The sequence below is a fragment of the Hyaena hyaena genome, unplaced genomic scaffold, assembly GCF_003009895.1.
Source record: "Hyaena hyaena isolate Hyena2069 unplaced genomic scaffold, ASM300989v1 scaffold_719, whole genome shotgun sequence".
Taxonomy (NCBI): Eukaryota; Metazoa; Chordata; class Mammalia; order Carnivora; family Hyaenidae; genus Hyaena; species Hyaena hyaena.
Window position 1 is genome coordinate 388,687 of NW_024081347.1, and position 72,089 is coordinate 460,775.

The following is a 72,089-nucleotide window of genomic DNA, read 5'->3' on the forward strand; positions in this document are numbered from 1 at the left end:
TCATTTTATAACTGGAAGTTTATGCTGTTTAATCCCTTTTAGAATCAGAAACCTATTTTGTCCATGAAAAAATAGGTTTTGATTTTATTGCTGTTGTTTGTTTATTCATTTGCTGGGTGTTGTAGATTGCACATATAAGTGAAATTACACGGTATTTGTCTTTGTCTGACTTATTTTACTTAGCATTATACTCAGTCAATCCATCCATGTTGTTTCTAATGGAAATATTTTCTTCATGTTTATAGCTGAGTAATATTGCATTGTATATATATACCACATCCTCTTAATCCTCAGCATGCTAGATCTTACTAAGTCATTTACTGAGGCAAACACTGAAGTAACAAATTTATTAAAGATAAAAGAAATCAGATAACAGTATTTTTTAGTTAAAAGTTAATTCTGGGGGTGCCTGGGTGACTCAATCAGTTAAGTATCCAACTTCTGCTCAGATCATGATCTTGTGGTTCGTGAGTTCAGAACCACACTGGGTTCTATGCTTACATCTTAGAAACTGGGGCTGCCTCGGATTCTGTGTCTCCCTCTCTCTCTGCGCCCATCACCTCCCGATCGCTCTCTTTTTCTCTCTCTTTCTCTCTCTCTCAAAAAAAAAGAAATAATAATAAATCATAAACATTAGAAAAAGTTAACTTTTATGTGTCTACCATTTAAAACAATGGAACTTACATTATATAATCTCCATAATTAGTTAATATTTCAATATTAATTTTCAATATTAAAATGTCAAGCACTCTCCAGATTCTGAGCATTGCAGTGATCAAAGACCATCTAATATTCTATCTGATCATCTCAGATCTCATATATGGTCAGTTGTTTCATGCATCCACATGTGTTGATCTTTTTTCCCTTATCAACAATATGAAAAGAAATAGGGAGGAAAGTAAAGAAATCAATATTTTTATAGTTTTCAAGACTATATAGTTCCCAATATATCGTATTGTTATGTGCACAAAATTATATTTAATTGTATGAGGCAAATAATTTTTATTGCTCTATAAACATATTGTATTTAATCTCTTGGACTATTGTTTGTTCATCTACAAGTCTTGCTTCTTTAAACAAACTCTTACTGATTTTCATGATGCGACAATCTCCTGTTTGTTCTTCATCTTGCTTTCTAATCTTAGTCCAGTTTCCTCTCTTAGACATCTAAATCTTAGCTCTATTTTGGGGTCTCTTCTGCTTACACACCTTTACATTAGAAGCTCTTATCTAGTCATATGGCTTTGTATAATGTCTCTGAACGATAGTGCCCAAATTAATGTCTTCAAATCTAGAGCTCTCCTCTGGGCACAATGTCATATACCCAACTGTGTTTTTGAGATTGCAACATGGTTTCCCAAGTCAGAACTCTGGGAGTCACTATCAAGTTAGCTGCCCTTCTCTCATAAGAATTCTTGGAGAGTTTGACTTCTACATATGTAACAATCACTTCACCTCTTTTCATCTCTACTGCTGCCATTCTTATTCAAGCCACCATCATCTCTGAAACTTATTACTATAGATTCTAGTCTTCCACTTCCAATAATGCCTTCTGTCAATGCATTCATTATACAATATATAGTAATGTCTATAAAAATATTACATTATGTAACTCCCCCATGCCAACGTAAGCTTTCATTTTACATTAATCTAAGGACAAAATTCAAAATTCCATAGTACTCATTTACTTATATAGTTAACCCTAATTATCTTAATAGCAAACTGTAAGTAGGTAATTGTTAATTTTACATAATATATTTATATTTATATATACAAATGAATGAGTTAATAAATTACAGAGCTAAACTATAATTTCATAATAGAGTTAAGCCAAAATTTGGGACTCTAAAGCAAAAGATCATAGAAGGGTGTTAAAAGAGGAGTCAAGGAGAAAAGTAGAGTTTTTTTTTTTTTATAATTTCCTAGGAACAGAGACACTTCAATGACAAGGATACATTTGTAGCTCAGAAAACCATTTACGTTATTTCTCTATAGTGTGCGTGTGTGTGTGTGTCCATGTCATTTATGCCCTCCCTGAGAAACAGATTTCTTGTTAGTCATATGGAAGGGTGGAAAACTTGATAAAATTATCTGTGAAGACATATTTCCACATTTTCTTCTCTTTTTTCCTTAGGCCTGCCACTGGGAAGTTTTATTTATTTCTTCCTTAATACACATCTTCCGCAATTGTATACAGCTTCCTAATGAAGCTGTCTGATTCGTAAATATCCTAAGTGGAAAGTGCATTTAATATACCTAACATATCGAACACTATAGCTTAGCCTAACCCACTTTAAACACACTCAGAACATACTTTAGCCTACGATTAGGCGAAATGAATTAGCAGATGCATTAGTCTGATTATATAATAAAGTTTTGAATATCACATGTAATTTATTGAATACCATACTGAAAGTGAAGCACAGAATGTTTATATGGGTGTCAGTTGTTTACCCTTCTGAACTAGAGGCTGACTGGGAATTGCAACTTGTTGCCACTGCCCAGCATCAGGAGAACATGTTGCACTGCATATTGCTAGCCTGGGAAAGGATAAAAATTCAAAGTACAGTCTCTGCTATCATAAAGTAAAAAAATCATAAGTTGAACCATCATAAGTCAAGGACTGTCTGTACATTAATATGTGCCATGCTCCTTAATTTTCTGGCATCCAACTAAATCCCCCATGTCCTACAGAAATTTGTCTCAGCTAGTTTTTAAGGAGAAAAGTAATATGCAAATAAGTTCTGAATAGAATGAAATGTTTTCACGTTATAGAAGTTAATTTTTATTAGATAACTAGAGTAGATTACAGTTAAATACATTTCATATACAAAGTAGAGCTGTTGATAATTTAGTTTGAGTAATAAGTTCTTAATTCACTCTATGCTTTTAAAAATAGTTCAATTTCTTTTTTTTAAAATTTTTTAATGTTTTTTATTTATTTCTAGGAGAGAGAGAGAGAGCGTGAGCAGGGGAGGGTCAGAGAGAGAGGGAGTCACAGACTGAAACAGGCTCCGGGCTCTGAGCTGGCAGTCAGCACAGAGCCCAACGCGGGGCACGAACCCACGAACCGCAAGATCATGACCTAAGCGAAAGTCAGACGCTTAACCGACTAAGCCACCCAGGCGCCCCAATAGTTCAATTTCTTAAACTATATCATTTGAAGTATAGACTCCAAAACCATATTTTCTAGAGGATTATATTCATTTCTTAGTAATATGCTCTAAGAGGAAATTACTAACTATTGAGTGTCTAGGAGCATAGACTCGATGATGAAAGGATTTAAAATCATGTGATAAAATAATTGCAGATGTTAGAGAAATTTAGTCCTGACATTTGTTTTTTTAGGGCTTAGAGTGTATGTAAAAAATATTTTTACTTAGTTAAACCCTTAAGGAAGAATAATTTGAACCCTTATCTGTTTGAGAGAGGCAGATCATTAGAGCTATTAAAACTTTATTTAAGGAGCAATGGTAGAAGTACCAATCATCATTATATCATTAAATTTCCTGTATGGGTAGAAATGTAAATATCACATAAAATTTTTTAAATGTTTGCTTTAAATGTCAATTAATAAACTGAAGACACAGAGAACTGCAAGCATCTCACTGACCTTACTAGAAAAGGAATGAGAATACACATTTATTTAACACTCATTAGAACCATTCCCATTTCTTCCATACTTTTTTAGAGCAAACCTAATTATTCCTGCTGCCTTGACATTTTTACTGCTTTATATGTCTCATCAGTTTAAAACATTTACTTCTGTGACTGCTGAACCATTGAGCAAATTGGTTCTTCAGATCAATATTCTTGCTTCAAAAAAGAACCTCTACACAGGTGTCTGGCAATGTTTATTCACTGAAAGCAGTTCATCTTCTACTGTTGATAGTTGGCAAAGTGACACTCCATTTTAGGTCTTTAATCATTTAAACCATTTCCTAAGAAATCTGCACTTGAAAAAAAAAAAAAGAGAGGGAAAGCTCAATGTGTACTATTAAATAAAAATAGCCAATCAGTCAACACAGACACCCTCTCTACATAGCAATCAGCAACAGCTGTATCCCAATTAAAGCTATGATTTTGCAGGTGCTCAGAGAAGTCTATGTCAAAATAAATCCACTTATTTAAAATGTTTTGAACCATTATAAAGTCTTCATAGATAAGTTCAGGCAACAACAACAACAATAAAAAAAAACAACTATAGGGATTTTCAGACAACTTATTTATAAGTGTCAAGATTCTTGATAAAAGAAGAAAATGAGATCAAAACAAGGCGATGTCTTTGGAAAAACATCATTCTCTTATTAGCTGTAAAAATAGACAGAAAAGGAAAGTTTGAACAGCACTACATATAATGGGTAGAAACAGATGCCATCCTATTCAATACATTTCTCAACACCATATAGGAAAATATTTGCTTGTAATATCCAGGTCAACCTATGTGTATATGACGTATATTTAAGAGCATTCCTCTTGAATCATTTTAAGTGGATTTTAATAAATGTTATTTACAAACAAACACTAAAACAGTTACTTTAAGTTTCACTTTACACAAAATTTACAAGGTAATGTTATAAATTTAATTTCCCTCAAAGTACTTCTAAGGATTCCAATTGTATAGGGATATACTTAACTTGTCTAAGGTATCTTTATTTTTATCAAATACACACAGTAAATATGATACAGATATCCCACTCAAACAGTATTTTGAGGAAACCTCTAAATTTGTACAAATAAAAATAGTTTTAAATTTCCTTCAAATATTTGTATTTTTAAAATGCTGATTTCAAAAAAAAATCATACTCATTTGCTTCAATACACCAAGCAGTTTCTGATAATGAATAGCCTTTTCTCTGAGTTCACTCAGCAGTATAATGATATATCTGTTTTATATTAAACAGACATTATCATGAATGTTATCTACAGCAATAAGAAACTATAAAGTTTAATTATTTAATGCTTGCATGGTGCTTTGAAGATGAGATGTTCTGTTCAAGAGCTAAATATTATTATAGCAATTAGACATCTGTTGTATTCTAGTTACAGTTGACATTTTACAGCAGCATATGAAATTATTTCCCTAGAAATTTATAAGTTGTCAGAGTTGAATATATCATACAGGGTAACAATATATTATTAGTTTATTTTAAGAGAAGAGAAGGGTTTTCATTGTCCTTACTGCTTTTTAATAGTATTGAGAAAAATTGAAAACAAATTCAATTTGAAATTAGAGAAATAACAATTTGGATTACATTTCAGTTCTCAACAGAAATGATGGAAAACAGGAGACAAATTATTACATTAAAGAGCTGAGATAAGCTGTCAGTTTAGAATTCTTTATGTAGAGAAAAGATTCAAGATTTTTAGAAAGTATTCTACAGTTTTTGCAGGTGGAAAAGTAAATTAAAATCACTACTTATTAATTTTACATTGAAGTATAACATATATTTTGTTGTGGTGTAAAGTATACCAACTATAAGTATATAGTCTGATGACATTTTACAATGTAAACATACCCATATAAGCAAAACCCAGATCAAGTTGCACAGTATGTTTGATATCTCAGAAAGCTCCCTCCTGCCCTTTCTGGGACTTTTTTTTTTTTTTTAATGTTTTTATGGCTTTAAACACTTGGTTACTTTTTCTTGATCTTGATATTTGTATAAATGGAATCATGCAATGTACATTATTTTGCGTCTGGCTTCTTTTGTTCAGCAAAAACCCTATATCTTAAGATTCACCCATATTTTATGTGTAATATAAATTTCACTGTTATTGCTGTGTACTATTCCATTTTACCAATATGCTACAACTTATTTATTGTACAACTCTACTATGGCTTACAGCCATTTTTCTTGTTTCCAGATTGGGATTGTGAATAACTGCTAAAATGCTACATTATATGGCATTTCACTGAATATAGGCATAAAGGTAGACTATCTGCTAATAACTTATGCATTTTGATATGATGGTTTTATTGTTAATCAGTTTAATATTTAAAATTTTCTAATGTCCATTTTGATTTATAATTTGTACTACATGGTTAAGGGTGTGCATGCACATGTGCATATGTGTGTCTGTGTGTGTCTCTGTGTGCATATTCATATATATAAATTAAAGAAGGGCACCTGGGTGGCTCATTCAGTTAAACATTCGATTATTGATTTTGGCTCAAGTCTTAAGCTCACAGTTTGTAAGATGGAGTCTCATGTCAGTGTCTACACTGACAGCGTGGAGACTGCTTGGGATTGTCCTTCTCTCATTCTCTGCCCTTTCCCCCGACTTACTGTGTCTCTCAAAGTAAATAAATATAGACATTTTTAAAAAATTATAGAATATTATATATATTTTAAATCATCCACAATTTATATATATGGGGATACATACACAGAAACATATAACCCCTTCAACAGTAAAATACACATTCTTTCTAACTACACATGTAATGTATAACTTCAAGCACACATAATACAATACCATTATATATAATATTATTCATTATATGTATTTCTAATTTACTAGTTTATAAATTTTTTCATTTATTCTGAGAATTGTATTAAAATATTTTACTATGATGTGGATTTGTATATTTTATTTTTCTATATGTCAGTTTTTGCTTTATATATTATGAGACAATATTATGCTTTCCTGTGGGATTAACATTTTCCACTAGAGAATATGGGATAGCCTTCTTTACTTTAGTACAGATTCTAGCATTAAAGCCTATTTCATCTGATGCCAATAAAACTACATTAGCTTCCTTTTGGTATTCCATAATTTTTTCATCCTTTAATAATTAACATTTATGTATTCTCATAATTGAGATACCTTGTAAGTAATGATGAGTGTTGCATTTAATTTAGTGTATCAATATTTGTATTTTGCTGGATTGGCCTACTTTCCAGTTAGGATAACTATAGGTGTATTTTACTTTAAATTGTCCCTTTTTGATTTATTTTACCTTTACCTTTTTTGATGTTTTCCATTATAATCTTTTTTAATGTAATTTTTTTAATGTTTATTTTTGAGAGCGAAAGAGAGTATGAGGGGGATAGGGCAGAGAGAGACACACACACAGAATTGGAAGCAGGCTCTAGGCTCTGAGCTGTCACCACAGAGTCCGACGCCTGGCATGAACCCACAGACGGAGAGATCATGACCTGAGCCGAAGATGGACACTTAATCTGCTGAGCCACCAGATGCCCCTATAATCTTCTTTATAATTAAGTGGTACTTGGTAATCTTCAGTGTTTCCCCTTTTAGGTATATTTGTAATCATGTGTTTATTATTTTTTATAATAAGTATAATACAGATCTTTTTAAATTATACATTAATTATAAGATGAGTTCTTGAATCAATGACATATACCTACAACTTTTGCACTCCTTGACATGTGTAAGGACCTTGTAGATATATTTACCTTCTTCTGCTTTTTGTGCAGTTGTCCTGAAATTTAGTTAAATACATTTTAAATCAGCCATGGTATTATTCATAATTTAAACATCATTAAGAATTATTTTGCAATCAATATTGTTTAAAAAATTTTTTTTACATTTCTTTATTTTTGAGAGACAGAGAGAGAGACAGAGAGAGAGAGAGAAAACAAGTCAGGGAAAGGCAGAGAGAGAATGAGACACAGAATCTGAAGCAGGCTCCAGGCTCTGAGCTGTCAGCACAGAGCCCAGTGCGGGGCTCAAACTCAGAAACTGCAAGATCATGACCCGAGCCAAAGTTGGACGTTTAACCAACTGAGCCACTCAGGTGCCCCTTAAAAAATTTTTTTTAAATCAATATTGTTTTTGATTTAACAACTTGCCTACCCTTGCTGTTCTCTTCATTTATTCTAGAATTACTCTATTTCTATTCAGTATTATTTTCATTCAATCTGAAAAAAATCTTTTGGGATATTTTAAAAAATTTTTGTTTTAATGTTTATTCATTTTTAAGAGGGTGGGGGTAGAGACAGAGACATAGAATCTGAAGCAGGCTCCAGGCTCGGAGCCTTCAGCACAGAGCCCAACACGGGGCTCGATTACACCCCCCATGTGATCATGACCAGACCTAAAGTCTGTTGCCCAACCAACTGAGCCACTCAAGCCCCCTGGGATATTTTTTGATGTAGCTCTAATTACAGTGGATTTTCTCAGTACTTATATTTCACCATTGTCCTTTCTTTCTCCTTACTTCTGAAAGATATTTTCTCTGAACATATAATTTTAAATTGACACTTACTCTTCTTTCACATTTTAAGTATATGCATCCACAGTGTTCTGAATTATATGCTTAGAAGTAAAGTGTCAGTTTTTCTTTAAAGGAAAGTACTTGTTTTTAAAATCTCTGCCTGGTTTTAAGATAGTCTCTTTGACTTTAATTTTCAGCAATTTTATTATTTTTAGGTGTATTTTTTTCTTGTAATTTTATTTATCCCATAGTGCAGAAATCTAAAATCCATACTTTATGTCTATTCTTTCAAATTGAAAAATATTCTTGGTCAGATTTCCTTCAATTCTTTCTTCTTCAATTTATATTCTTTCTCCTTACCCTTTGGGATTACAATTGCATATGTATGTTAAATCATTTCACCATGGTCTATACAATAATAGCACTGTTTTCATTTCTTTCCTTTTGTAAACCTCTTTGTTTCACTGTGGTTATTTTATGTTAGCATATATACAAATTCAGTAATCTTATTTCTACTATTAATTTGCTTTCAAATGCGTTTATTGAATATTTAGTTTCAGCTGTTAAAATATATAATGAAGGGGCACCTGGGTGGCTTAGTCGGTTAAGCGTCCAACTTTCGCTTAGGTCATGATCTCACAGTTCGTGGGTTCGAGCCCCGCGTCGGGCTCTGTGCTGACTGCCAGCTCAGAGCCTGGAGCCTGTTTCAGTCTGTGACTCCCTCTCTCTCTGACCCTCCCCTGCTCACGCTGTGTGTGTCTCTCTCTCCTAGAAATAAATAAAACATTAAAAAAATTTTAAAAAAATAAAATATATAATGAAAGAATATGATATTTATTCCTTTTAATAGATTTTCTGATTTCTTGTGCAATTTTTTATATTTTTACATATTTTCTTTAAATATTAATTATAGTTATTTAATGTTCTTGTTTGATAATTTCAAATTTGTCACTTTTACCTCTTGATTTTCAATTATTGGGATTTGAATTTATGTCTCGTAATTTGAATTACCTGTCAGATAGTGTGTTTACAAAAATTGGGTCTCTCAAATGATGTTACCTTTCTCTAGAAATGTTAAATTTTCTTCTGGTGCATAATGGACTAAGGGCAGATCATCTTGAGAGTGATTTATTTCCATTTTATTTTTCTTTCTAGATACATTCTTTCAAGAGTCTCAAAAAAGGGTCTGGAGTACTTGTTATGTTCTTTTATCTTTGTAGTCCTGACTCTAGTTTTTTGTATCTATGTCCTGTGAGATTGCCAATATTTATTTTTATCATTTTTAGCCTTTTAACATCTGCTCTCTGCTTTGTGTTGGTAGGAATTTTGCCTCATAGATATGGAGTTTAGGAGTCACCAAATGTCTTGAGAGTAATTACATACAGAATGGCTCACTTCTTTGTGTTTCCCTTTTCTGCTATAGTTTAGAAGATATCTTTCCTTCAATTTTAAGTTAAGTGTTGTCCAGGTTTCTTTTGATACTGCCTCCTACCCATACTCTTTCTTTCTCCCATTTGGGATTAGTTGTGTGTGCATGTGTATATGTATGTGTGTGAGTGTGTGTATATGTCTTTCCACCTGTATTTGGAGAATTCTAGTTTTTATAATAAATAAAAGGCAAATTTCAGTGGCTTATCAAAATATGTGTTTACTTAATAATCAGGCAGCAATATAATACGTGCCTTTCTGATTAATGAGAAATTTTTCTTTGCATGCCCCTTCAAGGATTCAGTCTTTTTAGTCTTATAGCTCTGGCTTTGTAGAGTCAAAGACTTCTCTGTTTTTATGAAGTTTTATTTCATTGGAAATTGCTGCCCTTGAATTGTCAGCTGACTCATGGACACTCCATGTTATGAAAGTGAAAGCATGGTTTCCTTTCTCTTTTTTCTTTAAATTGTTTTTTATCTCCCTTATAACAATAATAGAAAAATCAATCTGACTTGAGTCACGCAGTGAACAAACAGCACATATATAAGTATAATTTATAGGATCGTTTCAGCATGGAAATAAATAGATAAAAATTCTAGATTGTTCAAATGAAACTACATGGGAGAAATGGTGTTGGCAAGTCTCACTCTGGGTGGAATTTCCAAATTTTATTTCCAAACAAAATGAGTAAAAATTAAGACAATAAGAGAATATTATGAAATAATTATATTTTTGTAAATCTCTACATATGCACACAAAAATTATAAAAATATGTTATAATTTTATTTACTATTATATATGCTCACATTAAAGTGTTAAGTTAAAAATGCAACATGAGAACTTGTTATTTCATTTAAAAATTGGGGTGTCCTGAATGACTCAGCTAGTCAAGCATGTGACTCTTTTGTTCTTAGGGTGGGAGTCTGAGCCCCATGTTGGTCATAGAGCTTACTTAAAAATAAAGTAACAAACAAAAAACCGAAAAACAGTAAATAAAAGCTCTACAAAGTTTAAAATAAAACTGATTTTTGAGCATCACTTTAACTCAAATTCAAGACAATTTAATATTATTTCCTTTTCCATACCTATATTCTGAATTTTATAAGACAGTGTATATGAACAACTCTTGACACCCAACATTTTTTGTAATGCCTTTAAAAAGGTGTATATAATTTAATATTGATATCTATAGTTCTTGTCATTTTGTAGATAGTGAATTAAAGTCCTCAATGTTGTGTTGTTACGTTCAGCACTTGATAAGAATGATGGGCATATCTCTGTATACTTTATGCTATCATTTAAATCCACTATATACAATTACATGTAATTTTGTCCTTTCACAAATAAGAATAACATATAAATGTTTTCATTGTTGTTTATAAAAGACCGGCAAATTATTATTCCACTTTTCAAAAAAAACACTTTTTTTGCTTTTACAGACAGCATATTTCACAATGACTTTTTTATTATACTCAACAAATCTGTTTTTGGAAGTAATTCTGTGTCTGCAGTAGATTTCCTCTCAATATTGAAATATATTTAATGATTTTCAATGATAAATGTTCGTCCTGGAGAAATTGGAGTGAATGGCAACTCTGAGTAATAAAATAAACTGTTGGTTGTCTGGATACTATTATTAGTAAAATATTGCTCATACAACTTAAAATTTGGCAGTAGTACAACAACATAAATGACTCTGGCAAAGCTTGATATTTTGGGGCTTTATTATAAACTTTAGATTTTCTGTAATAAATCTTCTTGGAATGTGAAAGCTAAATACAGGAATAATTTATGTGACATTATTTTAGCAATATTTACTGAGAGACAAATATTTTATATCTTTCGACTAGTGTCTTTGGAAAAGATCAAATATAGATATGTGTATTTTTATGGCAGAATCATTAGTGTATTGATTTCAAGAGCAAAAATATTTATACAAATATCAATAAAAGGAAATTACATGCTTTATTGTGGAAACATCTTACCACTGGGTCAGGAGTATTTATTAAACTTGAAGGAAAACAAAAATCAGGGCTGAATCATTCGAGTGGATAGATTTTAAAGACATTCAGTCAAATATTTGTTCCTAAAAGAGTCTTGCCTTACCTATCAATGTAAGTATATGTTTTTATTTTTTAGACACTCAAATGTTACAGATTTACATTTTTTTCTAATATTTTGCCTCAGTGACAGGATTTTCCCTAAATCATTTATTTATAAAAATAATTTTTAAATTGTCTGCTACTACTTAAGTTTAAACTATTTTACTTTATTTTCTGAAATAAATGAATTAAAAAGTACCAATCCATTTAAAATAACAGTATGGGTTTGATCAACATTGTTACACATGAAAGTATTTTTCTATTTTTTTCTGATACTTAATTTTTAAATCCTCAGTTTTTTATTAATGGCTTCTTAAAGTTCTTTTATTCATAAGGTTTTTGTACTGCATATAAATGATTATAACAATATTGATGATGCTGAGGAGGAGGAGGATAAAAATGAGAAAGTTGAAGTTTTTATAATTTTTCAGGCACTGTGAGAATACAGCTAAATAATTCATTAAAGAATTTTAGGATTCATCACCATGATTTTTGTGATTTTCTTCAGCCTTATTCCAGCTAGATGGATACAGTATATAATTTAGAGGGATTTAACTTAACAAGGCTTCTAATTTTTTTCAACCAGCTAGAGGTAAGTCATGGAGAAATGACAGGAAGTTAGTTGCAAATACATTAAGGGGAGTAATTGTAATGTTTGATCATGTTTTCTAAGATGGATTAAAAAAATGAGAATGTGAGGTAGGTGGAGTCCAATAAATAATATGTCATCGTAATGAAAGGTTTAAGGCTCCATTTATACCAAGGAGTTGTATTCAGTGTATGAGAAGGAATGGAAATAGGTATGATTATAAATAATTCTAAGGTCTGTGAATGAAGGTAAATATCTGAGAAAGAATGAATAAAAATAATTTTATTGGATGTCAAACTTGACTGAAGTTAGTTCAAGAGAAAGTGGGAGTAGAAAATTGAAAATAGCAAGTGATGGGGTACCTAGGTGTCTCAGTCAGTTAAATATGAGTCTTGATTTCAGCTCAAATCATGATCTCACCATTGTTGGAGACCCAGGTTAGGCTCTGCTTTGGGCATATTGCCTGTTTGGTATTCTTTTCTTTCTGTCTCTTCCCTGCTTGTGCATGCTCTCTCTCTCTCTCTCGATCTCCCTTTAAAAAAAAAATAGCAAGTAAAAACAATAAACTTTTATGTCCTCTAATGTAAAAGAAAGGCAAGACATAGAGAAACAGAAAGTAACGAATGTAAGAAACTTCTTTCTACCTACTGCCTTCTGCAAAGTAGTTGCACTTAGAATCTAAGTACTTCTTACAGTTATAAAAAATGTGTAATACGTTAAAAGATAAATAATAGGGCACCTAGTTGGCTCGGTCGGTTAAGTGTCTGACTTAGGCTCAGGTCACGATCTCACAGTTCAGGAGTTCGAGCCTGCATTGGGCTCTGTACTGACAGCTAAGAGCCTGGAGTTTGCTTCAGATTCTGTGTCTCCCTCTCTCTCTCCCCCTCCCCTGCTCATGCTTTGTCTCTATCTGGAGAATAAATAAACACTAAAAAAAAAAAAGATAAATAATAAGATTCTTTTGATAACCATATTTGTGGCTATAAAGAAAGGTGGTAATTAGGGTTAGAACATTCCTAAAATATTTATTATCATTAAAATGTTATTGTGTATATAATTTAATACTATTAAAATAATCTAATTGATATAACTCAGATGATGGACAAACTACTTCACTCATGTAAACATTTTTTTGTCTACATTTCTATCATATTTACTTGAGTCTTTCATCTAAGGGCCATTTTTCCTCTACCCAATGCAGTCTGAGTCAATATTTAAAAACAAAAATTGGGGTGACTGACTCTTGATCTTGAGGTTGTGAGTTCAAGCCCCATACTGGGTGTAGAGGCAACTTAAAATAAAATCTTTAAAAAAAAAGAAAGAAAGAAAAAGGAAGAAAAAGAACTCTGCTGGGTTTTTTTGTATATAGCACACACTAATATATTTTTACTGCAGTCTTAATTTTACTTGACTAATAAGACAAATTAGAAATTGCAAAATAAAGTATTACTGTTTCAATATTCTTTGCATTGGGAAATACATACAGGAATAACGATCGAGTGCTAAATTTAATATTTGAGAATTGTTACAATGGTTTCACACAGCTTTATCTTTAGGTGTTTGAAGGATTTCCAATTTCAGAATCACCAAGTTATCTTTGCAAAAATACTAATTGCTCATAAATAAAATTATTTTACCAATTTACTGGCTTATACATTTGAAAACATAAGTATTATTTCTATACGTAGTATACCTTAATAAAAATATGTTATTTCTATACATAGTGTACTTTAATAAAAACCACACATATTATTTCTATACATAGTGTAGGGATGCCTGAGTGGCTCAGTTGGTTGAGCATTTGACTCTTGATTTCAGTTCAGATCATGTTCCCAGGATTGTGGGATACAGCCTAGTGACAGGCTCCATGCTGAGCTTGTACCCTGCTTAAGATTCTCCTTCTCTCTCCTTCTGCCCCTCTTCCCCACTCATGTGCTCTCTCTCTCTCTCTCAAAAAAAAAAAAAAAAAAGTGAAAATATACACACAAACCTTCTGCCTTGATTTGTGATGTTTTGTCTAGTATAGTTGATACAGGATGCCACATTAGGTTTAAGTATACAATATAGTGATTCAATAACCATGCATAATGCAATGCTTACCACAAGTGGAATTCTTGTCTTTCACCACATATAGCTATTACACTACCATTGACTAAATTCCCTATGCTGTATGTTTTTTTAATATTATTTTTTTTAATGTTTTATTTATTTCTAGGAGAGAGAGAGAGAGAGACAGCGCGAGCAGGGGAGGGTCAGAGAGAGAGGGAGTCACAGACTCCGAAACAGGCTCCAGGCTCTGAGCTGGCAGTCAGCACAGAGCCCGACGCGGAGCTCTAACCCACCAACCGTGAGATCATGACCTAAGTGAAAGTCAGACGCTTAACTGACTAAGCCACCCAGGCGCCCCATTTGCTGTACCTTTTTATTCCATGATTTATTCCATAACTGGAAGTCTGTATCTTCCACTCCTCTTTGCCCATTCCCCACATCCCTATCCTCTGGCAATCATCAGGTTACTTTCTGTATTTATAAATCTGATTCGGCTACTCATTTGTTTTTCCAGATTCCTTACATAAGTGAAATCATATGGTATTCGTCTTTCTCTGTCTGATTTATTTCACTTACTATAATAGCCTCTAGGTCCATCTGGTTTGTAGTTTTTAAAGGAACACATACACAATAACTTTTCTTTTTGAAGAGCCATCTTTTAATTGAAATCTAAATAACTTCAATTTTTTTCCTTTGGATATAAAATCATGGAGTTTTAAGTAATTTTTCATTTTCTATCTTTCTAATTGACTTTTGTATGCTTTTATTTGTAAAAAGTTTAATTCACTATATTAAGAATTTCATTTCCAGAAATAGGTTTATTTTCATTGTTTAGCGTTCTTTTACCAGATAAATAAGTAGCTTCTAAATTATCAAGAAGATATTTGCATCTTTCAATGAGAAAAAAAGATTAAGCAGAATAAATTTCATCCTTAATTGGGTATTTGCACTATAAGAATTCTAACATATTAGTATAAATGAATATATAGTATGAACAGAAGAAATTATGAAGTAAAGCATTGAAATATCAGAATTTGTCTCCTTAATAGATATATTTTTTTAAGAATTATAAAATACAAACTGCTGCATGGAATGAGGTGAATAAAATTAAAGTGAGCATATAACATAAATAGGAAAAGGAAGTAGAATTGAAGTCATTGTTGAGGAATGAAGGCTAGGTGCTAGATTAGTGTAGGGAAAAATTTTCTTTTTAGTAGTTTATTTCATGTAAAGTTGAACACAACATTATGTAATTAATAAGTATTTTTTGAAGCACTTCTACAAATATGGACTGTAAGACCTATTATCTTAATATCATATCCAATTGCAGGCATTTTAGCATGCTCTTTAAGAATCATCTGGAAATACGTTTGAGTCCAAATATCTTCACCACTAGGAGGAACTGTGAATTCTTTTTTGGTTAAATCTGATTTTTGTAAAGTTTTTGTGAGTAACACACAGAATTGTTGAATACATTAAATATAGTCTGAGTGATAATGTGAGCAGCTGGGAAAAGCATCCAGGATGGGTCCTACTTTCTAGAGTTTAATGTGTGGCTAAGAAGGAGCAATTGTAGATGATAGCTATTGAAATTGGACAGATACAGTTTCTGAAATAGAAACAAATGGACACCAGGACCAGAACAGAGTAGTAACTAAGAAGAACACAGAAAGAGAGGAAAGATCTAGTTTAAAATAAATTGCCCTACTTTACAATTTTTCCCAAGCATACAAGAATATTAACTTCTTGTAAGATAACTTAGAAAAAAATAGACACTGATCAGGAACGTCTAATTTGGAACTTTCTAATTTGATCAGGACTCTGAATCTAAAAACAATTCTAAATTGTCAAAATTATAATGCCATATTATTTTTAAAAGCACATTGCAAATTCATTTGTTTTATCAGTGATTATATAAGGATTAGGTATTTAAGTTAAAATGAGAAAAGCATGTATAAGTGACAAAACACAAAAAAATGTCAAAAGATTTCTATGTAGAGAAGGCATCAATAATATGTGAAGTATTGAAAAGAAAATGTTCAAATAGATAATGAGTAGAGGTAATTGTTATTTTTCTAAAGACAAAGTCAGGTAATTTCTATTGTAGTATTCTATTTCACATCTGTTATAGAATTCCAGGAAGAATCTAATTATTTATTTGAGTCTCCATTTTTAGGAAAAGAAAAAGAAAGAAATTTGTAACTTTTTGCTTAGGAAAGCCAATACATATGGTATTTAAAATTTTGCAAAGTCTTTGAATATGAGTATAATGTTTCATTTACCATAGATACAATAATGAATACTAATTATTATTTTTTTACCACTTTCTAGATCAAGTCTGACAAAATTTCATCTAATAATAGAATAATAGAATTGAAAGGAGTAGATGGCTTTCATAATGCTATATTCTTACAGAATTTTAATGTTACAACTGGCATATAAAATTTATGAAATCAAATTCCCATTGAAAAAAGAGGGAGGCTTGGAAGACTTCAATGAAGCTTATTTTATCATATATTTAATATTTTAATGTGTATTGCTGCAAAGATGGAAAGTTGCATAATTATTTTTATCATGGAATTCTTGTCTTGTATGATTTCTGGGAAATTTATGAATTTTCTTAATCCTTCTCAAAATCTGAATTTCTTTTATGCATTATTTTATATGAAAATTACTTTCTATATATTCTTGTCACAGCTTTCAGATTTTCCATCCCAGCAAGAGAGACCATGAAAAAAGTATTTGTAAAGGAGGAGATTGGAAATAGCTAGAGAAAGGAGATATAAAATGGAAAGCTGTGTAGGACTAGAAATTTCTGCAGTGAAGTCCTGGAAACATAACAGAAATTGGGGGAAATGAATTGGGATTTGAGATTGCGTGCCTGTCTCTTTTGATTTGGGTAGTGATATTTAGACAGAAGGAAGTTAGAGGATATAGTCATATTCTGATACATTGTAACAAAATATTACTACCTAAAATGTTATTGCCATAGAAAATACGTAGTTTGTTAAAACGTACACATTAGGAAGTGAGAATTTTCCTCAGGTTGATTAGTAATGAAAGTAAATCACACTTCCACACTAAACTTTTTTGCACTCTGGGGACCGTGTGAATAAATAAAAACAGCACTGCAGTATGGGGCATCAAGTACTGTTCATTGGGCTGCACAAATGCAGTGGCTTTGAGTACAGAACATATATATGAAAGGAAAAGCCAATGGATAAATTAGTGAGAAAGAAAAATGTATTTACAAACTATCTTTAGAAAGACATTTATAATACACCTGGGTGGCTCAGTCGGTTAAGCATTCAACTTCGGCTCAGGACATGATCTCAGTTTTGTGGGTTCAAGCCCTGCATTGGGCTCTGTGCTGACAGCTCAGAGCCTGGAGTCCACTTTGAATTCTGTGTCTTCCTCTCTGTCTGCCCCACCCCTTCTGTCTCTGTCTCTCAAAAAAAAAAAAAAAAATGAATAAATGTTTAAAAAAATTAAAAAAGACATTTACACATTGTGAGAAAACAGACAGGCCAAAATGTAGGGATGTTCTGCAAAAGATATAGATATAGATATAGATATATATTTTATGTCACGGTAAAAAAGGAAGGCAGAACTGTCAAAGATTAGAAAAGATCTAAGAGATATGATTACATGCAACATGTTATCATGAATTCTATCCTAGAACAGAAGAAGGTCCATTGGAAAATCAAAGTCTATAGTTTAGTTAGTACTGTATCAAAGTTAATATTTTTGTTTTAATAAATATGCCACGGTTATATAAGATTTTAAGAGTAGTGGAAGCTGATGGAAGGCTGTATGGGAATTCTCAGTATTATATATACAAGTCATCTGTAAATCTAAAATATTTCAAAATAAAATTTAAAAACTACATTAAAACAATTCATAAAAGTATTTCAAGGAAACAAGCAATGTTGCATATGAAATATTTATAAAATACCATTTTAAATGTTTTAAATATGTACTTTGTGATTAGTATATGGCTTTAATGTTTTCTTCGTATGAAAATCCAAATATTAACAGGGGCTGTCATAAATTTATCTAAAATGTAAGTTCATTATCCTTTTTTCCTCTAAGGTGTATGTTCATCAATTATGACTTAAAGTACCATATCTTTAGTTAGGTCATTTACATTGTTTGAAATAATATTGATTGAAAAAATAGTCACTCTAAAGAAGATATGAAAATATTATATAAAATCTTAATATTATTCTACATTTTTGTACTTTTTTTACACTAGAACATTTAGCATATTACTGATAATATTTTTTTTACTTTTTATGTTTATTTTATTACTTAATTTTGAGGGAGAGACAGAGTGTGAGTCAGGGAGGAGCAGAGAGTTAGGGAGACACAGAATCTGAAGCAGGCTCCAGGCTCTGAGCTGTCAGCACAGAGCCAGAAGCGGCGCTTGAACTCTGAATCATGAGATCGTGACCTGAGTTGAAGTCTGATGCTCAACCAACAAAGCCACCCAGGTGCCCCTTACTGATAATAAATTTTAATTCTCTCTGATAGTTCCTACATCTGTGATTCTGATCATTGCTTTGTTCCTGTACATTATTTTTCATATCTTTTTGTATGTCTCATAACTTTTGTTGAAATTGTGTAGTATTGCATTGTTATAGGTTACTCAGTTCTCCTTAGCCTGCTGGTGACAGGTGGAGCAGTGGTGGAGGGGGAGATAGGGAGTAGAGGCTAAGTGGAATTCTTTTCTTCAGCAAATCTCAGTCTAAAGTAGGTACTGTGATGTGGGTTTTGATGCTCTGGCGGTGCTAGTACTACTGTGACTCCCTACTATAGCTCTGAACCCAATATATATATTCATGCCACTCCTCCTTTCCACTGCAGAGATCAGAGATGCTACGTTGATTCACATCCCGTGAAAAAGAGCTACCTCAAGTGCCCTTCTCACCTCTCTCGACTTCTTTCTGTTTTCCCTGGGATATCAGCCAGAGAACCCCTCTTTATGCTACACATAGAAATTTCTTCAGTTAAAATCACTTTTCCAGATTTTTTTTTAATTTTCTTCTGTCTTTACTAAAGTAGAAGTCCTTGAAAATAGATAAATGAATGGATCTGTAAGAAAAGAAAAATGATTTAGGACCCAGATGATATGGCTTACAATACTGAATGAGACAAAGCAAACACATAGATAGTACATTCATGTACTTATTGCCATAGTGGAGTTTGCTTTGCCAGCATGAAATAAGTGCACCTTAATAGTAGTATAGTAGTTAAAGCAAAGGAGATGATATTCCTATTTTGTATGTGTGTATCCATGTGCGTGCATGTGTGTGTGTGTTTTATACCTAACAAAACTTGCTTGTGGTTCTGTGGTCAGTTTTGGATTGCTTACATTAATAAGGACTAAAGTCAAAATACTTTAGAATGTATTGGTTGATAAATAATAGAGAAAGGCTGGGTTGATGCAAAGGAGACAGTAGTGAAAAATGTGTAACAAAATATAACAAATAAATTTTATAACTCGTGAAGGTTGTCTGTAAGCTACATATTTTGGCTGAGGTTATTACACTTACCAAGCTTCCATTGCACAGAATATAGCCTTTGATAACATTAATTTTAAAAATTGTGCAAATTCCAGCTAATTTTTATGATGTTGAAGGTAGAGCAGGACAATAGGCGTAGATTTTATAGATACCATAAGAGAGAAACTGTCTTTTCAATTTTCATTTCTTTTTAAACCAGTCTATTATTAAAAGTAGTTATACAGTTAAAAATAATTTTATATTCCCTAAAAATATGTGCTTTGATCTATTGAAATATGATTTTCTTTAGCATTCAAAATATGTCATTGATTTAGAAACAGCTAGAATAATGAACATTTATTTAATGATACCATGGAAAAACAAAATTCATTAAAACAGTAAGGTACAAGTAATTATCCATAGACAAGGTCGGGCATGCACAGAAAACACTGATTCTCTAAATCTGAGAGAAATATTACAGACATATAAATATATGTCAGATATTTATTGAAATATGACCATTGGACACATCTAAATTCTTTTGAGTAACATATGTAGGAAACTTAAAGTAATGAGTATATCAGTTCCTGCTATTTAATTCTCTCTCTTTAGGCAAGAAAACTGCTAGTAAAATCAAGTTCTGAAGTAATTTGCTATAAAAAAAATCTTCAGAGAATAAATAGTCAAAAGAATATCCTATTGAGAATATTGAATCCTGCTGTTGCTTTGTACATGGGCACATCAAAAAAAAAGTTTTGAAAAACATTAAACAATTCTTGTGAAATGATTGCTTACATTTTAATTCGCTATCTAGTACTTTGTTTACAATATGCGAAATGGCAGGTTCCAAAGCTCCTTTTCAAAATATGCCTAATGATCTCTGAGAACACAAATTTATCTATTGTAACAAGCTGTGCAGCTCTGTGTGATAGCTAGAGGCAAGAGTGATCTTCTGATAATCTATTTACTGACAGACCAAAATATGTCTTTGAGGAAAACTGCCATCATTTCCTTTATTTCCTTCACAGATGAAGTCAAAGATCCTTGAAGCAGAAGCTGTATCCAAAGAAGCTATACATGAACCCAATTCAAAGCAAGTAGACAAATAAGATTCTAGAAAGTAAACATTGACATTAGGAGACAATTACTTAGATTTCCTAACCTTTTTCTTGTGGCATTGAAATGACAAATAGATTGGGGCAATATGTGTGCGTGTCATCCAATTAAAAATAAAGATATATGCCTTAGGTAATAACATGGCTCATTTCAGAAAAAGACCTTCAAACAGGGTTGAATAAAACTGAAGCAAAATACCTTACAGAGAGGAGAGAGGGAACACAGATTCCATGGCTAAATGAAAAAACACTAAACAAACAAATAAAGCCAAATCTAAACAAACAAAGAAAACCTTCCAAAAGAAGTCAAGACAAAGAAAAGTTAAAACAATCCTAGGAACATGACAGACAACTACATTTTGAGTATAGATATTAAGCAGAAAATCAAATATACAAAATAACAAAGCTGAATGAAACATGAACTTCTTACATATCCTGGATTCTGGAAGCCCAATTCATTCCTGCAACTCCATACCCTAATGGCATTGACTTGGTTAGAAGTGCTAGAGAATAGAGATTTACCATCATCCTAGGATTGTACTTAAAAGGATGTTTAAATGATTTTCATCATCAAAGCATTGAACTAAAAACACCCGTATAATTGAAAACAAACAAACAAACAAAAGAAATGAGAATCAGGCTTTTAATTCTCTGCATGTATTAGTACCCTAAATGTCCCACAGGCTCATTTAGGAGTCTCAGGGGTGGTCCTTCCTGGTCTGGTTAGGATGGCACCTACTTCCTCTGTCTGGACAACAATCAGCATTCAGTGAGTAAAGCTAGTCAATTGTAGTCCGACCTTCCAAACAAATTCCTAAGGAAACAACTGGAAATATAGACTACAATGCTAAATATAAGAAATTATTTCAATCCATAATTTGATATATTAATGTATTAGACACATTTTGAAAATGAGGAATAATTTATACTAAACATATGTTTTCATTTAAATACTCTACTTGCTTGTTTGCTATTTATAACAGTACAAAAAACTGTATAATGTACTTGATAAAAAAACAAAAGTACAGTATAAATCACAACAAATGAGTTCCCTACGGCTAAAAGAATGTTTCAACACTAAATATTCAGCATGGAAATATTGCTTCTGGCAGACATGATGGAGTGAAAGCATGTTTTAAACTAGATTTAATAATCTGCTTACAAAATTCGTTACATAGTGCACATAGCATTTTCCCATTTTGCTCAATAACATGGATATATTAAATAAAGTCTTCTAACTTTATTTCCTTTTTAAAATATATTTCTTTTTTGCTGTTAAGAACTGTCATATTGAACTATGTTTTTCTCCTAGAATTTTTCTCAATAATGTAGCTTTTGATATACTTACTGAAAATTACTTGGTATATTTTATAATAACCTTGCTTTTGTTGAAGAAATTATTTCCACTATTCTTTTTCTTTAGTTGCATCATAGGACTGTTTATATTAAAATTATAATACATGAGACTTGGTGTAACTTTTCACCCACATTTTGTTGCTTCCTAATAACTGAAGAGAATATAATCTTTTAGTTTTTAAATTATAATCCAACAGAGAATAGGGATGTGTAAGTGTGGGGTGGAGAATTACTGACTTTGGTTAGGGGGGCAAGAAAGAGTTTTCTGGAACATGAAAAGTCTCCTGTGAATGTCAAGATGGGTAAAGAATGAGTCTCGCGACTGTCCTCAGTTATCTCTTTGGAAGTTTATAGCTAAGCACTGGTTACCTTTGAATAGATTCTTGCTTGTGTTCATGTGACCTAATTCCATCCCAACTTCATTTCTGATGCATGCTCTCTAGGAAAAGTGTTGCACCCACATAAACAGTGTGACAAAATAAAACTTATGGAGAAAAATCATTCCACCCATCCTCTTTCCTCATGGTGCCCATATTCTTGCACAGCTCTTTTGTTGTATCACAGGTCAAGTTTAAGGTATAGTAAAACCTTGATTTGCGAACATTTGTTCCAGAAATATGCTTATAATTCAAAGCACTTGTTTATCAAAGCATATTCAAGAACCATTAGCTCAGTTGTGACCATGTGACATTCAGCATAAGGTACTATTCATAATGTAAAACATGGTTCATTTATCAAGTTAAGATTTATTAGAAATGTCTGTGGAACACTCCCAGAACAAGTTACTCTCAATTCAAGGTTTAACAATATGATGTAAGGCGTAGCATTTCAAATGTTACTGCAGCTTTTCATATGCGATACAAATGGATGAGAAGAGGCCCCACTTACACAGTTCATGCATGTTTTGATTTATCCAAGGACGTAGTTACTTAACCAAGAGTAGATCACTTGCAGTCTATTCTAGCAAACATTTCTCTGAGTCCTCGTTCAGTGATGTGCACGCAATCTGCAGTTTAAACTGTTGTAGGGTAGAGTTACACATGTTCAAGAAAAGCTCTGTTCTTACAGGGCAACAGTCCTTTAATATTCACTGCTTAACCTGTCAGTGAGGAAGAACTTTCAGGAGCATGCTGTGTGCTTCCTGATAATGAAACAGGTTTTCCTGTTTTGACCATTGCAATCAACAACTACACATCACTTAGGTTACAGAGAGGCATCTAAGCCCAGATGTCCCTTAATGTGTCTTACTTCAGGTGTTCGGTTGGGGTTATTACTGAGGATGACGAGATGATACCATGCTTGACTAGCTAAAATGTAACACAAAGATTGCTGGTGGGCTGCAGTTAACCTTGGGAGGGGCATGGGTCTCTTGGAATGCTGGAGGCCTGCAGAACAGCCCTGACTGCTGAATGCCTGGGCCAGCCCTCCCAGGTGTTTCTGCAATCCTTGGGGAACTCTGTTACCTACACATTGTATACAAAGGTTAGCAAAAACAATAAGACCTATAGACCCTTGCTGTGTGTCTCTGATTTGGTTACTCTTTTGATTGTTCACCTTTAGGTCATGCACCCTTTGTTTCTTCATGCCTGAAATGTTATATGCCCTCTGTACACAACAAGCCAACTGGGATTTGTGATTGTCCTGACACTGCAATAAATGAGAATAAGAGTGAGGTGAATGGGGGCTTCATCTGTAAACGTTGACCCCCATGCATTCTCCTCTCTTTCTTAACAAAGTGTGGAGTAATCTTTCGTCAGGTGGTGCAGAGTTTGATGGCCATTCCCAGCAGTGTTGGACAGTATCAAAGTGCCATTTAATTTTAATACTTTATGGACACTGTTGTGTAGATTTCTTCGTAGTTAAATAATCTTCTCTATAAATCCAAGCTTCTCCACTGACTTTCCTTGTATAAGTTTGGTGAATTGTGTCATTGAATTAGTAAAATGTGTTCCATTCGGGGGCAAGATCCCTAGGGACATTAGATGTGCAGAGACCTCGCTTTGTTTCTTAATTGAACCACCAAGGTCTGTGCTAGGAATCTTCGTCTTGAGGAGAACTCAAAGCAGAATTACCAAAGCAGGGGTTGTCTTTCTAGTCACATAGCCAAGCCAACCTATCTAAATTTTTATGCAAATAAAAACTATTAATAAGCAAAAAGTGAATCTGGGGAGTGCCAAGGGAATTTAAAATTTCAAAAAGCACACCATTGCTTTTACCATGGCCAGGAGTGGTCAAACCAGAGGTCCAGGACTCCCCAGTGATAAAGATAGAGCTTTTTCTGTTCAGGTACAAATTAGCTCAATCCTACAGGTAAGTTTCACTAAATACATTTTATACTTTTTAGGAAAACTTAGTGTTCTGTTTTACATCATCATTTGACAAGGTTACAATTACTGTTATAACTGGTTATAAGCAATGCAAATACATTTTTTCACACTGAGAAAACATAGTATTATTTTGTACCTAGTACTTACCTTAGGTCTAAAACAGCTCTTGTTTTCCTCTAAATATTATGAGTTAGTAATGGACATACACAATCAAATTACATCTATGATAATTGAAAAAGTGCCAAATACACAATAATTTTGCATTCATAGTTTAAGCATCGCATTTATTTTTCCCCTAATTTTTTAAATGAAAAGATGCCAAACTAGATTTAAGCAAGGTTAAAAATGATTTAATTACTCTGCAATTCTTAGTTTTTCTTAGCATATTATTTGTGCCTTTCTTTCTGAGTAGTCAAAACATCCACCATCACATTTTATAGGTAAACTCAAAAATAAATGAACTAAGGTAAATTGACCACATATGCAATGCCAAACACTTGTTAAACTCAAGTATACATTAAACTCAGCTAGGGTGAGAAGTGAAAGTAAAATTTTAGCTACTTCAGTGGAATAAAAGCTAAATTCTTGAAAATACCTGAATGTTGTTATTACTGTTGAACAGCTACAAAAAGTCCTTGGACCCACTCTTATTTACTTGTAAAGCTTTGGAAGTGAGTTCCTTTAAAAGTAAACTGACAACACTGAAAATTTTGCAGTCTATGCACTTGATTGAAGTTTATCAGAAAGAATGCAGTTGACACATTTATTAAGTTACCTTGGGTCACCTTCTACAGCTCTTAGGTTTTTTGTTTTGTTTTTTGTGATAGATGACTTCCATGAAAAAAAAACCCTTACTATTTGAATTGGAATGTTTGAAAAATTGCATATGTCTAGTTAAAGTGATAAGATAATGAAAAAGTGAATTTTAAATTGAAGTTCTTTATAAAACTAATGTAAATTCCATCAATTTGAGCTATTAGATGCCAACATGCAGTATATTTTATACCTTCTATTAACTGAATAAACAATTTGAAAATTCAAAAAATAATTTTCTTTACTTTCAGTGACATTTCATTGTTCAATCTCCAAGAAAGTCTTTGAAATGCATAATTATTTTTTAAAATGATGCTCATTGCCAACCAACTTATTTCCTTTTTTATGGAAAGTGAAAGGCCCAAATCTCAGAAGAGTTTTGGAACATTCAATATGGTTTTCATCCATTGATGGTTCTATTGTTGCTGTTTAAATGGAAATGTATTTCAGGTTTAAACCACAAGCCACATGAATGAGTTAGATGCTAAGTGAGGATTATGGCCTGCTGTGATTGTATTTTAACCTAAAAATTTTTTTTAAAAGTCTCCTCTATTTCTACAGGAGACTGATGTTAAAAAGCAGAAGCAGGAGTTTAAATTCATTATATTACCAGTTTGCTGGTATTCAACACATCTGTTAATCTGTTCTTAAACATTTTCATGTGGTACAGTTGTAGTGGTTCAGCTATTAATTGATTTAATGAATGCTGATGTGTGAAAATGAAAATTATATAACTGTAAACAGACTTTCATTTGATTTCTTTGACATTGAATTTTATTATCCCCCCAAAAGAAGACAGAAATAGATTATTTTTGAAAAGTAAACTAAACTGAGAAACAAAGAGTGTCATTCTTTTACCCCAAGTATCCTCACAAACACCTATCATTAATTACTTAACCCCTAGAAAGTTACCCTAGGACTATAAAGGAAATATCCAAATGCAGTGACTAAAATAGATTTGGAGTCAGTAGGTGTTAATAATAACATTTGCACTGTGCTCAAAACATTACCCATTCTTCAACAACAATACCATTAAAAAAAAACAATTCTTAAACAATAATCCAGATTAAAAACAAAACCAAAAAACAATGCAGAACAGTTGCTTTTTTATCCCCATTTTAAATTTCAATAAACTGATGTCTAGAGAAGTTTAGGAACTTTGCCCCATGTTGCATTCCCAATGAATGATGTTTCATTAGTATTCAGACACTTATCAGAGATTTTTGTCTCATAGCCGCTATGAAAAATATAGAAGAGAGTAGAGCTAGGGTTATTAATAAGACTTTTGTTACATACATTTTCAATACAATAGTTTAATTTTAAAATGAAATTTTAATGCCGAAAAATTAAAAACAAACTAATCACTAAATTAAAATGTGTCTCTCAACCCAGAACTCTTCCCTGACTTCTGGATTTTGAGGTTATTTCTCTGGAAATTTAGCACATATAAAATATTATATTGATTTGTTATAAATGCTGCACAGAAAATAAAACTAGTTTGTGTGAAAAAGAGTAATAAGAATGGTTTGCCATTTGAGATAGGATGTTCATGAAAGACCATCCTATAATGCAGTTTGAGCCAGCACCTGAGGGTGGTGATGGAGCAAGCTCTAATAAGTATCTAAAAGAGCATTCCAGAGAGAATAACTAGCAGGCTCAAAGGCCAAGATCAAGAACATGCTGGGCATCATTTCTGGACCCAGAAAATGAATAGCTTTATAAGACTGAAGAATGAAAGCACATGGGAACAATGCATATATGGTAAGAACATTTGTATAATATTCTTCGAGTAATAAAATGGTTTTGTAGGATTTTGAGTTGAGAAGAAAAACAATGACTTAAATTTTTAAAGAATTATTCCAACTGATTTTGAAGAAGGGGCTATAGGGGAATAATAATGGAAACAGGATGATTTATTTCTGGCTCTGTTCTTTTCCATTGATCTATGTGTCTATTTTTGTGCCATTACCATACCTTTTTGATTACCACAACTTTGTAGTATATCTTGAAATCTGGAATGATAACTCTAGTTTTCTTCATCTTTCTCAAGATTGCTTTGGCTATCCAGAGTCTTTTGTGGTTCCATACAAATGTGGATATTGTTTATTCTTATTTTGTGAAAAATGCTGTTAATATTTTTATGAAGATTTCATTGAGTCTCTAGATTGCTTTAGGTACTATGGGCGTTTTAACAATGTTAATTTTTCCAATCCATGAGCATACTTTGTGTCATTTTCAATCACTTTCATCAGTGTTTTATAGTTTTCAGAGTATAAGTCTTTCACCTTTTTTGGTTATATTCCTAGACATTTTATTCTTCTTGGTACAATTGTAAATGGAATTGTTTTCTTAATATCTCTTTCTGCTACTTTATTATTAATGTATAGAAATACTACTCTTACAACATTTTATGTCAACTATACTCAAATGAAATTAAAAGCCAGAAAAAGAGTGGAGACAGGAAGGAGCATTTAGATGTTTCTGTTGTGGTCTAATTGGGAGATTATGGTATTTTAGACAATGAATATAGTGATATATTATCCAGGATATATTTTGGAAGTAAAGCTAAAAGATATTTCTTGATGATTGAGATGTGGGATGGGATAAAAAGAAAGGGTTTATTCTTTAACATGCAGAAGAATGAAACTAGATCACTTTATCACACCATGCACAAAAATAAACTCAAAATGGATAAAGGACCTGAACGTGAGACAGGAAACTATCTACACCCTAGAGGAGAAAGCAGGAAACAACCTCCTTGACCTCCACCGCAGCAACTTCTTACTTGACACATCCCCAAAAGAAAGGGAATCAAGAGCAAAAATAAAAAATTGGGACCTCATCAAGATTAAAAGCTTCTGCACAGCCAAGGAAACAACCCAGAAAATTAATAGGCAACCAACGGAATGGGAGAACATAGTTGCAAATGACATATCAGATAAAGGGTTAATATCCAGAATCTATAAGGAACTCAACAAACTTCACACCCGAAAAACAAACAACCCAGTGAAGAAATGGGCAGAAGACATGAACAGACACTTCTCCAAAGAGGACATCCAGATAGCCAACAGACACATGAAACGATGCTCAGCATCCCTCCTCATCAGGGAAATACAAATCAAAACCACACTGAGATACCACCTCACGCCAGTCAGAGTGGCTAAAATGAGCAAATCAGAGAACTCTAGATGCTGGCGAGGATGTGGAGAAACGGGAACCCTCCTACACTGTTGGTGGGAATGTAAACTGGTGCGGCCCCTCTGGAAAACAGTGTGGAGGTTCCTCAGGAAACTAACAATAGAACTTCCCTAGGACCCAGCAATAGCACTGCTAGGAATTTACCCAAGGGATACAGAAATGCTGAGACATAGGAGCACATGGACCCCAATGTTCATAGCAGCACTCTCCACAATAGCTAAAACATGGAAAGAGCCTAAGTGTCCATCAACAGACGAATGGATCAAGAAGATGTGGTCTATCTATACCATGGAATACTACATGGCAATGAGAAACAATGAAATCTGGCCATGTGTAGCAACATGGATGGACCTTGAGGGTGTTATGCTGAGCGAAATAAGTCAGGCAGAGAAGGACAAATACCATATGTTTGCACGTATAGGAGGATTAGGAGGAACTTGATGGAGGAACAAGGGGGAGAAGAAGGGCGGAAATGGTGGGGGAAAGGGAGAGAGGCAAACCATGAGAGACTCTTGAATGCTGACAAAAACTGAGGACTGATGGATGTGGGGGGGAGGGGGGGATGGGCATGGAGGAGGACAGGAGGACACTTGTGGGGATGAGCACTGAGTGTTATGTGGAAACTAATTTGACCATAAACTATTTGTAAAAAAAATAAAAATAAAAATAAAAACCAGAGGAGCAAAAAAACCAAAACAAACAAACAAACAAAAAAACGAAAAACAAAAAAAAAGAAAGCGTTTAAAGATGACTATAAGTTTTAAGATTGAGAAACTTTTACCATTTAGTGCATGGAGAAGCTGGCAGAGCAGCAGGTGGAAATGCAGTTTAAAAATAAATGGGGCACCTGAGTGTCTCAGTCAGTTAAGCATTTGACTCTTGGTTTTGGCCCAGGTCATAATCTCAGGGTTCATAGGACCGAGCCCCATATCAGGCTACCCACTGACAGCGCTGACAGTGTGGACGCAGCTTGGAATTCATTCTCTCTCTCTCTCTCCCTTCCTCCCTCCCTCTCTCCCTCAAAAAAAATTAAAAATAATTAAAAATCAAGATACTGATTTTGGAAAGGTTGAGTGTTCATTAGACATTCAAATAGAGATTTTAACTAATCAGGTGGACATATACTTCTATAGTTAAAGAAGTATGGACTCTGATTCATGATTATAGATGGCATTGAAGCCATAAGTATAAATAAAAGCAAGGTAATTATTGGAAAGAAGAGAAGAGTTATAGAACGGAGCTCTGGGACATAACAAAAATTTGTGATCTAAAGGAAGAAATAAATCCAGCAGAGGGCAATGAAGAGCAGAAGACCAGTGAGGTAGCAAGAAAATTAGAATGCGTTAATTGTGACGCCAAGTGAAGAAAGGTTTCAAGAAACAGCAGGTAGTATCCTCTGTCAAATGACGCTCCTAACTCAAGGAAGCTTATGACTTAGTGAGCACTGGACTTAGTGCTTAGTTTTGTTTTCAGTGTTGACAAAGGAATTATATAAAATGTAAACACAACATCAAAAAGAGAAACATTTAATTTTATTCTTTTCAAGGTGTGGATAAAATCTTCTAAGACATGTGTCAGATCTGTATGTAAGGTTTGATGTGTGAGAGAATATTTGAAATGGGCCTTGGGAGATAAATTAGATTTTATCAGATCAAGTTAACTTGGAGGCACAAACAAAGGTACAGTTTGTGTGGAATACAGTATAGGAGATGGTGGTTGTGACAGATTGTCTACAAAGACAGCCACCAATAATTCCTTCCTTATCTATATGCATATGATGCACCTTCCACTGAGCTATGAGTCTATTACCCATCTCCCCTGATTGGCTTTGCTGGCCTTGTGACTTGCTTTAAGTTATAGAATCTCTTAGGGGCACTGGGGTGGCTCAGTCAGTTAATCGTCCAACTCATGATCAGGTCATGATCTCATGGTTGGTGACTTTGAGCCTTGCATCAGGCTCTGTGCAGATAGTGTGGAGCCTGCTTAAGATTCTCTCTCCCTCTCTCTCTGCCCCTCCCTCCCTCATGCTCTCTAAATAAATAAATAAACTTTAAAAAAATAATACAGTGTCTTAGAACTCTTGGAACCTGAGTCATCATGTAAAAAACTTGGACTCCCCAGCCTACTATAGTGAGAAAACATGGGCATGCCTTGAAAGATGTGAGGTTACAAAGAGGACTAGCCAGTCTTTATACTTTTTAGTCATGCCTTAGCAGTAACAACAATTGTGAGTAAAGGTACATTGGATTCTACAGTCCCAGCTAAGCTGCATTAGCTAACACTGCAGAAAGTGACAAACTAACTCTGAAGAGGCCTGCTTGGTTCTTGACCCATAAAATTATAAGCAGGAAAATAGTTGGTTTAAGCTACTAATAACTCTTAAGTGATTTGTTATATTAAAGGAGGTAATTGATCCAGTATTTGATTCTAAATTAGATTAAAATAATAATTGAATTATATTATGTGACTACATGAATGAAGCCCAAACTCAAGGTTTATTTCTTATCAAGATGAGCTTACAGATATTTTTAATGAATAATGAGAGAACTCTTCAGGGGAATCCTCCAGGACTATATGTCTCTGTTTATAAGTATTGGGTTAAAAAACATGAAAGTTTTAGAAGATAGAAAGGAAGAGAAATCTCAATAAAAGATAAAAACAGAGGATGACCAATTATTTTAAATTTGTATTAAGTATAATCAGACTTAACTAACACAATGACATTCAGAAATGGTGCACAAAAATTTGGATAACTGAGAGTGGGGGATAATCTCTACGTAGCTCATGAAAATGAAACAAAATGAATTTTTTTAGTATCTGAAGTGTTTTAGACTTCCTAGGTAAAAGAAAGTCACCTTATTTTGATCAAATATAAATTTATATTTTCTGTTAATGACAGCAGAAAAGCTATTGAAAATGCCCATCTACATACATAATACAAAAATGACACTTGTTGAAAATTTCAATATATACTAAGTAGAGAGTCTTTTTTTTAAATTTTGTGCAGATTATTGAACTAAGCATGTTGAATATCATCTACATGTAAACCTCACAGAGGACTTCTCTTATTTTCACTTTTCTTCATACAAAATGGATCTTCTCCAAAACCAAAACAATATTGTTTTCCTACACAGCATGTTGGGCTGATGTCCATTCTTTGCTTCGTCAAAGTATATTATTTCCTACAAGTGTACTACTCTAAAACCAGCAATTTTTATATGTCATTAGGTCATGTATCTTACAGAACAGCAAGATTAAGCATAATCATAACTTAGTCTTTTGTTATTTTTGTATGGAATCCCAATGTGGTATCTCAAAAAGTCTTTTTAAAAAATAATGTGGAAACTTAGATTAAAGTGATCATCTAACCAGAGGGAAGAAATCAATGAGGAATGATGAAAACATCATGTTTCATTTTTCCTCCAGATTCAGTGTTCCCAACATGTTCTGACAATTGAATTTTTATTTTGAACAAATAACTCAAGGTCTTCGTATAGAAAACAACTCCACTGAATAAGAATGAAAGTTAACTTCAGTGCACTTTTTAAAAACTCATCTGATTCTTCTAGCAAAGAGGGAAACAACTGAGTCACTTTGGCAAGGTGCATTAAACTAAACCACTGTTTAATAAATAGCCATTTTCACTAAGGAAATGGCAACAAAATAATGTCAGGATCTTTGGAAATGTGGCATCTGCAAGAAGAACAAAATTAGAAGGGCAATTTTTCTTTGCTTATTTATAAAATAAGTCTGAGAGTTGAGAAAATATAGGGCATTTGGGGGTAAGGGAAAGACTGAGGTTTTCTGTCCCCTGTATCACATCTTTCATTTCCCAGAACAAAGATTAGTTCACACAGAATACATTGTATAATTGATGGATATAGTTTACTTCTCCACTTTTCCTGGCTAGTAAGTGCTTATTTCCCAGATGGCTGCACTTTTCTAAAATCAAAGCCAAAGGCAAACAGCCTCCAATAATCACCAGATCTTTCCCATAAGAACAACTTTGTTCCTGTTAGAAAAAGGGCTAATGAATGGAAACTCAGATTTTCGTGTCAACTGCTACTATATATGCAAATAAATGGTTAATGAAAATGTATGTTTACATTATCAACATATGGCATCAGACGCTGTATAAGAACATGTGGGATGGGTTGCTTAGAGATGACAATATTGCTTATAACTCACATCCTTAGCAGTCTTTTGACCTCTGAGCAAAATGTGTTCTCTTTTCTTAGGCCCTAAAATGATACAACCTATTCATTGTGCATTTTAGATGACAAAGTATTTATATGAAAATTATCAGCTCACAAAATGGAGCTCATTTAATGATTTGTAAGCATACCAATTGGATATAGCCCTTTTGTGCACAACTCTTCCACAGTTAGGTTGGGAAATGAAGAGTGTTGTTATGCAGCACCTGGTATGCACTAGGGACGATGATAAGCACTTAATATCATATCCTTAATTCCAATGAGGAATTTTCAGGGAAGGAGTAATCTCTCTGTTCACTTTCAGATGTGAAAACTGATGATAATGAATGACAGGTGATTTGAATCAAAAATCTATGTTATCTCCAGGACTATGCTACTTATTCACTTTTGCAATATCCTTATCGGTCCCCAACATTGTTCTGCTTTCACACAAAGGTCACAATAACCTTGAAGCTTAGAAAATCTCATTCAATTTTTTGTCATTTTGGTATCCCTGGCCTTTATACTAAGCTTTATCTATTCATTCTCATAGTGGTCTCTATGTCCTGAAAACACATTGTGATGTTTAATTTCAACCCCTTTCTAGTATTATCTATTGGCTATTGTTCAGTCACTCTTCTCTTAGACTCACTGCTGTGAGTCATTTCACAGTCATATATTTCTCTGTCATATACAGATCTATTCTTATAATTCATCCTTCAAACTGATTAGCATATTACCCAACAGTCATTGACATTCTACATGTTATTTCCTTGAGATTTTCATTTGATTTCTCCTATCCTGGGAATTATTATCCTGAGATATTCAAATGGCAGTGATGCTTGAAGAGTATGTTCTATATGAACTACTAATATTCTTTATTAACTTTTCATGATTCCAAAAGTCTAAATTGTACCACCCAATGCAATAATAGCCCTCCCACACAGGGCTATTGAACACTTTAAATGAGTTTAATCAAATTGAGACGTACTATAAGCGTGATATACAGATTAAAATTCAAAGATCTACTATAGGTAAAAGAAGAAAGTAAAAATATCTCATATTTTTACATTGATTACATCTTGATAACATTTTATATATTGTGTTAAATGAAATATGTCATTAATATGATCTGTACGTTTTACCTTTTAAATGTGGTTACTAGAAAATATAATATAATGTGTCTAGCTTTTATTTGTGGCTTACATTATGTGTCTATAGAGTTTCAAATTAAAGTTTACCTGCAGTCAAAGAAGGCATGTGGGGTGTGACTGGTAGTAGATGTAAGGAGCCATGTATGAATGAAGTTTAGGAAGAAGATATGAAAAGAAGAATCATTTAGCACTTCTTTACTGTTAGAAATTCTTGCTAACTGCTAGAAGAATTAACAAATAACATTTTGTGTGATATTTTATAAACATTTAAAACTGTTGATAACTGAAAACCTTTCTGTTTGCATGTTCTATGCTGTAATTCTGTAGGCCAGCAAGGGGCAATTCCTTATCAAGCTAGCACCTGGTATATATAGACGTCTCAATTCGTATACAGTTAGTTGAACTGAATTGAATTGAATTAAATGGAATTGAATTGAATTACAAAAAAAAAAAAACATATGTGTAAATCCACTTAAGGTGAGATTTGAGTAGTGAGAGGTCAAAAGTAGATAAAACAAAACTCATATTCTTCCTCATATCTTCTCCCCCCGAGGAATGGTACCACTGTCCTCCCACAGGTTCAAGCCCAAAATGGAATGGCTTTTGATTCTTAAATTTCCGTCAGCATCCATACCTAACCTATTATTGAGTACAAATATCTTCTTCTTTCCATCTCTTCTACTAACATTATAGGACAAGCACCATTATAGTACAACTAAAGTTCTCTCCTGTGTAAACCACTGCACCTGTGTTTCCATTTTTGTCCTCTTAAATTTATTCCCCACAAAACAGCCAAAGTGATCTTTGAAAAATGGCTAGCATACCTTTTTAGGTAATGACTAAAATCCTGCATGGCTTAATGTTGAATTTGTATTAAAATCTAAACTCTGCAAGCTCTCAAAGCACTACAAATCCTAACACCTATCTATTGTCCATTCTTAGGTCTTATGGACTGTCCATCTTGCTCAGTGTGGTCCAGTCACACCAGCCTTTATGTTTCTTCAGTATTCTATTTATATTTCTCCTTAGAGACTTGGCTTTTGGAACACTCTGCTCCACAGATCTTTCTGCATTGGCTGTCTCAGTTCAAACATTTTTTCCTCAGAGACAAATTCCTACAGAGAGGATTTCCTATAAAGCAATATGCCCTCTCAGACACTTCATTACCATCTTTTATTTTCTTCTTAAAACTTATTCCAACCTGAAATTATCTTCATCAGTTGTTTGTTTTAGTATATGTTTCTCTTCCAGTAAATTGCAATCTTCATTAGAGCATGGATCTCGTCTGTCTTGTTTCTCTTGCATTATCAGCAATCTTAACAGTTCCAGATATATAAATGGTGCTAAAAAGCAATTCAAATTATGCAGAATGGCAACAGAAAATGATCATTAAGATACAAAAGAGAAATTTAGAAATGAAATTGGAACTTTGAAAGAAATCTCCCACTATTTATCATTTTAATGAGTCATTGTATGCTTTTGGATCTATTTTCTGAACTTTATATGATATTCTCAGAAATGGTGTTTTCAATGTCAACAGTGAATACCATTGAGAGGTAATGATTAATTGTATATAACATCACCTTACAAATTTATTTATGATAAAATTTGACCCTGAAAAATAGGGCCTGTTCTGTCAAAATAATAGACTATTTAGGACATCCACTATAAGCTTACTGCCCCTAGGATCTCTTGAACTAACTTCATGGGAGACGAAAATGATATGTTTTAGTAATTCAGAGTAGAAATTCATTTATGTATTATAATTTTAAAGGCATCTGAGCTGACTACCCAATCTAAATATTTGGCCTTACATGAACTGACCGAGGTCTACCATTAGATATTAATCCTGTATATTAATTTACTTTTGTCTTTAGCAGTGATATTTGAACACTATAAGTATTTTCTGATATAGAAACACATTAAATTTAAATCTAATATTGACCTTATAAGATAGGATGAAGAACACCAGGCTAACTAGCTGAGAGAAGAGATCCAAAAGAATGATAATTTTGCAAGAAAACTGAAAGTAATCTAAGGGTCTTCCTGTTTAGTTTGCTGGTATGGGTGGTTCTGGGAATATAGTGGTAGCATAAAAGTGGCTGAGAGGTGAGCATGGATCTCATCAAAGATGAACAGTGATGCAGAAGGGGATGAAAATAAAAATATCCAAAGTTTATGCTTGAGATATTTTTAATAAGAATCAAAGAGGATAACGTCAGTGGCAAAAGAGAGAGCATGTAAATATTTTCTGATGAAAGAGGTAGACATATTAAACATGTAGAAATTCATAGTTTATAAAACATTCAAATATTAATTATAATTTTTTCATAGGAGACTCACAATATTCTGTCAAATAGGTAGGGAATTAATATATCCTTGTTATAGAGTTTTAAAAAATAAAATTCCTAATTATTAAACAGTTTATCAAATTTACATAGTTAATGGCTCTAAACTCTTTGTTCTAAACCACTTAATTTATTTATTAATTTTAAAGGACTGTATCTGATGTAACTGGAGAAAGAAAGGGAGGGCACTCCTGGTTCAATTGAAGGGAATAAGGATAATTCTGAATGGTGACTTTTGTCTCCCATATTGTTTTCTACGATTTCTACTTACTAGCTCTAAGGAATAATTACAAAATAAGTACACTATCAAAACACAGATGAAAAATCAATACATTTAAGTTTTAAAATGTAGAAGCCTATGAAAGAAATCATCCTATGAAGGTAGTTCATTTATTAACTCCTAATCCCCAAACACAGAGAGACAAATTTCATCTGAGAGGCTTCCATTTTCTTATAAAAGAATAATGGCATCATATACTTTGGAATTTGACATCTCACAGAAAGTATAGTGATAAGACGACTAATCATTGTTTAAAAATTATAATATTAAATAATTTCTAAGTGATGTACTTCAGTTTATTATTTAAGTTACATCTCAATTATATAAATGTATTATTACTCTACTATGTTTGATTATAATAAAATTCTCTTATTTAAGGTATATTAATTTTGTAAGAAGGAAAATACAAAGGGTATGGAAAGAGGAGATATATCAGCATGAAATAGTATATTAGGATAATTTAAGACATTTTCATAATAAAAAAAGATTCAATGGAAAAATATACTTCAAACTTGGTCATTTATTTTCTTAGATTCTTTAGGGAAAGGAAAAACTGGAAGGAGTTATACACTAACTGTAAAATTAAGATACAACAAATAAACAGCCACATTTAAATTAAAACAATGTAAGACATTGGTAGGGGTGATTGGTTTATAAACCTTAACAGTGTCATAAATAGTGAAAGGGCTATCATGGTATTAAAAACCTCCTTGAATAGACATGCTGTAAGGAATATTTATATGACAATGAATTTAAAGTCTATGGGATACATTTGACAACTTTGTATTAATGATACTGTCCTATACCTATCCCAGGATAGATTTAATTACTGCACCATTTATTGCTTGCAGTTAAGCATACTGTGGGTTGATACTATTAGGAAAGGTCTGGATGTATCATCACAAAATATTTTTAACAATTAAAACACTTCCTAAACAGTTCAGGGTGACTTCAGTTAAAAACCACAGTGTTTTTTTTCCCCAGTACTAGGTCAAAAAGTTTATGACAGAGATGCCTAATATTTCATAATAGAAAAATCATACTAGTATGTCAACTACACTTGCATTAAACAAACAAATAACATACTACAGGACCTAGAAACTTCTAAGAAAACACCTTCATGTTTAGCTGAAGTAAATGTCTCAGTAAGAAATAATAAGAATTACGCTGTTTCTTTACTTTTAAAACTTTAAGATTACACACCTAGATTATATATTAGCTGTTATTACATATAGTTAAATAGATGTATAATTGTTATATATAATGTATTTTTATATTATATATATGTCCCTTCAAGATATCCTGAGTACATCCTCAATATGATTATTATTATTGTCATTAAATGACAAATGTATGGCTTTTATTTTTTTAAACATTTTTAGTTTTGAGAGAAAGAAAAAGCATGAGCAGAGTAGGGGCAGAGAGGGAAGGAGACACAGGATCTGAAGCAGGTTCCAGGCTCCAGGCTCTGAGCTGTCAGCACAGAGCCAGATGCAGGGCTTGAACTCAAATCACGAGATCATGACCTGAGCTGAAGTCCTGTGCTGAACTGACTGAGCTGCCCAGGCTTCCCTATGGCTTTTATTTTTAGAATACCTTAGTATTTAATCACTTTTGAATATGTGGAGTTTTTCCTTATTGAAACTGCACTTCCAATATGATGTCACTGTATGCTAGGATTTGTAGAATAACTGAGCTAGACTTTTGGTCAAGTTTATTAAGAGAAACATTTATTTTTTGTAATATATTGAGTTATTTACTAAAAGTCCATATTGACTGGTAGAACTGAAGGATTATTTGTCATTTTTTTGTATTCTTATTTAAGTGTTGATATTGCTAACCCTGACTCCATCTGATTTTCACTTTTTCTTTAATCTCATTGTGTTCCAAGATAGAACTCTTGATCTGTAGAATTTAATAACCCATACTTTGAAAACTATTAAGTTTGTAGGAAAAGCCACTTAGTTTTTTTTTTCGGAATGAAATCTGCCTTTATCTGCTAACTGGTCATGTAAGAGAATCCTACCACACTCTTTCATCATGATTTGAACCCTCATTAAATCAAGTAACTCCTCCCCCGACCTTGAGTTGTACTTCCTCCTTCCATGATGCTGGAGCATTCTGATGCCAATTGTTTTGTTAGAATGAGGGTGAGTAGTATAAAGATCCTTCAAGTTAACATTAGCTGTATGCTTCATTTCAATATATACTTGAAAATCCTGCGCTGGAGTATTTCTACTACTAACCTCACATTAATAAAATAATTTTTTATAAATTCAGTAGCAGATTAATTATGAAGTAAAAGAATAGAAAATACTCCTGTTAGAAAAAATGTTAGAAAAAAATCTTAATATTCATCAATAGAGATGTGGTTAAACAGTTAAGAAGATGTGTTGTATGAAGTGAATCTCTTAGGCCAAACGCAAAGGAAGGATTCATTTGAACTGATGTGACAATCACCTAAGGAACTATTGTTAAATTTAAAAGTATATTATGATGGACTAAGTAAAATATCAAACAATTTGTACAAAAATTACACAACACAGTGATTTATCAACATCTATATGTATGTGCATATGTATACGAATGTATAGGAAAAGAATGGGAGCATACAGACCATAATGTTAATAATTGAATTATCAGAAGATACAGAATGAGCCATGTATTGGGGTAGGAGATATTGCATTACTTATAATAGACAATGTTTTTGTAATAGAAAATATATATAGGAAATATTTGCGCAAATAAGTGTATTTTTTTCATTGAAGAGAAAGGGACAATAGGGGTGACTGAGTGGTTCAGTTGGTTAAGCATTTGACTTCAGGTCAGGTCATGATCTCATGGTTTGGGCATCGGGCTCTGGGCTGATAACTCAGCCTGGAGACTGCTTTGGATTCTGTGTCTCTGTCTCTGCCTTTCCCTGGCTCATACTCTGTCTCACTGTCTCTCAAAAAAAATAAATAAACATTAAAAAATAAGAATTAAAAAAAATTAAAAGACAGTAATGTGAAATTATGTAAATTCTTAACAACCATTATCTCCATGTCCTGAGATTATGGATAATTTATCACTTCTTTTGTATATTCTGTGCATTCTCTTTGTATACCTAGTATCATTGGTAGAGGGATTCCCACAAACAATTTTCTGATACCAGCTGGATACCTTTCAATTCAACTTAATTCTGCCATTGTTTACCTGGAGATAGTCTCATATCCCATAGATTAAAGGCTTATTCCTACAAGACTACCTCCTCCCCATTCAGATGCCAATTCTAAGTCCAGGTTATCACCTGTGCTTCTGACTGAGCTATAGATGAGAGGTTCCACTGGTTTCCTTTTGGGTTCAGTTAATTTGCCAGAGCACCTCACAGAAGTCAGAGAAACACTTTACTTACCAGATTACTGGTTAATTATAAAAAGGTATATCTAAGGAAGAGTTAGATATAAAGAAACGCAAGGTAAGGTATGTGGTTCAGGATCTCAGAGTTTCCTAGCTTACTCCTTGCACACCACCTTCCCATATCCCTGCATGTTCACCAGTCCGGAAGCTCTCTGAACCCTCTTTGTGAGTTTTTATGGAGGCTTTATTACTTAGCCATGATTGATTAAATCACTGGCCATTGGTGACTGACCTCAATCTTCACACCCTCTCTCCTCCCAGGAGGTCATGGGGTAGGATTGAACTTTCCTACCCTCTAAACAGAGTCGGGGTTCCTCTGATGACTAGTCCCCATCCTTAGGTGACTTAGGGGCTCTCCAAGTTGCCTAATTAACATAACAAAAGACAACTTTGTTCCTCTCAACACAGGAAATTTCAAGGCTTTTAGGATCTTTGTGCCTGAAGCAGGAAGAAGACCAAATATATATTTCTTATTATAAATCACAATATCATATATACTCTTGGAATTTACCTGGAAATTCTTTTTGCATGGTCTTGCATTATTTTTATAAGGGGAAAGTTACAAAGTTACTTTGATTTCAAATATACTCATGTATACATATATATTTCTATTCTTTATAATTTATAATGTACTCTTCACATTTTGAGTCACAAATATTTAATCACTATATTTGACAGGTTTAATTACTCTTTCTATTGATTGATGTTATGTTTTCTTTGTTCAGAAAGCAAAATTCTTATCTATATAAAGACTTGGATAGATCATTTGCCTTTCTGATATCAACCAGTGTTCTTAAAAATGTACTTTTAATTACTCTTAAATATACTTAATAGTCCTGGTTTCAGCTCTAATATATTAAGAACTTTGGAGCACTCATTTCTGTCAGTAATGGTTTTCTTCCTTACAATAAGAAAAACCCGAACAAGCTTATAACTAATGACTTTTCTTGGACCCATCAAAAAATTGAAAACATGGAGCAAGCTGTCACTTTGAAATCTGGAGAGACAGGCACATACAGAGAATTGCAGACGAGATCCATTTACCTGGAGCACAAGCTGCTGGGGCCATAATCTGGTAAGAACACTCATGTGATAGTGACAAATAGATGGATGCTAACTGTGGGCTCCCTTGACAGTGACAATCTCCTGGGAGAATGCAGCCTTAGAAGTACCCATCACATTTCACAGGTTCACCCATAGGAAATCCAAAAGATTGTCATAGTGAAGACCCCAAAATAATCCTGTTTCTTACAGTGGGAGAGGAAAAGTAACCATTTTCAAGTTCATGATCTATTGTGTATAAAAACTACACTTTAAATATAAAGACACAGGTTAAATGAAAAGGGATAAAGATACAGCATGCAAATATTAAAAGAAAGGCACTAAATTGTAAAGCAAAAAAAATTATTGCAGGAATAAATTAGACAAAAGCAAACAGGATAAAATAACTATATCCCAGATTTTTCTCCAATCAGAACTTGCTCATAAGGCTTTAATAAATTTAAAAAAAAAAATTTAAGGAGAGAGAGAGAGAGAGAGTACAAGAAGTAGGGAGGGGAAAGGGAGAGAGAGAGAAAAGATCTTTAGCAGGCTCCACACACTCAACCTAGAGCCCAATGCAGGGCTCCATCCCTCCATCCTGGGATCATGACCTGAGCCAAAATCAAGAGTCAGACTCTCAACTGACTGAGCCACCTGGCACCCACTTAATAAATTGTTTTGTTTGAATCTGCAGAATAAAAATGATATATTTAAATTATCATGTGATCATATCTTGTATTTTCTTATCCCGTAACTACTTGGCCTTAATGGATTATTAATTACTTATAAATTTTCAGAAAAGGTAAATATTTGATAACTATAGTATAAATATTCAAAAATATCAAGTCTCAAATGAATTAATACTTTTCAATTCACTACATGTTTAAAATGCATTAAAATAAACAATGTGATGACAACATAGTTGTATCATAGCATAATAATGATAAAGCATAACTTGTAAAATAATCTATTTTACTCATGTATCTGACAATTGGTAAGACATTCCACTTAATCCTGTCTTCAGGTACATGGGATTTTTATTATGACCCTAAAGTCACAGAAATTAATTTTTATCTCATAACTTGTAATTCATTTGTAAAATGCTAATATAGTCTATTGGGCTTTGCCACTGTTGCTAAGTTTATTCAAAAGAGTTACCAAATTATAATTAAATGAACAGGGATCTGCTTGGCCTGTGTAAATATTGTAATTGATTCATAAATATATAATACTATTAATGTGCAATCCCTAGCAATTTTGAAATAAGTATTACTGTCTCCAATGACCATCTTATACATAAAATATTTTATCTCCCAAGAATATATTTTGAAAAAAAGTTCAGAGTTTAAGTAGAACTTTCCTCAAATGTAAATACTAGAAAGATACTCAAAATTATGTGTTATAATGTGGATAAAAATTGTCAGTGATTTGGACAAATCACTCTTAATGGGATTGTCTCATTTGCCACCGTGTTTTATGATAAGCTAATGCCAGAACTTCTGTTCCTATGTAATGGCCACAATGGTTGCCCATTAGAAATACCCATGAAACCTGGCAAGTTGTACTCAGCTATTAACTTCATGTCTTTATATCAATTTATAAAGTTTCTTTTCACAAAGAGAGTTCATTGGTTCTTATTTAGAAACGCATAATACACATTTTTAATCTTGGAGGTGAAAGACTATATAAAATAAGAACTCACATGGTGCCACCTAGGTGGCTCAGTTGGTTAAGTGCCCAACTCTTGACTTCAGCTCAGGTCATGATCTCATGGTTATGAGATTTAGCCCCACATCAGGCTCTGAGCTGAGTGTGGAGCTTGCTTTTCTCTCTCCTCAGCTCATATGTGCTCTTGCACTGTCTCAAAATATAAAAAAAAATTAATTAAACATTTAAAAAAACTCACATGACTATTAACCTACAGTTCACATTCATCCTGTCTCCTTCATTTTGATTTTTATCAAGTACACTGCTAAAATGTTACATTGTCTTCATTTACCTTTTATTTCTATATCTTTTAAAGTTTTTTAATGAACAAATTAACTTTTAATTTAGGAAGAATTAAAAATAGAATATTTTGGGCGCGCCTGGGTGGCTTAGCCAGTTAAGCATCTGACTCTTGATTTTGGCTCAGGTTGTGATCTCACAGTTCAGGAGATGGAGCCCTGCATCAGGCTCTGCGCCGACAGTCCAGAGTCTGTTTGGAATTCTCTCTTTCTCTCTCTCTCTCTGCCCCACTCCTGCTCATGTTCATTATCTCCCTCTCTCTCTCTGCTCCACTCCTGCTCATGTTCATCTCTCTCTCTCAAAATAAATAAATAAACTTTAAAAAAAGAAAAAGCCTTGGGGCACCTGGGTGGCTCAGTGGGTTAAGTGTTTAATTTCAGGTCAGTTTATGATCTCAAGGTTCATGGCTTTGAGTCCCATGTCAGGCTCTGAGCTGACAGATCAGAGCCTGGAGCCTGCTTGGGTTTCTCTGTTTCCCCCTCTCTATCCCCTCCCCGGCTTGCACTCTCTCAAAAATAAAAAAAAAAATTTAAGTTACTTTTAAAAAAGAAAAGAAAAGCCTTTATCGCTCTCTCTCTCTCTCTCCCTTTCTCTCTCTCTCTCTCCCTCTCTCTCTCTCTCTCTCTCTGTCACACACACACACACGAATGTTTTATTTACTGACAGCTGTTGTCTACTCCCTCTGTGTAGATTTTAAAAGAGAAAAGTGTCAGATGGCTACATATTTTCTTCCTTAATGGAACTGCTGAAGATTTCATCATAAAAGTTAACCCTTTTAAACATTGTATAAGCTATTTAACTTTCAGCAAGCCTGCTCATTCATGAGTTTTCCTGTTTTTACCAAATATTCCAATTAAGCAGATGAGATAATAGGCACTTTGTTGGGGACTGAAGTTTAATTTTCCTTTAGGAATATAGCTTGTTAATTCAGAATAAGCAAATCCATCCAGCAGTTTCTGGCATTTAATAGTGTACCTATAAATTATTCATTCATTTGTGGATTTCATTTATGTCAAATCTTGTTAGAACAGTTAATTTTACATGAAAGTTATTCTCAGAGGAAGTTCTTAACAATTGGATATTAGCATTTTTTTGTGAGTCAGCATTTTTCATGTAACAAGATTTCTGTCTAGTTACATTTTCATAATTTAATCATTACACAGCATAGTATAGATATAAGATGTCATTTCTTGGGTTACATATTAAAATTATGTACTAATAAGAGAATAAAAACAGAATACTAGCAAGCATATAGAATCTGTTTTATTAGGAAATTAGCAGGAGGGAAATATGTCCTTAAGCCACTGTTTGTGATCGAAATATTAATTCAAACATAAGAAGTAAGAATTCTATCATCTAAACATGCAGGTGAATACCATACATTGTTAAAATTTTTAAGTTGTCTATAATGTTTTATAAGCAATTATTCTGGATTAGTGTATAAGAGTTTACCATGTAAGATTATTTTGCTGTTAAACTTAGTTCTATGGCCACTGGAAATAGAAATGTTTCTCTTATTTCAAGAATCTTTTACATTTAGTGCTTAATAAAGGTAGTATGTCTAAAAGTTTCCTTTGGTTTCTTTAAAAAAACAAAACCAAAACTAAAATAAAAAGAAAAAGGCTAGTGGCAGAATTAATACTCAGGAATTAGCATATGGCACCATGAGTCTGTCTTCCACCTCTTCCATTACTCACACCAAATATTAGCCTCTTCTCAATGCTTATTTGAGATTAGATGGGAATTTAGTCCTGACACAGGAGGCCTTAACATTTCCCTCAACTTGAACACACTTTAGACAGGCTGCTCCCTGCCTCTCGGCTCCTAACCATCTTATCCAGGGTCTTATAGAATGCAGAAGACTTAACCACAGAGTTCCCTCCCTTCCTCTTAGAGTATTTACTTTAGCAAACTAGTAAGCTCTTTCCCTGCCATTTTATTATGTAAATCTTTTTAAAAGCTTCTGGTTGGGGCACCTGGTGGCTCAGTCGATGAAGCAGTCAGCTCTTGGTTTTCACTCAGGTCATGATCTCACATTTGGTGGGATATCACCCAACATTAGGCTCTGTACTGACAGTGAAGCCTGCTTGGGATTCTCTCTCTCCCTCTCTCTCTTTGCCTGACCCCCTCCCTTGCATCCATTAGCCCATGTGTGCATGCTCACATGTGCTCTCTCTCTCTCTCAAAACAAAAACAAAACATTAAAAGCTTCCTTCTGAAGGATCTAGGAGTGATCTCTTTGAAATGTAATCATCAAGGAAAATAATATCCATAACTACCAGTCTCTGTGGGAAGATAAACCCCTAATTTAAGTGGGCACCTTGCTCCAAGCTCTAAAACTACTTTCTGTCATAAAGATAGAAGTGAGTTTGCTTTTCCTTTGAGTAAAGCCAATTAGTGAACACAAGGCCTACTATCCCCCACCTCAACTCTTGAAAACTCTCCCACCCTTTTTACAGAGGAGTTGAATTTAGACTGTGTGTTTCTGATTTCTCTTCTCTATTGCAATAGCTTTTTTGCTTTAAGAATCACTGCCTTGAAGCCACACATAATGAGAATTGCTGATTGGATGTGCTGAGTCATTCTTGTTGTTCTGGAGTATTGGAGAGCACAGTGATTAGAGAAGAATGAAGTTTACTACAAGAGACTTTAGGGAAAGGCGAAGACTTTTTATGCTATGCAGTAGGCTCACCATGGGGAGAGAGTGATTTTCCTTTCTCCACTTGCAGGACTGAAGACTCTGAGAATGATCTAGAGTAAAGACCTGAGTCTCAATGTATAAATGAATATATGAATAGTTAAACAAACAAACAAAAAACTGCCTTCTCACTGGGCCCTCTGAGGAATATCAGACAGGGGAAAAGAACCATAAAATTCATAAAATAGAGCTGTTGTAGGGTGGCAGATGATGATATGATTTCTTAGGAAAACAACGTAATGAATACATTGTTGTTACCTTTAAGGATCTGACATTAAATACTATATTGCAGTTAATGATTTGAAGTAGTAGACTAGAATATCAAATGGGAGATTTTGCTGAAATAAGAGAAAATAGTAGAGAAGGAATGTATGGGGGAAAATCTTAGAAGCTCATTTAAAATATACAGGAGACCTAACATGCAAATAATGGGTTTAAAAATGAAAATATAATACATGAGAAAAGTGATTACTTAATAAAAAATATTTTATTCTGAAAAAAGTTTGAAAGATTCATGGAGTTCTTGGAAAAATCAATGCCAAAAAACATGTTCCCAAAATTGAAAGAATAGGTTAATAGGAACTACGAAGATATTAGTATATCATCATCAGATATTTTGAAACACTTGAAGCTAGAAGACATTAGAATGTTATGTAGACTCATTAAGAGAAATTTGATGAGTGGAACACAGCAGTCCTACACCCAGTCAATAATTCTTTTTATTGTTATTGTGGAAGATATTTCTGAATACGCAAGAATTTAGAGTGTATACTACAGGTTTTGTAAGAGGCAATGCTCATCAATGACTCAAGCAAGAATATAAAGGATTGAAATGTAAATCCATCGAACTAAGAAAGATGTAAAAGAAAAATAGTGGATGGTGAGGTTTTTTTTTCAGCACCATTTATTGAAAAGAATATCTTTGCTCTATTATATTACCTTTGCTCCTTTGCCAAAGATAAGTTGACTATATTTATGGGGGTCTCTTTCTGGCTCTCTTCTATTGCATAGATCTATTTATCCATTATTCTGTCAATACACTGTTTTTATTACTATAGCTCAGTAAGTCTGGATATTGGGCCATGTCAGTCCTAACTTTGTTGTAGTCTTTCATTATTATGTTGGCTCTTAGGTCTTTTGCCCCTTAGTATAAACATTAGAATCAGTTTGATAATATCCATAGAATAACTTGCTGGAATTTTGTTTGGGATTTCATTGAATTTATAGGTTAAGTAGGGAAGTACTGAGATTTGACAATATTGAGTTCTCCTATCCATGAACATGGAACACCTATTTATTTAGTTCTTTGATTTTGTTCATCATTTTTTTAGTTTTCCTAATGTAGATATTATACATATATTGTTAGATTTATATATAAGTATTTCATTTTGGGGTGCTAATGTAAATGGTATTATGTTTTTAATTTCAAATTCTAATTGTTGTTGGTGGATAGAAAAACAATTGCCTTTTGTGTATTAACCTTTTATTCTGAAAACTTGTAATCACTTACTAGTTCCAACAGGGTTTTATTTTCCCTGTCTTTTCTTTCAGGTTTTCTGAATATGTGATCATGTCATCTGCAGGAAAAAAGACAGTTTTCTGTCTTCCTTCCCATTCTGTATATATTTTATTTCCTTTTCTTGCTTTATTGCTTTAGCAAGGACTTCCAGTACAATGTTGAAAAGAAGTGGGGAGATGTGACATTCCTGACTGAACCTGATCTTAGCAGGAAAGCCTCAAATTTCTCACCATTAAGTATGATGTTAGCTGTAGGCTTTTGTGGATAATCTTTATCAAGTTGAGGAAAATCTCTTCTATTCCCTTTTACTGAGAATTTTATGATGAATGGCCATTGGGATTCTGTCAGATGTTTTTTCTGCATCTATTGATATGATCATGTGATTTCCTTTTTAGTGTGTTGATGAGATTGATTACATTAATTCATTTTGAATGTTGAACCCACCTGCATACCTGGGAGAAATCCCACTTGGTCCTGGTGTGTAATTATTTTCATCCTTTTTTGGATTAGAGTTGTGTAGGAGTGCTGACAACACTGACTCCATCTTTGGCTCTCCATTTTGTTCATGTTTACACAATGATCTCCTTCAGGGCTGTGTGTTCCAGGCCCCACAGAATTAATGTGTGCTCTGACTGAAATGCAGTAGACTTGTTCTGATAGTCCCTAATGTGGCACACAGGAGGCTCCACTTTAGATAACTAGTAGAGATCCTCTGGTGTACAGATGATGTAACTTTAGATAACTACCCTGTGACCTCACCACCAGACTCCTAACTCTGTAAAAGCTGGGGATCAAGTTTTGGATTTAGCAGAGAGTAGGGGTGGAAAATAGTTGTATTGAGCTGGCATTGTTTGTCTGTCCAATCCCTCCATCAGTAAGTTACCCTGAATAAAACTCTGTATAAATGGTACTGAGTGACTTACTTCATTTTTTTGGCCTCAAAGTGGCTTCTCAGTCTGATGGATACTTAACTATACATCCTCCACCTTCTAACAGATTTGCTACTATTTTATTGAGGATTTTACATATATGTTCATGAGATATTTATAAAGGTCTGTAGTTTTCTCATAGTGACTTTGGTTTGATACAGAGTAATGCTGGCTTCATAGAATGAGTTAGAAAGTATTCTCCCTGTGTCCACCCTTTAAAAGAGATTGTAGAGAATTGGTACACTTCATGAAACTCATATGGGCCTTGTGCTAACAGTTTTGGAAGATTATGAATTATTGATTCAATTTCTTTAATAGATATAGGCCTGTTTTTTCTTGTGTGAGTTTTCACAGATGTGGCTTTCAAGGGGATTTCTTCAACTTTTAAAACACAGACAAAAAATCCACAACTAAAAGTGTACTGAATGATAAAGTCTGAATCCTTTAATCCTAATATCAGGAATAAGGCAAGGATGTCTGTTATCACCACTGACAGACCATGGTTTCTATTTTAACCAGAGCTTGCTTCAGACTCAGAAAAAAGACTGGGCTTCTCAGAACACAAATAACAAAGGAACTCAATCATATGCTCTCTTACTCACGTTACTTCTCTTTATTAGACAACCATTTAGGCTAAAAGATTGTAAAATAAATGGTAAAGATAAGAGAACTAATAGTTCTTTTTCTTTCAGTTTTTTCTTAAGAAGCAAATAGTCAAAGGCAGAGAGTATTAGTAGAAGTATATCAGGAAGTAAAATAAAGACAGTCCTCTTATTTTTGTGCATTATTTCTGTTAGTCTGGTAAGAAAAATACATAGGTATGTGTGAGCTATAGAATAAGAATTTATTTTAATGTTATTTTCTGATTTAGTGTATGACATAAATGCTCTTAGATTTGTATTAAAAATTGGCATTGTGAAATATAAGAGTAAAATTTATGTTAAAAATAAAAATTAATTTTTTTAACTTAGAACAACATCAAATAGCAAATACAAACCACCATGGAAAGTTGAGGAGGGGAACACATGAGAAGGGAAAAGCTTTATGCTTTAGTACATTTAATTAGACTATGTTCTACTTTTTGGACATGAAGCGCCTCATTTCATTTTTCAATGGGTCTGACAAATTACATAGCCAGTACTATTCACATCAAAAGAAACCAAATCTGCACCTGAAATACAGATTACAATGCCATTAAATTCAACAGAATGCTAAGTTTGTATTGGCTGTATGCCTGTGGTTAAGTTCCTCTCTCATGGAAATATCTATAGTTGACTTTTACTTTGCTAAAGTGGACTAAAATAGGGGTGCCTAGGTAGCTCAGTCAGTTAAGCATCTGACTTCAGCTCTTACTTCAGCTCAGGTCATGATCTCACAATCCGTGGGTTCAAGCCCCACCTGGGGCTCTGTGCTGACTGCTCAGAGCCTGGAGCCTGTTTTTGTTCTGTGTCTCCCTCTCTGCCCCTCCCCTGCTCGTGCTCTGTCTCTCTCTCTCTCTGCCTCTCAAAAATAAATAAACATTAAAAAATAATTTAAAAAACTAAAAATAAAAAAATGAAGTGGACTAAAATATAAAGCCATCTTGCATTTCAACCTTCCAGTTAATTAGATTGTATTAAACAATATCTATAAATTGCCTATGGTAGTAGGCAGAATTCCTAAAATGGACCCCACAAAATATCTCACAATAATTGCCAGAAATTTGTATGATATAACATCCATGATTATGTTCTGTTATATATCATGGCTGACCTTAAGACAAGGGACATTATTTGGGTAAGTTACATCTAATCACATGGGTACTTTTAAAATCAAAGTGTTCTTTTGCTGGTAACAGAAGAAACCACAGAAATTCAAATTAGAAATTCTTACTAATGTTAAGTTGAAGGGGAGCACAGGAATAATAAATGTGATGGGCCTACAGGAGTAGAGAACAGTCCTTTGCTGACAATAAGACCTAGCTGCAAGTAACTTTGTTCTCTTAGTAAACTGAATGAGTTTGGATTCAGATTCCTACCTGGATGAGTTGTTAGACTGGGCTGCAACCCTGAATGTGGCTTTGTGAGATCCCGAGCATAGAACCCACTACAATGATCCCAAAACTCTGATTTACAGAATAATAATAAATAATGAATACACATTGGAATGATGATTAGATATGGTTTTAAGTTGATTGGTTTGTGCCAATATGGCTGAATAATCAATTCCAGTGTTACTCTTTTTGCAGAAGAAAATAGATGGAGACAAATCCTTTGAAACAAATCAGTTTCCTTTGCTTCTCAGTAGCGTTTCTTGATTACATTTTCCATCAATCATCCACTGGTCTATGGGATGTTTTATTGTCCAATAAGTAAAACATCTTTGTTTCTAAAATGCAATTTCTTGAAAATGCTCTCAAGATTTGGATTTCCCACAGCTGACAAGAACTGAGGAGATAGAACATAACTGTAGTCTCTCTTCCCAAGTGGATTTCAATACAGTTTAATTTAATCATCCCCTGTAGGCTTGCTTATATATCTTGCTGATCAGTATAGTTGACACTTCTATTCTGGAAAATCTTTTATGGTTAACTATATCTTCAGGCTTCACTCCAATTGGTAGGAAATCTATTTTGCCAAGACAATGGATTATAAATAAAACAAATAGTGCTGTATGAACTTTAAAATAGTCTGAGTCCAGTGTCAGGTCAAAGCAAAAAGACTGCATTCCCAAAGCTATAAAATATAATTTTAGAAGCTCTTAATGATTATTTGTTAAGATAGTTCTAAGCTGTTTTACTGTAGACTTCTAAATAAAATTCTGGCTGCCACCATAAATGAGAAAATACAAACAAGTAAAAAAGAGGCAATTAATTTTCTTTTTGTAAAGCGTGAACACATTTCCCATCCACAGGAAACATACACACAACTCCCAGTAATACCAGTTCAAGAACAGAACCAGCAACAGGTTCTGAGAATGTCATTCATTAACCCTTATTGAAGAAAAAACAAACAAACCCTTAAATATCAAGCAATCTATAAAAAAATTATATTTGCATTGTATTTTACCCTTTGAAGTAAAAAGAAAATATTTTTCTGAACAATAGACCAGAATATATTTGAAGAGATTTTTGTGTGGGATTAATTTTGGCTGACACATTTTCGTTAGCTTTTAGGTTAAAAGTTAGGTGTGCAAATGGTACCAAATATTCAACATTTAAAATAGGGAAACAGCAGTGCCTGGGAAGCTCTGTTGTTTAAGCATTCGACTTCAGCTCGGGTCATATCTCGCAGTTCATGGGCTCAAGCCTTGTGTCTGGCTCAGAGCCTGGAGCCTGCTACAGATTCTCTCTCTCTCTCTCTCTGTCTCTGTCTCTCTGTCTCTGTCTTTCTCTCCTCTCCTCTCCCTCTCTCTCTCTCTCTCTCTATGTGTGTGTCCCTCCTGTGCTAGTGCTCTGTCTCTCTCTCAAAAATAAATAAACATTAAAAATTTTTTAAATAAATAAGGGAAACAGAAGAGATGTATAATACTTTATTCTCATAGTACTCTATCATGAAATATTTTGGTTACATTCTAACATTAAAAAATGAGAATATGCTTAATAGTACTGAATGGTCAATCTTAAAATTATTAAAATGGTGACTTTTACCATTCACCTTTTAATGATGAATGCTATATTTATTTGCCCCAATGAAAACAAATTAATTCATATGCCTTGAGAGAAAACACATTGTCCCCCAACTTTCAGTAAAAAACAACTTATAATACTTGTAGTGCTACCTAAAGACCTAGAGCTGCACTGTCCAGGACACTTCTCCCAGTAGCCATATGTCAATATCAAACAGTTAATACGTGGCTGATGCAGCTAAGCGACTCATTTTTTTTTTTAACATTTACTTTATTTTTGAGAGACAGAGAAGGAGTGGGGCTAGGGCAGAGAGAGGAGACACAGAATTTGAAGCGGGCTCCAGGCTCTGAGCTGTCAGCACTGAACCCAACACAGGGCTTGAACTCATGAACCATTGCTGGAGACCCACTCCAGCAAGTCCAGGGGTCCTTGAAGGATGGACGAAGGATGTCGGCGAGAGACAACGAGAGAGCCACGAGAATCTTTCTGGTCACCAAGCAGGCATCTCTGCCCTGTCGGTTTGGGTGTCTTTATTTATAGGCCAAATGATAACATGGCATCAGAAAATGGGATTTTTACAATGGATAGTTCTCTCTGTGATAAGATGTTTTTGAAAATGTACAGAAACAGGTTTTACAGAAGTATTCTTAAAGAACTACCCCAATTATAGTGAGATTGAGTAACCAAGAAAATAACAGGTGTTCTTAGTGAAAAACAGGATAACTTACACATTTTAATAACGCTAAGATTAAGTCATAGGTTAAGTTTTTGATACTCTTATCCATCCTCATCACAGCTGCCAGTGTAAGGGAAGGTTTTTGTGGAATGTAGGCCGTAGGGAAGGGACTGCTATATATCCTCAGTTAGCAAAGTTATACGTAGTAACTTATGTTCTGCCCTTATCAGTTCCTTCTCTCTAAGTTAGGCTCTTTGGCTCTAAGCAAGACTTAATTGTCCAGTTATATTCTTTATGGCACCAGAGAGCCAACCATACCTTTAAAGAGTTTAGTTCATTCCCAATACATATAATAGCCCCTTTGAGTGCATTTATCTTTGTGTCTAGTTTTTTTTTGTCTATGATTTCTTGAATAGCTAGGGTATGAGAAACATTTTTGGGTAGTTGATTTGAGCTGTATGAACCTCTTGGACTAACACAATGGTAAAAACAGAATTGTACACGTAAAGGTCAATCTTTTATGAGTAAGAGTCATTAGTCTGTTCATAGCTCAATGGAAGTATCGAGGGAAACAGGACCTGTTGGAGACACGATATTTGTTCCTATAATCAAAAGAAGAAGTTCCCACAATAAGTTCCTACACAAGGTGTAGTCATCATACCAGGGCCAGAATAAGGGGACAAGTCATTCCCAATACCAGTTAACAAGGTACATTGGGGGTCGCTCCTCAAGCAGAAATAATTGAGTGGGGGTGGATATCAGTCATCACCTGACGGCAAGAGACTGTGCAAACTTGCCTTAACCTCACAAGGAGTTTTTTCAACTTAGTGAGTTTAGAAAATGGCTCCCAACAAACCGTAAGTTCATGCATGACCTGAGCTGAAGTTGGGTTCTTCTGAGCTAAAGTTGGATGCCAACTTTAACCAACTGAGCCACCCACGCGCCCCAACTAAGCAACTGATTTTCAAATTTTATTTTAATAAATGTAAGTTTAAATTTAAAAAGTGAAGCAGTAGAAAACATTTTTTTGTATTAAACTCAAAATTTTTCTGGTAGGATCATATTTCACCGTAACTATTGCACTGCAGAAGTTATTACTGCTGTATTGTAGTGTGCCTATCAGATGCATACCTTATTTCCAGTAATACACAGAAACAGGCCTCTTATATATTTTGTGTCAACAGGTTGATTTAGTGTGAATGACATTTCCTTTTTTTATATTTTTTAAATTTACATCCAAGTTAGCATATAGTGCAACAGTATTTTCAGAAGTAGATTCCTTAATGCCCCTTACCCATTTAGCCCAACCCCCCCACACAACCCTTTCCATTAACCCTCTGTTTATTCTCCATATTTAAGAGTCTCTTATGTTTTTCTCGCCCTCCTTGTTTTTATATTATGTTTGCTTCCCTTCCCTTAGTTCATCTGTTTTGTATCTTAAAGTGCTCATATGAGTGAAGTCATATGATATTTGTCTTTCTCTGACTAATTTCGCTTAGCATGATACCGTCTAGTTCCATCCATGTAGTTTTGCAAATGGTAAGATTTCATTCTTTTTAAAATTTTTTTTAATGTTTTATTTATTTCTGAGAGAGAGAGAGAGAGAGAGAGAAACAGTGTGAGCAGGGTAGGGTCAGAGAGAGGGGGATACAGAATCTGAAGCAGGCTCCAGGCTCTGAGCTAGCCGTCAGCACAAAGCTTGACATGGGGCTTGAACCCACGAATCATGTGGTCATGACCTGAGCTGAAGACGGATGCTTAACCGACTGAGCCACCCAAGTGCCTCAGATTTCTTTTTTTGTTTGTTTGTTTGTTTGCTGAGTGATACTTCATTGTGTATATATACCACATCTTCTTTATCCATTCATCTGTCAGTGGACATTTGGACTCTTTCCATACTTTGGCTATTGTTGATAGTGCTGCTATAAACATTGGGGTGCATGTGTCCCTTTGAAACAGCACACCTGTATCCCTTGGATAAATACCTAGTAGTACAATTGCTGGGTCATAGGGTAGTTCTAGTTATAACTTTTTGAGGAAGCTCCATACTGTTTTCCAGAGTGGCTGCATGAGTTTGCACTCCCACCAGCAGTGCAAAAGAGATCCTCTTTCTCTGCATCCTCACCAGCATCTGTTGTTACCTGACTTGTTGATTTTAGCCATTCTGATGGGTGTGAGGTAGTATCTCATTGTCATTTTGATTTGTATTTCCCTGATAATGAGTGATGTTAAGCATCATTTCATGTGTCTCTTGGCCATCTGGATGTCTTCTTTGGAGAAGTGTCTTCATGTTTTTAGTGAATGATATTTCCTATACTCTGATAAATTGTCTGTAAAATTGTTATGTCATGATTTGAATATTTTATTCAGATAGCATGAATTAAAGTTTTACCTATGAAATCATGAATGGTAATTAAATTGAGATAATTATTATTTTTGATAATATAATTAAATTATTTTTCTGCTTAAACACATAAGAATAAACTCATTTGTAAATTCATAATGAAAGCATACTACTGGTGTTGAAGTGAGCAGAAATTCAGAAGCCAGTGTGAAGACCAGAACATTGAAGTAAAATAAATACTGGAAAATGGTATGTCACATATTTCATGAAATGACCATAGCAAACTGTTGCGACAGAGTCCAACAAAAAATTGTTTTTGTGTAAACTCTTTTGGAAATAATAATGTGGACAGTGTAAAGGATTTTTTTTCAGCCAACACAATGAGATTGATAGGAAATTTCCTCCCAAAAGTCAGGAAAGGATTGATGAAATTAGTATTTTAGATTCAGAATCAACAAAAATTTGAAATTATATTTAGCAGGATATGAGCTTGTTTATTTGACCAGCTATGAAATGATTTGGATTCCCTTTCAGATATGGAAAATAATTTTTAGATGGAGATATGGTAAAATAAATTCCTATTTTAATTATGGGATATTTGATAGACAATTATAAATAAATGAATAATAAATTAGATATTTTAGAACATGTGAATGGTTTTCAACCAAGCATGAAATATTTGCTTGTTAAACACCAATATTTTGAAAAACATCGAATATCTATTGGGTCAAAATTTGAAAATTACAACGTTCTTTACCTTTAGATGAGTCATGCATGCACTGCCCACTTAATACTCTGTGTGTCTTTTGTTTCATATGACTTTAATTTATTACCTAAATAATAAATGTATGTTATGGATATTTTGGTATTGTTTACATCTGTTCAACAAAGATATCAGTTTGATATGAAGACATTAGATTCTACCATAGTAGAATTATGATAGTTACGTCAAAAATTAGGGCTGTTGGCACATTTAAAACAAGAGAGTGGTAATTTCCTTACTGATACGTTCCACTCTATTATTCATAATGAAAACAACCATGATACTATAAAAATAACATGCATGTAGTTTTAAAAAGTGTTCAACATTTATGTACAAATGCTATGAGTTATTTAAAACACTTTATTAATTCTAGTGATGAGGTTGATCTGATCCTTAAAGAATTCCACTCAACTTTGGGCCTTACAAAAGTTTATGTATGGCACAAGCTATCTTTTTTTCTAAAGATAAATCTCTGTAATATTCTGTTTTACAACCATCCCTTCTAGACGATGAAGGCCTCAATACATAGTTAAGTGTTAACAAACTGAATTTTTGCCATGAAGATGGCAGACTTTCTCTGAATCATATTGGCAGCTCAATTCTGGAAACTGTCCAGTGGCTTGAGGTGTAATTTGATCATTTTCTTTCATTAGACTTTCCCTAGTTAGCTTTCTCTCTCTACCAACTCCATCCCCAGGCTGTGGTTCTTGGAAATTAGTTACATTTTTTTTTCTAGTTAGAGCGCTGGTATTAATAACAGAGTATTAAAAACACATTAAACAGGGGCGCCTGGGTGGCTTAGTCGGTTAAGCGTCCGACTTTCACGTAGGTCGTGATCTCGCGGTTCGTGGGTTCGAGCCCCGCGTCGGGCTCTGTGCTGACTGCCAGCTCAGAGCCTGGAGCCTTTTTCAGTCTGTGACTCCCTCTCTCTCTGACTCTCCCCTGCTTACGCTGTCTCTCTCTCTCTCTCTCTCTCTCTCCTAGAAATAAATAAAAATATTTAAAAAAATACATTAAACAGGGCAATAAGTTTCATTCACTCTGCACATTTTCATCTTTCACAATACACCGCAGGTATATTTTGTAACAGACTCTTTAATGAACGGATGCAATCACTAACAGGGAAGCAAGACTAAAAATTCCAAGTTGAAGACACTGTTGTAGTATTGTTCACTGGGTTTTGTTGACATATGGAATAATTTGTCTTAGACCCTGGAATAAATAGTTTCCCCACTCTTGGACAGGAATTGAGGAATGATTTTATAATACGGTGCTTTTAAAAATTAGTATCATTAGTAGTCATTGAAATGGCTATGATTTTCAAAGTTGGCAAATAGAAATCAGTTTTCTGAATCCTTTTCATATAGTGACACCAAGACTATGTACATAGGTTGATTTACTTTCCAGAATTAACTAAAATGCTAAAAATGGTTATTTGTGTATGTCTGAATAAAGAATTAGAGTGAGCAATACGTAATGCCACTTTCTCTTAAAAGCACTAGATAAATTCCTCATTATGGAATTCAAAAGAGCAAGTTGTGGAATTATATCTTGTTGATAGGTGTTTTTTTTTCCATGTGAACAAAAAAATTTTCAAAGTACAGTTAGTGGTTCAGTAGCACCAAAGTAACATGAAAATGTCCACGATTAATACAGATTAATACAGAGCTTTCCCATTTTACTTCCTCCTAACCAAAAAAAAAAAAAAAAAAAAAAAGGCTGTAAAAGTTAAGTATTGCTTGTGTTTCTAGTATGGCTTTGTACGATTTTAACAGAATAATTCTCCCATAAATAACAAATGTAAACCCAGGACATCTAAACAAATACTATAGGAAGGATTTGGAGAACAAAAGAAAGTAGACAAATTTTGGAGGACAGTTAAATGTTGTAGGAAAAGGCTTGCATGGGGTGGTTTGATGTTACAGGAGAGCCTAAAAGTGAGTAAAGATTCAAGAGAGAAAGTCCATCATCTTTCTGGCCTGAGAGAAGTGAGAGCAAAGTTTTGGACAACTATGGTTTATGAAGAATGAGAGTGGGTACTGAGAGAGAGAAAGAGACGCCTGAATTATAGTAGTCCTGAACTCTGTATATTAGTTTTATCCAATTCTCAGACTGACTCCAAGCCAGTTTTGTGCAAAGAAAATTTGAAGCAAAGAGTGGAAAGGGTTAATTAATTGCCCTTCTACCATTACCATCAAGGTAAAATAGATTTTGCAGTTTGAACTTAACCATGTCAATACATTGCTTAAATAAAAATGTGAATGCTCTTGATAGGTGTATATTAGAATGCTGCATCTTCATGACAATATTTACAATGTCTGTTATAATCTAAAATCAATAGGCATACAAAAAGAATCAGAAAAATGCAACCTATTCTGAAGGGAAAATAATATCAACAGAGGCCAGGTGCACAACAACTTTATGTTGAAACTATCAGACAAGGACATGAAAGAAGCTACCATAATTAGACACCGAGGTCAAGGAAGAAATACATATGAAGGATAAAGAGATAGGAAATTTCAGCAAAGGAATACAAAATACAAAAGAGAACCAAATGCAAATTTTAAAACTGAAATTTTAGTATTTAAATTTTAAAAAATAACTGGCTGGGGAAAATGAAGATAATAGAAAACAAATCTGTGAAACTTAAGACAAACTAATACAAAATAACCCTCTGAAGAAGACAGAGCAAATATTTTTGAACATACTAAACAAAGACTCTGGGAATTTAGGAAAAAAATTAAAATTAAAAGGGCTAATACACATATGATTTAATTCATGGAAGAAGAGAAGAAAAAGTGATGAAGCAGAAAATGTATTTAGAAAGTAATGACCAAAAAATTTTCAAATTTGGTAAAATACAATATTTACATTTTCATGATATGTGAAATTGGCTGTACATTTGTGGGTCCAATTCTGAGTTCTCTATTATGTTTCATTGGTCTATGTGTCTGTTTTTGTCAATACCATACTGTCAAGCCAATACCATACTGTCTTGATGATTACAGCTTTGAAGTAGAGGCTAAAGTCTGGGATGGTGATGCCTCCCGCTTTGGTTTTCTTCTTCAGTATTACTTTGGCTATTCAGGGTCTTTTGTGTTTCCATACAAATTTTAGGATTGTTCTATTTTTGAGAAGAATGCTGGTGCAATTTTGATTGGGATTGCATTCAATGTGTAGACTGCTTTGGGGAGTAATGACATTTTAATAGCATTTATTCTTCCAATCCATGAGCATGGAATGTTTTTCCATTTCTATGTGTCTTCTTCAATTTCCTTCATAAGTTTTCTATAGTTTTCATCATACAGATCTCATATCTTTGGTTAGGTTTTTTTGTGCAACTGTGAATGGGATCTGTTTCTTGATTTCTCTTTCTGTTGCTTCATTATTGGTGTATAAAAATGCAACCGATTTCTGTACGTTGATTTTGTACCCTGCAACTTTGCTGAATTCATGTATCAGTTCTAGTAGGCTTCTGGTGGAATCTGTCAGGTTTTCTATGTAGAGTATCATGTTGTCTGCGAAAAGTGGAAGTTTGACTTCTTCTCTGCCAATTCTGATGCCTTTGATTTCCTTTTGTTGTCTGATGGCTGATGCTAGGACTTCCAGCACTATGTTAAACAGCAGTGGTGAGAGTGGACATCCCTGTCGTGTTCCTCATCTCAGGAGGAAAGCTCTCCGTTTTTCCCCATTGAGGATGATGTTAGCTGAGGCCTTCTCACAGATGGCTTTTATGATGTTTAAGTAAGTTCCTTCTATCCCAACTTTCTTGAGGGTCTTTATTAGGAAGGGATGCTGTATTTTGTCAAATGCTTTTTCTGCATTTATCAACAGGATCATATAGCTTTTATCCTTTCTTTTGTTAATGTGATGTATCACAATGATTGATTTGTGAATATTGAACCAGCCTGTAACCCAGAAATGAATCCCACTTGATCATGGTGGATAATTCTTTTTGTGTGGTGTTGCATTCGATTTGCAAGTATCATGTTGAGGATTTTTGCATCTGTATTCATCAAGGATATAGGCCTATAGTTCTCTTTTTTTTGCTGGGTCTTTGTCTGTTTTGGGAATCAAAGTGATGCTGACTTCATAGAATGAGTCCAGAAGTTTTCCTTCGATTTCTATTTTTTGGAATAGCTTGAGAAGAATAGGTATTAACTCTGATTTAAATGTCTGGTAGAATTCCCCAGGGAATCCGTTAGGTCCAGGGCTCTTATTTGTTGGGAGATTTTTGATAACTGATTCAATTTCTTCATTCGTTATGGGTCTGTTAAGATTTTCTATCTCTTCCATGTGAATTTTGGTAGTGAGTGTGTGTTTAGGAATTTGTCCATTTCTTCTAAGTTGTCCAGTTTGTTGGCATATAATTTTTCATAGTATTCCCTGATGATTGCCTGTATTTCTAAGGGATTGGTTGTAATAAGTTCATTGCCATTCATGATTTTGTCTCTTTGGGTGCTCTCTCTTTTCATTTTGAGAAGACTGGCTAGAGATTTATCAATTTTGTTTATTTTTTCAAAAAACCAACTCTTGGTTTCATTGATCTATTCAACTGTTGTTGTTTTTTTTTTCTTGGATTCTATATTGTTTATTTTTGTCCTGATTTTTATTAGTTCTTTTTCTGCTGGGTTTTGGGTGCTCTTGTCGCTCTCCTTTATCTAGGCTGTTGTGTGTAGGTCACAGAAGAATTGAATATGAAAGTTTGGATTCTCCAAAGATGGCCACTACTACACTTCTAGAATCCAAACTTTCATATTCAATTCTTCTGTGACCTACACACCTTAGTCAAGATAAGATAAAATGTTACCCCTCAGTGAAAAATATCAAACAGTCATGTTTTCACCCTTAACATCATTTGAGCTTATATCATTTCACACACACATAAGTTCAACTTTGATAAGTAAGTTCCAATGTTTTAGTTGTTCAGCTGTTTAATTTACTCACAAATATTTATGACTGCTGGTTTACATTTAGCACTTCATATAATTGGATGTGGCTTCATGCAAATATACTAATATTTTATTATGCTTAATAAATAATTTACTTTTAAAATTATAAAATTCCTTATCACAGTACAGCATAATTAACACTGATATTTTACTTCTCTTCCTTTTTATCTTTTACCTTTATACGTTTTCATTCAAATTGCCCTATCCTAAACCATATTTAAATTGGATTATTTTTATTTTTTTATTTTATTATAAAAAGATAGGGAATATCAATTCGGTATGACACAATGTCATCTCCTTGTTAGGAATTACTTGGACTTTTCTTTGAAAACAAATGTGCAAAATATGGAATTATGTTTTTCTTTATTGATTTATATATATCACTGGCAGTTTCTAGTTGGTTTCCAGATAAATACATTTTGGTAGCTATTCCTACCCATAGTCAGAAAGATTCTAGTTAATATTGTAAATATTGTGAAATGAAACCCGCAAATCTTCGAATATATATCAACATTATAGATCTATCTTAGTACAAATATTCACGATTATTATCAATTGACTGCTAAATTGTTGGCTTAAGGTAGCTTTTGGCTGAGCCAATTAAATGAAGAACCTGAATTCTAGTCTACTGTGGTCCTCAATATATATGGTCTTCAGAGGGAAGGCCATATCAATAAATAAAATTATTAAGAATTCAGTTAATGATAAAAGCAACCCTATTATGCATACAGTCTATTTTTCCTCACAAATCCTGTCTTCCTAAGTGTAGCTTATCATTTCTGTTTACATCAATAATAGTAATGAAGCAAGTTGTGAATCTAAGCAATGATTAGAAAGAAAGCATTAGATAATTGTCTTCAACATTTCTCTCATCTTCCAATTGCAATAAGTTAATGTATGATGACAGAGCATGTCGATAGGAATGATGCAATTATTTTTCTAAATGAATGAGATGAAACGTGATTAGGTGAAGCCCTTTTACTTGGTTTGCTTTAGTTTTGCCTTTTAATACTTTCATGTCAGCAACTAACATTTGTGGTTGGCAAACAAAACAAATCTATCTTTTGTTGAATTTCATTTTATGGAATTTCTAGAATCATGAATGGTTTCCAGAGTACAGAGACATTTATAAAATAATAGAAATATTTAAAATATCAAAGAGTTTTCCTGAAATTGCAAGTTCTATGCCATATGATATATCCTTATCCAGTGAAGTTTCAATTGCTTAAAATATTTTTGGAAATCTCTATTCTAAAACTGTCTCTAAAGATATAGATAGACCACAGAAATTACTGTATTTTATATCTGTTATCATTAGTTTTTTTATAAAATAATAAATATCTCTTTAACTGATGCCAAATCTTATCCTGAAGATAATGAAACTATTTAAATGATTCATATTTTACCCACTGATATGAGTATCCTAAAAACATTCAATATATGTTTTCATTAGTTGATTTTACAAGTTGTTTTATTCCAATTATTGAAAATTTGGAATATTTAGCCCTTTTGACTTTCTGTACTTAATTAAAAATTTTAAGGTAATTTTATCATGAGAATAACTCTCAATTTTCTCCATTATTTCAATATTTTGTGTCATCCTTCTCCAGAATAATGTTTCAAACAATAAAGTGTACAACAGTAGCCTAAAATATAAATGAATTTTTTCAATAAATTGTGTACCTGATATCACAAAATTGTAAGAATATATATATTAAATGATTTTCTTAAAAATCACTAAATGTTTTCCTTTTCTTGGTCTTTATCTCATTATTTTATTATACAGTTGATGAAAATAATGTGCTATGAAACCTGAAATCCTTAACACTGTCAGAACTGCATCCTAAAAATAACTCCAGATTATTCAAGTATTCATTGTGCATAGTAAATATTTAAAATTGTCCCAGATTCTTCTGCCAGATAACATGCCTTGTTCCCTTCTTAATAGAATGTAAGTTCTGGAGCCAGACTACCTGGGTTTATATCCCTGCCCTAATATTTCTGTCACCTTAGAAACATTTTCCAGTATCCTCCAGTTACCATCTATAAAATGGTGAAGGTGTATCACTTATGATGATGGACCTTAAGCTAAATATTTCATCTAAATGTTTATCATATGATCTATCTTTTAAAAAGTATACAGCCCTTTTGTTAAAATGATTTTTCTGCTCCAGACCATCTGTTCAGGTGATGGAAATTTCAGAGTTGGCCTTATCAAAAACAATTGTTAGCCAAGTAAATATGAGTTTTCTGCAACAAAACCAATTTTTCTCAAAAGCATATAAAATGACATTTGAATTTTCCTTTTCTCAATGTTTCTTCTATAACTTCCCTATATTCTCTTGAAAAAGGAAAAGTATCAGTTTATCTCATCGTTCCTTTCTCATGAACACTGGCTTTCAAAATATAAAAAAAAAATTTGTTACTGATTGCTGATTTTCTAGTGATTCCTTTCTAGGTATTCAGCATGCTTATTTACTAATGAGTACATATTCATTTCCTGTTTGCAAATTTTATATATATTTCTGTATGTACTCAACATGATATATCTGAGTATTATGAATGGCTTTTAAGCAAGTGCATTGAAGCACAATTGACTTATTTCTTCGTATTTATTCATTTGCTTAACCTCTAGAGGAAAATAAGATACATAATCCGTTCATAGTGAATTTCAAAGGTTGGTTTATAAGACCATATCAAGGCTCTATAACTTTTATTCTAGTAGCTATGTTCTTCTCTTAAGTGCAAGAAATATTATTCCTTCAATTACATGGTTTTCAGTATATTAGATAACCTTTAATTTCAGCTAGATTGTTGAGAGTTATAAAAGGAAAAAAGTAAATCTAGGGCATAAACCCATTTTCCAACTGACCCTATTGGAAAAAGAGGATGGTATGTCATAGAATGTGCCTTGAAGTAGCCTCAATTATTTTAAAATTTTAAAAATTATATGATTACCAATTTATAGAAATTAGTTTAAAAGTAAGAATAATCTAACAGTTTTTGAGTATTTATAATTTCTTATTGACTGACTCCACTAGATAAATGCTATGAATTATGAGAATGAAAATAGCAGAATTATAATAAATAACATAGTTTAGATAAATAAAAGACCAAATGGTAATAGGTTTTTTTTTCTTATTTTTCTCCTTCTTTAAAAGGAATATATGAGAGGTTCCTGGGTGGCTCAGTCGGTTAAGCATCGGACTTTGGCTCAGGTCATGATCTTGTGGTTCATGAGTTCGAGCCCTGGGTCAGGCTCTGTGCTGACAGCTCAGAGCTGTTGTCAGATGCTGTCTCCCTCCCTCGCTGCTCCTCCCTCCCATTCATTGTCTCTCTCTCTCTCTCAAAGATAAATAAACGTTAAGAAATTTTTAAAAAATGAACAATTGAAAAGTCTTTAGATGTTTCAGTGCCTGCCAGATAAGTCAGGTCTTAAGAAGTTGCTGCATGCCTCAGTAAAATAAGATTGAAGATATCATGATAATGGGAATGATTAAATATCTTCTTCAGTTTTGGCTGTATAAGTTTAGAGTAGGTTAAATTGGAAAAATGAAAAACAAATTGGTGAATAAATATACTAGAATTTATTTTGTATTTTTTTCCTTTTCTATGTATTTTACTGAAATTTTGAATGGGAATACTGCTTTTCAAAATTAAGATCATCCTTTCAGTTTCCAAAAAGCCTTGACTTATTCTGAATCCTCCAAGAAGAATAACTCCTAAGTCATCTATTAAGAAGTACTCAAACGTGTTGAAATGCTATTTGTAATTGTATATTTGCCTTTAAAAAGTACACATACACTTTGGTTGGAAATATATTAGTTCATCATGTTTCTCTTATCTAGTGCACCAGCCCACTAAGTTCAGCTCAATTATATGTTCTCCAAATGCTTTATCAGTTGTATTTGAAGGTATACATTGTTGTCACTTTTGTTTTACAGATGATGTATTTTAGCCAAATTCCACCATTATGTAATATGACAAATATGATCAGAACAGTTAGCAAACAGTTTCTTTTAAACTCTTGTCCGTATTGCTATATAAACCTGCAGAATTATTTCTACACTTAACAGTATAAGAATATTACTTCCAAAATGATTCTGCCCATAACTGTAGTACTAATATAATTATTTTTCCATAAGATTTTTAATATTTTAATGTTTAATTGTGACACATTTTCAACAGAAAAAATAGCAGAAAATAATATTACAGAAACCTATTTGTCCATTATTATAGTTAAATGTACATTATAATACTATAAAATCAGGCATAGCAAAAGTCCATACACCATTCTTTTCCTCTTACTCATTCCCCAGAGTTAACCAAATTCTTAACATTGGTATCATTTCCATATGTTTTTGCTCTTCATTTCTTACTATTCATTTATTACACATGTTTCAAAATGTAATATCAGGACACATACATCATTGCTTTGAGTTGCTTCTTGAAATGTTACAAAATAATGGACTCAAGAAGCTATCTTATTCAAGATTGTATATGTCACTTTTGAAGAAGGGAAATTGGCCAGTGTTATTTTACCCATGTATTTCTCTATCTGGTTTTAGTACAAAATAAAACTACACTAAAAATATTTGTGTTCATGTTCTGGCTAAGCTGTATATACATGCTACCAGTATGTGCTAATGAATACTGAGAACTCACACAAGTAAATTGAGCAGGCAGAAAAGAAGTGAAGACTAGGATTCAAGATATCATTAAAGTTGCAATGAATTTAACATTTTTTTTTTTCTTTGCTCTGATTCCTCCTAACTTGAACCCATGCGCCAGGAGAATCCTCTGAAGGATTCTCTAAGGAAGTAGCTCTAAGAGAAAGTCTCTAGCTCTGGCTCAAGGAGTGTGAAAAGGAACCACTGATACTCCAAGAGGGTACATAATGTTTCTCTTTTGTTTGTTTTTTTGCTCTGTTCTCTTACACTCTAAACAACCACATCATGGCAGCCACAGCTGACAGCAATGGAAGCCTGAAGGAGCCAGAATTCTAAGAGAGAGAAACCTTCATCTTCCTTTAATGGAATGTATTTCCAAAAGAATAAGTAAAATTCCATTAACTATTTTCTTTCTCTTAACCTTGTTTTGCTAGGCTCTGGATGCAGGAGCAGTTGGTGGAATGCACACCAAGGCAGGGTACATAAAGCCCCAGTTTTCTGTGTAGAGTTCCAGAGATGAGCCCAAAGAAACCAAGAAGTACAAGAGAGATTATAGAGAGGAAAGTGCTAAGGAGTGTTTATGAATTTCTGGTTCTCCTCTTACAACTCCACGCTTGTGGATCTAATCTCATTCAGTACACCAAACACTGAATTGAACAGATAGACTACCGGGTCTGGGTATTAGTTGGCATACACATGGAACCAGTCTCAATAGTGCAGTAAAGGTTTTGAATCAGAATTGGCATTGAAACTGTAGCCCAAAGAAGGATACCAACCTTCTCTACAGGACTTAATCATTACCCAGAGTCCCATTTAACATTCAAAATATCTAGGATACAATTCAAAATTTCTTAGAAGTTGAAGAACAAGGAGAATCTCAACTTACATGGAAAAAGAAAATCAAGACACACCAGTGAAAAGATGACACATATATTGGAGTTACTTGACAGACTTTAAAGAAGCTATTAAACCAAGCTTCAGGAAACAATTTAAAACATACTTGAAACCATAGGAAATAATTTAGCAGAGAAATATAAGATACATTACTTTAAAAAATAAAAATAAAACTCACTACAGAGACTAATTAGCAGGAGATCAACATAGGAAATAATCAGTGGAAGTAATGATAGTTCATGATAAATTATCCAACCTGAACAACAGAATGAAAATTTTAATGATCATGGCCTTATTGTTATGTCATCCAATAACAAAGTGTATATTATTTGTATCTTTGGAATATCAGGAAGGGACAAAAAAGTGCTGAAAAAGTATTTGAAAGTATCATGACTAGAAACTTCCCAAATTTGGAGCAAGATATAAACTTACCAATTGAGGAAACTTAGTGAATCCCAAATAGGATAAGTACAAAGGACCCCATGACCAAACCCTTATACGGACACTACTGAAAATCAGTGATAAATAGAATATAATAAAAACAGAGAAAACAAACAAACAAGAACATCATCTATAGGAAACAATAATTTGAATGACTGCAGATTTCTCAATAGAAACCATAGGCACAGAAAGTAAAGGAAACCTGAATAAATTATGGATTATAGTTAATAATACAATTATAATATAGTTAATAGAAGTGCATAATAAACCAAAATTCATTAATTGTGACAAATTTTTCATGCTAATGAAATATTTTCATCATGAAGAAAACTGGGGGTGGAGTATAGGAATTCTCTGGTCTATTATTGCAGCATTTTTTACTGTAAAAATATTCTAAAATAATGGTTTTAAAACAACTTCTATGTCAATAGTAGAATGAATGGAAGAAAGCAAGGAATAAGTGAACTGGATGAAAAAACCATATAAATTACCAAACCTGAATTTAAAAAAAAATAGATTTAAAAAAGACCATAACCTTAGATACAATCACAAATGTTTCAAATTAATACTACTGGAGCCCTAGAAGGCAAGCCCTATAAGACACTGTAAGTGATAACAGCTTTTAACTTTTCAAACATAATCTGACAGATTCGAGGAGCCAAGAATAACTAAACTGAATAAACCCAAAGAAATCCATACTAGGACACATAATAGTTAAAGAACTGGAAATTAAAGAAAAAAAAATCTTGGAGCAAACAGGGAGTACTTACCTATATGTGAAAAACACCAAATCCAATGATGATGCATTTTTCAGCAGAAACCACGAATTCCAGAAGGAAGTAAAATATTTTTAAATTACTGAATAAAAAAAAATCCACCTCAGAATTCTGTATCTACTGAAATCAATATTTAGGAGTGAAGGGGAGAAAACAGACATTCTCAAATAATGGAAAACTGAGACAATTTGTTGCCAGCTCACCTATTCTAAATGAATGGCTGAAGCAAATTCTTTAAACAAAATATTCACAATAAAAGAAGGGATCGGGATATCAGGAAAGAAGAAAGATCATTGAAATAGCAAATACATGGAGAGGTGTTAAGATGGTGGAGAAGTAGGGGGACAGGAATTTCCCTTGTTCCTCAAACACAGCTGTATTGAGGACACTTGGAATACCCAGGAATACAGGCTGTGGAAAGAGGCAGCTTGGCGGGACAGAAGTGTGTGTTTGCAAATTGGGAGAGATAAAATGGGCAGCCAAGTCATGGAAGGGAGGGGACCCCTTCTGTGGAGAGACAAAAGAGACAAAAAGGTTATAGAAGTGTGGTATTATATTTGGACAAGAGAAAAACTTCCCCAGATCATGGATTGGAGAACAAAAAATACAGAGAGAACCAGTTTTTGCTTTGCCAACAGCCTTCAGAGCTAAAGATCAGAGTTTTCATGGGTGTAGGACTTTCTCTAGACTAGAGTTGGCCATGTGCAGGTGTCTGGGGAGTCTTAGGGTGTGGTAGTGACCTTAGGGGCACACTGGGAGACAACAGTCCCTTCCTTCCAGTACTGTGGGAAGAGGGTTTATTGTCCCCCAAGGACAAAGGACCCTTTAGGCACCATCCAGAGGTCTTTTGTTGGCTGGGCAGAGTGGTACTTCCCCAGAACCAGGTCTGTGCACAGTGGGATCCTTTAAGTCACTGGGCTTTGAATCCCAACAGAGTGCCTAGGAGGTTCAGGAGACTGTGGAGCAGGTCAGGCTGTGAACCAGTGCTACTCTGGAAAGGCTGCCTGAACAACGGGATTTGAGACCCCTGGTTCAGGGAGGAGAGATTGAAGTGTTACATTTTTCTTCCCATTTTCAACATGATGGGACTTCACAGAACTGGACAGTGGTCCCCAAGGTGGTGAGACTTGCTACACAAAACCCCACCCCTCTCAGCCTGGTAACTGTTTATCTACTGGACTGAGACTAACCCTGACCTAACCAGATGACTTGTCTGCCAGGCCAGCACAGCCACCAGCCCCAGGCACCAACAAGCAACTGTCCTGTGGTTTTGTATGTTAGTCTCATTTTTAATTATTTTTATTATTTTTTTCTCTTTTCAATTTGTTCCTTCTCTTCTCTTTTCCCTTCTTTTCTTTCTACCCTTCCTTGTTTGTTGTTGTTTTGTTTGCTTTTTTCTTTCCTTTGGAATCAGGTTCATAGTTTCTGATTTGATTTTTGGCCAATTAATACAAACACACACACACATACACACACGTGTATATACTACATCTCCTTTATTTTCCTCTCTCTCTCTCTTTGTCTGGATTAACCCTTACAGTTTCTTTGATTCTCTGCCTGGTCTTTTTTTTTTTTTTTTTCCTTTTAACCCCTCTCATTTCTCTCTTTGTATGGGATAAGTCTTATCCCCCTACTTCAATAAACAAATTAAAGCACACTTGGTGAAAAGCCCAAACGATTCATCACTACAGGCAGTGGGATAGAACAGCCAAAGACGCAACAGAGTAACACACTCGAAAATACTTCCTGAAGTGCCACGCCCTGGATGGTGTATGACTCCTTTTTAACATAGTAGTACTTTCAGGTACAGAGCACATAACAAGCCATTAAAACACATAAAAGACAGAAACCTAGTAAAATGAAACAGAAGAGTTCTCCTCAAAAGAAATTCCAGGAAGAAATGAGAACCAGATAATTGCTCAAAGCAGATATAAGCAATATATCTCAACAAGAATTTAGAATAATAGTCATAAGACTAATAGTTGGGCTTGAAAAAAACCATAGAATTTTTTGCTGCAGAGACCAAGGACCTAAGAAATAGTCACGATGAATTAAGAAATACCGTAAATAAAATGAAAAATAAATTAGATGCAGTGACAACAAGGATGGGAGAAGCAGAGGAGAGTGAACATGAAATAGAAGATAAAATTATGGAAAATGATGAAGCTGAAAAAAGAGGGAAAAGAAATTACTAGACCATGAGGAGAGAATTAGAGACCTAAGTGATTCAATGAAATGAAACAATATTCTTATTATAGGAGTTCCAGAAGATGAGGGAGAGAAAAGGGCAGAATGTTTATTTGAACAAATCATGGCTGAGAACTTTCCTAATCTGGGGAAAGAAAGAGACATCCAATTCCAGGAGGCACAGAGAACTCCCTTCAAAATCAACAAAATAGGTCAACACCACGACATATCATAGTGAAACTGGCAAAATACAAAGGCAAAGAGACAGCAGCTAGGGACAGACAGGCATTAACCTACTAGGGCAGACACATAAGGCTAGTAGCAGACCTGTCCACTGAGACTTGGCAGGCCAGAAGCGAGTGGCAGGAAATCTTCAATGTGCTGAATAGGAAAAATATGCAGCCAAGAATCCTTTATCCAGAAAGCTGTCATTCAGAATAGAAGGAGAGATAAAAGCTTTCCCAGACAAACAAAAACTAAAGGAGTTCATGACCACTAAGCCAGCCCTGCAGGAGATCCTAAGAGGGACCGTGAGTGGAAAGCAACAAAGACTACAAAGGACCAGAGACATCACCACAAGCATGAAACCTACAGATAACATCATGATGCTAAAACCATAAAATTCAGTAATCACTCTGAATGTAAGTAGGCGAAATGCTTCAATCCAAAGACATAGGGTATCAGAATGGATAAAAAGAATCCATCTATATGCTGCCTATAAAATTCATTTTAGACCTGAGGACACCTGTAGCCTGTTAGTGAGGGGATAGATAGCCATCTGTCATGCCCCTGGATGTCAAAGGAAAGCCAGAATAGCCATATTTATATCAGACAAACTAGATTTTAAAACAAAGACTGTAACAAGAGATGAAAAAGTGCATTATATCATGATTAAGGGGTCAATCCATCAAGAAGAACTAACAGTTATAAATTATTATGCCCCCAATGTGGAACATCCATATATACAAAACAATTAATTACAAACAGAAATAAATGTATAGATAATACTGTGATTGCAGGGGACCTTAATACTCCACTTACAGCAAAGGGCATATCATCTAGATAGCAAATCATTGAGATATCAGTGACTCTGAATGACACATTGTACCAGATGAACTTAACAGATATATTCAGAACTTTTCATCCAAACACAGCAGAATACACTTTCTTTTCAAGTGCACATGGAATATTCTACAAAATAGATCATATTCTGGGTCACAAAACAGCCCTCAAAAAATATAAAAGGATTGAGATCATACCAAGAAACTATGGTTTCTTGTGGCCTGAAAATAAAAGCTATGAAACTTGAAATCAACCACAAGAAAAAATATTGAAAGCCCCCAAATACATGGAGATTAATGAACATCCCACTAAATAATAGATGGATCAACCAGAAAATTAAAGAAAAATTTAAATATTATATGGAAGCAAATGAAAATGAAAATACAGCAGTACAAACCCTTTGGGATACAACAAAGGCAGTCCTAAGATAAAAATACAGGCCTATATTAAAAAGCAAGAAAGGTCCCAAATACAGAACCTAACCTCACACCTAAAGGAACTAGAAAGACAGCAGCAAAGAAAGCTTAAAGCCAGCAGAAGAGAAATAATAAAGATCAGAGCAGAAATAAACAATATAGAATCAAAAAAAGAACATATCAATGAATCTAAGAGCTGGTTTTTCGAAAGAATAAACAAAACGAATACCCCCTAGCCTGACTTCTCAAAAAGAACAGAGAACCCAAATAGACAAAATCAGGAATGAAAGAGGAGAGATCACAACCAACACCACAGAAATACAATTATTAGAGAATACTATGAAAAACTATATGCCAACAAACTGGACAATCTAGAAGAAATGGACAAGTTCCTAGACACCCACACACTACCAAACTCAAAAGGGAAGAAATAGAAAATTTGAACAGACACAAAACCAACAAAGAAATAAATCAGTTATCAAAAATCTCTTAACAAATAAGAGTCATGGGCCAGATGGCTTCCCAGAAGATTTCCATTAGGTATTTAAAGCAGAGTTAATACCTATTCTCAGGCTGTTCAAAAAGTAGAAATGGAAGCAAAGCTTCTGGACACATTCTATGAAGCCAGCATTAGCTCAATTCCCAAACCAGACAGAGACCACACTAAAAAGGAGATTTACAGACCCATATCCCTGATGAACATAGATACAAAAACTTTCAAAAAGATGCTAGCAAGTCGAAATCAACAGTATATTAAAAGAATTATTCACCGTGATCAAGTGGGATTCATTCCTAGACTTCAGGGCTGGTTCAATATTTGCAAATCAATCAATGTGATACATCACATTAACAAAAGAAAAGATAAAAACCATATGATCCTGTCAATAGATGCATTTGACAAAATACAACATACTTTCCTAATAAAAATCCTCAGGAAAGTCTGGATAGAAGGAACATAACCTAAACATCATAAAAGCCATATATGAAAGATCCACAGCTAATATCAACCTCAATGGGGAAGAACTAAGAGCCTTTCCCTTGAGATTAGGAATATGACAGGATTTTCC